This window comes from Rosa chinensis, chromosome 6, assembly GCF_002994745.2.
Source record: "Rosa chinensis cultivar Old Blush chromosome 6, RchiOBHm-V2, whole genome shotgun sequence".
NCBI classification, from domain to species: domain Eukaryota; kingdom Viridiplantae; phylum Streptophyta; class Magnoliopsida; order Rosales; family Rosaceae; genus Rosa; species Rosa chinensis.
Window position 1 is genome coordinate 54211607 of NC_037093.1, and position 68654 is coordinate 54280260.

General features: G+C 38.4%; 8 protein-coding genes across 12 annotated transcripts; 5 read left to right on the forward strand and 3 right to left on the reverse strand.

Moving 5' to 3' along the window:
• Positions 1-14962: 14962 nt before the first annotated feature.
• On the forward strand, positions 14963-20282 carry LOC112172887 (ARM REPEAT PROTEIN INTERACTING WITH ABF2). The gene is made up of 19 exons (XM_024310383.2): positions 14963-15291; positions 15388-15548; positions 15767-15945; positions 16023-16143; positions 16226-16300; positions 16401-16495; positions 16629-16704; positions 16800-16907; positions 17260-17388; positions 17489-17557; positions 17649-17708; positions 17839-17962; positions 18281-18420; positions 18882-18945; positions 19048-19127; positions 19417-19481; positions 19561-19678; positions 19765-19889; positions 20004-20282. The coding sequence occupies exons 1-19, from the start codon at positions 15051-15053 to the stop codon at positions 20107-20109; spliced, it is 2136 nt and encodes a 711-aa protein (XP_024166151.1). The 5' UTR covers positions 14963-15050; the 3' UTR covers positions 20110-20282.
• Positions 20283-21451: 1169 nt separating this feature from the next.
• LOC112173354 (DAR GTPase 3, chloroplastic) lies at positions 21452-24115 on the forward strand. Its single transcript, XM_024310966.2, has 9 exons — positions 21452-21658; positions 21801-21926; positions 22023-22139; positions 22291-22434; positions 22518-22604; positions 22931-23046; positions 23179-23360; positions 23449-23506; positions 23595-24115. The coding sequence occupies exons 1-9, from the start codon at positions 21488-21490 to the stop codon at positions 23716-23718; spliced, it is 1125 nt and encodes a 374-aa protein (XP_024166734.1). The 5' UTR covers positions 21452-21487; the 3' UTR covers positions 23719-24115.
• A 69-nt stretch (positions 24116-24184) lies between these two features.
• LOC112173355 (cyclin-P3-1) lies at positions 24185-26106 on the reverse strand. 2 transcript variants are annotated; one of them, XM_040509241.1, is made up of 4 exons: positions 25818-26106; positions 25412-25508; positions 24899-25309; positions 24185-24628 (listed from the first exon to the last, which is right to left on the reverse strand). In XM_040509241.1, exons 3-4 carry the CDS (start codon positions 25297-25299, stop codon positions 24385-24387), a joined length of 645 nt encoding a protein of 214 aa, XP_040365175.1. In that variant the 5' UTR covers positions 25300-25309; positions 25412-25508; positions 25818-26106; the 3' UTR covers positions 24185-24384. The 2 variants fall into 2 exon arrangements, with proteins under 2 accessions (XP_040365175.1, XP_024166736.1); XM_024310968.2 differs by lacking the exon at positions 25412-25508 and having other exon boundaries at positions 25818-26105.
• A 2467-nt stretch (positions 26107-28573) lies between these two features.
• LOC112171575 (RAN GTPase-activating protein 1) lies at positions 28574-31958 on the forward strand. Of its 2 annotated transcripts, none has more exons than XM_024308737.2 (2): positions 28574-29206; positions 30095-31958. In XM_024308737.2, exon 2 carries the CDS (start codon positions 30109-30111, stop codon positions 31717-31719), a length of 1611 nt encoding a protein of 536 aa, XP_024164505.1. In that variant the 5' UTR covers positions 28574-29206; positions 30095-30108; the 3' UTR covers positions 31720-31958. The 2 variants fall into 2 exon arrangements, with proteins under 2 accessions (XP_024164505.1, XP_024164504.1); XM_024308736.2 differs by having other exon boundaries at positions 28576-29206; positions 30098-31958.
• Positions 31959-32055: 97 nt separating this feature from the next.
• LOC112171576 (chloroplast stem-loop binding protein of 41 kDa a, chloroplastic) lies at positions 32056-34072 on the reverse strand. The gene is made up of 6 exons (XM_024308738.2): positions 33653-34072; positions 33254-33375; positions 33081-33183; positions 32878-33016; positions 32515-32792; positions 32056-32326 (listed from the first exon to the last, which is right to left on the reverse strand). The coding sequence occupies exons 1-6, from the start codon at positions 34034-34036 to the stop codon at positions 32144-32146; spliced, it is 1209 nt and encodes a 402-aa protein (XP_024164506.1). The 5' UTR covers positions 34037-34072; the 3' UTR covers positions 32056-32143.
• Positions 34073-35958: 1886 nt separating this feature from the next.
• LOC112173740 lies at positions 35959-37652 on the forward strand. 2 transcript variants are annotated; one of them, XM_024311423.2, is made up of 5 exons: positions 35959-36238; positions 36328-36450; positions 36579-36815; positions 36935-37099; positions 37194-37652. In XM_024311423.2, the coding sequence occupies exons 1-5, from the start codon at positions 36023-36025 to the stop codon at positions 37512-37514; spliced, it is 1062 nt and encodes a 353-aa protein (XP_024167191.1). In that variant the 5' UTR covers positions 35959-36022; the 3' UTR covers positions 37515-37652. The 2 variants fall into 2 exon arrangements, with proteins under 2 accessions (XP_024167191.1, XP_024167192.1); XM_024311424.2 differs by having other exon boundaries at positions 35959-36199.
• A 132-nt stretch (positions 37653-37784) lies between these two features.
• Positions 37785-39961, reverse strand: LOC112168861. The gene is made up of 5 exons (XM_024305780.2): positions 39828-39961; positions 38818-39183; positions 38640-38708; positions 38484-38555; positions 37785-38183 (listed from the first exon to the last, which is right to left on the reverse strand). Exons 1-5 carry the CDS (start codon positions 39837-39839, stop codon positions 38037-38039), a joined length of 666 nt encoding a protein of 221 aa, XP_024161548.1. The 5' UTR covers positions 39840-39961; the 3' UTR covers positions 37785-38036.
• Positions 39962-41243: 1282 nt separating this feature from the next.
• Positions 41244-47173, forward strand: LOC112171866 (probable transmembrane GTPase FZO-like, chloroplastic). 2 transcript variants are annotated; one of them, XM_024308990.2, is made up of 11 exons: positions 41256-41902; positions 42208-42758; positions 42873-42941; positions 43614-43808; positions 44039-44170; positions 44697-44783; positions 44963-45400; positions 45506-45673; positions 45955-46185; positions 46475-46590; positions 46720-47173. In XM_024308990.2, exons 1-11 carry the CDS (start codon positions 41416-41418, stop codon positions 47000-47002), a joined length of 2757 nt encoding a protein of 918 aa, XP_024164758.1. In that variant the 5' UTR covers positions 41256-41415; the 3' UTR covers positions 47003-47173. The 2 variants fall into 2 exon arrangements, with proteins under 2 accessions (XP_024164759.1, XP_024164758.1); XM_024308991.2 differs by lacking the exons at positions 46475-46590; positions 46720-47173 and having other exon boundaries at positions 41244-41902; positions 45506-45723; positions 45955-46087.
• Positions 47174-68654: the final 21481 nt, after the last annotated feature.

Genomic DNA, 68654 nt, shown 5'->3' on the forward strand with positions numbered 1-68654 from the left:
AATAGAATGGTGGTTGCAAGTCCCCGAGAAAAAGAAAAGGAATTGAAATCTTAAAGAAAAGTACACAAAAGCGATAACTTTAATGAAAAATTAACTTGAAAAGAACAAACAGCGGTCGTCGGAACTTTTGGCTGGAAAGAAGATGTTTTTAGCCGGTGGCTAGCAGGTGGTGGCTAGAATTGGCCGGAACAGCCCTAAATAGCTTTTGTTTGGTTTTTCTGCCTGCGGTTCAATAACTTAAGCGGCTAGTTCAATCACTTTTAGACAGATTCTTGAGGTTCTGCTTCCGTTCCTGAATCCTGACTTTGAGGCGCTACTAGTGACCCTAGTTTGGCGACCATAGACTGTCTGGAATGCTGCGAACCGGGGGAGGATTTGCGCCTGACAGTTTGGAGTTCAGGAAGCCGGTTCGGTAGTTTTCCGACCGGTTAGTGGTGGTTCTGCTGTCAGTTCTGGACTCCTGGGATTGGGGGCTTCAAGGTGTGCGGCGGAAGCAGAAAGGGTTTCAAGGTTTTGTATTCGGATTTAGGGTTTTTGTTTCTTGAATCAGAGTTAGGGTTTCGTGCTGATAACGTATTTTAGGAAAAGAGATGCAGAGTGAATTGGGAGAGAATGAGTTGTATCTTTCATTGATAAAAGGGCTCTCTTTATATAGAGGATTACAAGCAAAGAATCTGCATCTTACAAGGTAATTGAACCATACAATGATTGAAATATCTCCGTAGATATTGGTAAAGACTAACCTTATTACAACTCAGACAAATAATCAGAGTTTGAGTCAGACACACAAACTAAGTATCCTTACACACATATATAGTTTTTTTAAGAGAAAAACAAATAACACGCTCTCCATATTTTATTTTTAAACTTTACCCATTATTCTTCTCGTCTTGCAATGCAGCTTCACTCTGGATCCCAATTTTTCATTTTGGTCATATCGATCATTTAGCTACCAAAGTATATCAAGCAATAGAACTTTTTTTTTTTTTTTAGACTTTGTCAAGGGGAACCCAAAGGCTTCCTAGGCCCAAAATAAACCCCTTCGGCGCATGTGAAATACTCCAACTGTACATTGCAACACAGTGTCTGACCACTTTGATAACTTCGAGATTCGAACCTAGGTTGGGGAGCACACCCAATTAGACAAGAATCACTAAGCCACTTGCAGTGGTTAATAGAACCATTTAATAATAGTCATAATCTCACGACCTATTGTTCATTATACGTAATCATGAGCAAAATTGAATAATGATAAATTAATTGTTTTTTTTTAATATATATATATATATTTTTTGATCGGGTTAGTTGTTAGTAACTCACACACCCATGCAATGGTATCCGAGCGCCAGGACACCTGCACCAACATTGCGGCGAAAGCCATGCTAATCCACTGCACCGCAGACGCACGAACCCAAAGGGTCCCTCAAATCTGCTGGCCATGGGAGCTGAGATTCGAACGCTAGACCTGAGGGTTCCAGACTAGACCATTCGACCAACACACCACACCGCGTGGTTTTTTTTAAAACTATTTTGGATGATAAAATATAGATTTTTAATTAAATTTTGTCATTTATTTGTAAAAGTACCAAACCATGTACGTCTTCGTGTACTGGCAATTTAGGGGAAGCCAACTAGGCTCCACACCATAAAGCCTTTTAGTCGGTGAGAAGATTCATTACAAGATTTTCTCCATAGCTTTCCCTGGGACTCCGATGGGTTTCTATCCGAGCAATTCATCTAATACCCCAAGGGGTAAAAGGACAGGAAATCAATACGAATAATCCTTTTCATTCTGACCTTACCTCTCTTTAATTTTGAGCTACCACCAGATCGATTCGCAATAACTAACTAACAAATCTACAGAAACAAATTCGTGAATAATTGAGTTTGATTATACATTTTAAGATACAGCACTGGACTCTGTAACTACAAATGTCGACGGCTTTAAATAGCTTCTGTCAATATCATGGTTATGGAAATTGGTACGTGTGGGAGTACATATACAATGTGAATAAGTGAATTCCCAGAATCTGTCTTCTTCTCTTCTTAATTGTTTGGTGGTAATTCCCTTTTTAAAGGAAAAGTATTGATGTCGTTCAACGAAATCATTCAAGTGATGAACCAAACCAGCTGGAATTTATGCCTCTCGGTCATAAGTATAAATGTTTGTTTGTTGATGAAAATTCAACGGGATTTTTTTTTTTTTTTTTTTTTTTAACAAATTGAGGATTAGGTGATCATAACTCCTCTGTGACAGCCGATTTGGAGCGTCAAGCACCCACCCGCAATCTCGAAAAAAAGGGGGCCATCACAACCAAGAACCCACCGTCCATCCCTCTATTTAAAGAAAATTCAACGGGATTCATATTTCATAATATAAGATTTGCAAACCCTAGCTACCGCCTAACAAAAGCATACTTCATAACTGTTGAGCCACATTACTAGCAAAGGTCTCTCCATTCCAAACCCTAGATAATTCTCAATTTCAAACCCCGAAGATATCTCTCGGTTGTGATTTGGTCGGTTTATGCTTTTTCCTCTTGTTTTTCCTCCTGCAATATTTCAAGTAACGTCTTACACCCGAAATCTTGAAAACCATATAAGATACAAGCTGTTTCATTATGTACTTAATTACCAAAAAGTCGACTGCAAGCATACCCTCTGTCCGTCTCTAATTGTTAGACCAAAGCACACCATATCACATCACACCACGCCCCATTGCTCTATGTTTCCAGAACTCATGTACACGTGTGCTTGAATACATATGCGAATAGATATATATCTTCTTCTTGGACCCTCTGTGATATCAAATAGATTGTGATAAGATCTTGTCTGCTTGGTTTGTATGTGTGATTAGTTACATACCTTTCTCATTTCCAATGCGCCTTTTGTCTTCTTCTTCCTACATACTGCAATATCACCATGATTCTGCAGTACTCGCTGGTCTGTATCATTCTATCTTTCCATTTACTTCTTGGCTTCCATGTTCTTATTGAGATCGTTTTACATGCATATCTCGGTACTTGGGTGTGAGAATATTCACATATATTAACAGTAGCTACTCATTGTAAAGAATATTTACTTGCATTTAGTCCAATCAAAGTAGTTGTGAATCTTTAGCTAGCTACAGAGACAAAGAAACTTGTCACTGTATATCAAATCCAAAGAAATAGCGATGGAGACATGGGGCATTTCGGACCTCTAATACATATATGTCGGAATCTCTCTGCAAATCCTAACTAAAATCCACAAAAATGTCGATGATTAGTTATATTTATAAATATATGGTCAGGAAATTTTTTTTTCCTTTTGTCAGTGGGCACGTAATATATTTCCAATTTAATAACCAGGCCATATTATGATTTTCATCGGTTCATGCTGGTAGTTGTTAGCGTTAGTCATGGCTTAACGTTAGGAATAAAATATATTGTAATTACTCCGTAGTTAGTACTTACCTGTTGTATTCCTGTAAATCTTCTTTATATACCTCCATTGTGAGATGAATCAAGTGTCAGAACATACATTCTCTATATCTCGTCTTATTTGACTTGGTATCAGAGCAAAGATCCGAGAGGATTTTGTCTCTTGTTTTTTTATTTTATTTGTTCCTGGTTCGTGGAATTAATTCAAAAACCTCATTGTTAGGGTTATTGTTCTCTTAACGGCGTTATTGTCATCCTGTCGTTATCTTCCTTGCACCAACGTCAGTCCAAGAACGATCTGACCATCTTCTTCTTAGACTTCGACGATTATCAGTCAGCCCTCTTCAAAGTCAGGCCATCCGCCTTCAACCGACGTCGTCTCCCATCTTCCAGATCGGCCTCCAAGCCTCATCTGCCATCTTCCAGATTGGTTTCGTCGCCTTGTCAGATCTCTATAACTCTAGGTCTGACTAGTTTAAGCCTCCAGATCAGCTCTTCAGATCGGTCACTTTCTGCTGCTCAGTTCCCGGCGTCGCTGCCAGTTTCTGACATTGCCCCTGTCGATCGGTTTTGTCGCTACCAGTCGCTCGGACGTCAGCCCAGATCCCAATTCGACGGGTGATCGATTACTCTCCATATCGATTTCTTCCCTCCGGCGACGTTGTCCAATCCCCGGCATCATCACCCAGTTCCGACTTCGTTGCAAGGTACCCAGCCGCCGACTTCCTCCGAGTCACTGTCGCTATCACCGTTTCAACTCTGGTCAACTCACCTCACTCGGACAACCTCACTCAGTCAACCCGTCCAACAGGTTCTCCAAAAAAAAAAAATCGTTGCACGGTCTGTTATTGGAGTTTCTTGTCTTTTTCCGCTGCATACTTGTACTCTGTGTTTTTTGTGTTTTTCTACTACTGTATTCTTGTGATGGGTGGTGAGGAAAGTGAAGGTCAGAGTTCCAGGATCAATGAGGTCTAAAAGGTTGAGGTTTCTGTTCGAAGTTCAGATGGTGGTTCTTTTGGGGGTACGAAACTCAATGGGACCAATTTTCGAACATGGAAGAAGATTATGTCTATCCACCTTCGTGGCATACACAAGATGAGGCATGTGACAGGAACAACCAAAGCACCTAGTGAGGAAGATGTGGATGCCTATACTAAATGGGAGGATGATGATGGATCTGTGATGGCAATTTTATTCAAAGCTATGACTGAAGATGTGCTACAATTGGTTGAAGAGTGTGAGACTGCTGAAGCAATATGGAAGACATTGGGGGATCTATATACAAATGAGTCTGATTTTATATAGGTTCATGAATTGATGTGCAAAGCTGGCAGTATGCAACAGAATGGCCAACCAATAGCTGTGTATTTCACCAAGTTGAAGAATGTATGGGCTGAAATTGATCAGAAGCGCCCTTGCAAGATCAAGAATCAGGAAGATCTTGTGTGGTACCAGAAGGAGAAGAAACTTGAAAGGGTTCATGTATTCTTAAGAGGACTTGTTGAGAAGCATAGCAGTGCTAAGGGAGAATTGCTCAGAATGACAGATCCTCCTAGTCTGAACACAGCTTTTACATACATTCGCAAGGATGAGTCTCAGCAGGAAAGTGTCAAGCATGCATAGGTTGAAGTATCTAGCCTAGCCATTCAGGCTAAGTCACCAGCACCTTTCCTTCAGCAGCAGAATTCAGTTCCACTTCATCAGCAAAGTCTTCCACCGGGCTTCACCAACCACTCTCGTCTTCAATGCTCTTATTGCAACGACCTTGGACATGTTCGAAGAAAGGTTATCATCCTAAGGCGAAGGCAGCTGCAGTTCAGTTGGTCTAAGAACCAGATTTCTATGGCGTGGCCGGACAGGATCATCATACAATAGGTGGGGCTGCTCCTACAGCCTCTATAGCTGGTCGTGGTAAGATTGGTATGGCTTTAAAGGTTTCTAACCTTGTTGGTTCTGATACATAGATTATTGATTCTAGTGCCTCCGATTATATGACTTATGATAAATCATATTTGACTGAATTGTCTTCCCCACCAGTGTCCTATGTCACCGATGCCAATGGTGAGGCTTTTCCTGTGTTAGGGTGAGGTCAGTGCGTATTACTCCCACTTTAGAACTTCATAATGTGTTATATGTGCCTGACTTGTCTCATCACTTGATATCTGTTCTACAGTTGAATACTGAGTCTAAATGCTCCGTAACCTTTTATCCTATGTATGTGATTTTTCAGGATCTTCTCACTAGGGAGTTAATTGGTCGGGGGTATCTGAGGGGCAGGTTGTTCCATCTGGATCAGACATACGCAGGGGAGAAACCAGGAGCACAGTCCCACCCCGCTTTGACTTCGAATTCTGATAAGCTAAGTGAAATTTGGTTGTGGCATCACCGTTTAGGGCATCCATCTTTTAGTCTTATGAGAAAAACCATGCCTACTCTGTTTATTGGTGTGGATGAGTTTGCTTTACATTGTGAAACATGTGTCTTGGCCAAGAGTCATCGTGCTACTTATTCTCATAGTATTTCTAATAAAAGTGTTATTCCTTTTGAGTTGATTCATTCTGATGTTTGGGGACCTTCTAGAGAACCCACTGTGTCTGGTATGAGATATTTTGTGTTGTTTATTGATAATTGTACGAGATTGTCATGGGTTGTTATTCTTAAAACCAAAGATGAAGTCTTTCCAGCCTTTCAAACTTTTCGTACTCTTATTCAAACACAATACCATAGGACCATTAAAGTCCTTCGTTCTGACAATGGGGGAGAATACGTTAATCATGTTTTCCAAGAGTTTTTTAAAACCCATGGGATTGTTCACCAAACCACATGTCCACAAACACCAGAACAAAATGGAGTGTCTGAAAGGAAAAACCGTCATTTACTTTATATGGATGATAGCTAAATTTATAAGCTATTGATTTTCCTTATTCACACTTAAGATTGTCAATTGTAGCAAGGGTAAACAAGGGTCTTTCCCGCAGAGGACTAAGGTTATAACTACTCAAAACAATGTCACAAAAGTGACCACTGTTCCTAGCGAACAGCATTCGAAAACCTAATTAAAAACCTAACCCAAACTACTCAGACAATTACCAAAATTTACAGTAACATACTAGACACACAGAGCGTCCAGCACACAAAATTTGGTGATTTTTGGAACTAATTTACTATATTAAACAAATACGAAAAGATAGAGGACAGAAAGTAACGAAAACAGATTTTAAGATGGTTTGAAAACAATATGATAAAAATAGTTAGGGAAGATGCATCCACCCCGGACAATCACACACAAGATAATTTGTTCAATCCTAATTCAATTAATCTAGATGAAGATGCTCAGGTTAGCTCGGTACGCTTGAACACAACCTATTACCCTTTCTTACTTCGTACGCTAGGCAGGAAGTGCTCTACACCTAGACTATTCCCAAGTAATGCAACCTAAAGGTGCGCTTATTAGATTAAACATGCAGAGATCATTAAGGTCTAAAAGAGTTTGAGACATCACTAGGCATCGCAATAAACTTAGCGCCTTGCTAAACCTAGGACTTAGTTTACTTGATAGTGAAAACTAACAATTGCTTCTCTAGAAGGTTTGAGGAGTCCAACTATTGACACATGCATCAAACAATCAAAGCGTTAGAACCCTAACATGCATACTAAGCGTGCACTCAAAGCATACAAGCAAGCATTCATCAATGGAAAAGTAGTAAACTAAAGTTTCATCTTGGATTAAAAGAAAATAACATCAAAAGTCAAATCATCTTGTAGTTCATGTCTAGGGGCTTCAAGCAGCCCCCTAACTAATAAAAACTAGTTAAACATAGAAGAAAGAAAACTAACTAAAGAAGGGGAGGAAGAGAGAGAGAGAGAGAGAGCTGCTGCAGATTGATATCCTTTTATATGCTTAGAGGTTGCCTTCATCTTTCTTGTTGTGTAGGAAATCCAAAACCTAAAAGAATTAGGATTCACGTGCTTATGTGGAGTTTTCCTATTGGCTCTTGAACTTGATGACTCATTCCAACCATTCATATCATGCCGTTTGTCCATATTAAGTCATAATATGATACACAAACTCGTCCTTGGGCTTCTCGGTGTGATTTGGGCCTCGAAACATAAATTTCCGTCCAACCTCAGATTCACCCGCAGCCTGACCTTCTTGTACTAAATCGGCCATAACTTCCTCTAGAAAAATGATATTGAAAAGTCGTAAAAATATCTGGAAACTAGACATCTGGAGCTTTCCATCAATATAAAGATCAACATCTGGTTCATTGTGAGCTGATCTCAGTGATCTGGTGAAGTTGACTGATTTGCACAGGTAGATTTGCTGATTTCGCCTTTCAATCCCTCTTTTACTTCTTTTCTCCTTCTTTGCTCCAAGATACCTATAAAACAAATAAACAACGTAAATAACTAGAAAATAGTATAACAAAGAAAGTAGAGAGATTAAAGTTATTAATATTGCATAATTATGCTCCTATCAATGGCTCGTGCCCTTCTCTTTAGTGCTCATATGCCTAAGTATCTTTGGGGCGATGCTATCCATGCTTCCTCCCATCTTATCAATCGTCTTCCATCTAGTGTCCTTCAGGGAAGAATTCCATTTGAGGTTCTTGCATCTCATGTCTCCTTACCTTCATTTCATAATCTTCCAGCTCGTGTCTTTGGTTGTGTTGCTTTTGTCCATATTCCTAAAAACCAGCGGTCTAAGTTGGATGCCCGAGGTCTTAAGTGCGTGTTTGTGGGCTACGAAGGTTCTCAGAAAGGGTACAAGTGCTATCATCCACCAACCAGAAAGTACTATGTCACTATGGATGTTACTTTCTTTGAGGACATAAGTTATTTTTCCTCCTCAGATACAGCTCTTCAGGGGGAGAATTCATATTTTGAAGAGCTGTATCATGGAGAGGGGGAGGAATCAGAAAGTGGAGAAGAAGTCGCACAGGCAGGAGGTATTTTGACGGATCCAGTAGAGAGCATTAGCTCATCACCTCCAGAAGCAGAAGCTCCAGACATCCAAACACCAGTTTCAATCACTGAAAATGCAGTTGAAGACACAACTGCCCCTCCTTCCATCACTTCTATCCTTGACCCACAACTGCCTGATACTGAAGATCACCCACTTGAGGTATGTCTACCCACTGGTACTAGCAATAGTGAGTCTAATGTTGAGCAATATGTGTTACCAAATAGGACCACTCGAGGTCAATCAGCCAAAATATATGAACCTATTCTTATTGCCAAATCAAAATACCCAGTAGCCAATTATATGTCCACTAGGAGGTTGTCTAAGTCATATGAATCATTTGTGAATCAAATATCTGTTGTATCAGTACCTAACAGAGTGCAGGATGCATTGGGGGATCCAAAGTGGAGGGAGGCAATGGAGGAAGAGATGGAGGCGTTGCAGAAGAACAATACTCAGCAACTTGTGCCTGCACCACAAGGCAAGAAGGCTGTAGGTTGTCGTTGGGTGTTTACTGTGAAACATAATGCAGATGGATCAGTGAATCGGTACAAAGCACGCCTTGTAGCATAGGGGTTTACTCAGACGTATGGTATAGACTACGATGAAACGTTTGCTCCTGTTGCCAAGATGAACACTATTCGGGTTCTGCTATCGTTTGTTACTAGTTTAAACTGGCCACTCCGACAGTTTGATGTCAAGAATGCATTTCTTCATGAAGAGTTAGCCGAGGAAGTGTACATGAGCCTTCCACCTGGGTATGTAGTTGCTTCTCTTGGTAATTTTGTATGCAAATTGAGAAAGTCTCTGTATGGTCTCAAACAGTCGCCTCGTGCTTGGTTTGGGAGATTTTCACAGTTCATGCGGAAGGTTGGTTACAAACAGAGCAACTCAGATCATACCTTGTTCCTCAAGCATCAACAACGGAAGGTAACAACTCTAATTATTTATGTGGATGATATGGTAATCATTGGCAATGATACTGTTGAGATGGATAGACTGCAGAAACAGCTAGCCTCTGAGTTTGAGATGAAGGACTTGGGAGAACTTAAGTACTTCTTAGGAATTGAGGTAGCCAGGGGGAGAGAAGGGATCTACCTGTGCCAGAGGAAGTACGTTCTTGACTTGCTAATAGAGATAGGTTTGTTGGATTGCAGACCTATTGATACTCCTATTGAGCAGAATCATTATTTAGCTGAGTATCCATATCAGGTACCTATTGATCGAGCTTGCTATCAGAGGTTAGTTGGACGCTTGATTTATTTGGCTCATACTAGACCAGATGTTACATATGCAGTGAGTGTGGTGAGTCAGTTCATGCATAACCCGAGTGAGAGTCACATAGATGTTGTTATGAGAATTTTAAAGTACCTGAAGTCAGCTCCAGGAAGGGGAGTATTGTTTTCTAAACACAACACAACATCCTTGAGGTTTGTGGCTTTACAGATGCAGATTGGGCTGGAAATATTACAGACATGAGGTCAACATCAGGTTACTTTACCTTTGTGGGAGGTAATTTGGTTACATGGAAGAGTAAGAAACAGAAAGTTGTGGCAAGATCTAGTGCTGAGGTCGATTATAGAGGTATGGCTCACGGAGTGTGTGAATTGCTGTGGCTGAGAAATCTGTTACGTGATATGGGTTTCAAACTCAAAAATACTATGCAGTTGTATTGTGACAACAAGGCAGCCATTGACATATCACATAATCCAGTACAACATGATCGTACTAAGCATGTGGAGGTTGATCGTCACTTTATAAAGGAGAAGCTAGATGCCAAAATTATTAGCTTTCCTTTTGTTCCAACTGAAGAGCAACTTGCAGATATACTTACCAAAGAAGTTTCCAGGAAGGCTTTTTATGACTCACTAAGCAAGTTGGGCATGGTTGATGTGTATGCGCCAACTTGAGGGGGAGTGTTAGCGTGAGTCATGGCTTAGCGTTAGGAATAGAATATATTGTAATTATTCCGTAGTTAATACTTACCTGTTGTATTCCTGTAAATTTTCTTTATATAGCTCCACTGTGAGATGAATCAAGTGTCAGAACATTCATTCTCTATATCTCATCTTATTTAACTGTAGTGTCACGAGATTTCACACAAGTACGTACGACAGACAAATAGAAATATAATTGACATTGCCAAGAGAAGAAAAACGTTTTGCTTCGTTCCATGATTGTCATTATCTTTTTCTGGGTTAGGGTTGGCAGGGAGATGTTTATGTATATAGATAGAGATAACCATTCCATGGTTATGGTCTTGATGTATTTCTCTTTTGTTGGAATGATGTGGATGAATATTACAATATATATAAGTACTACTGCTGAATTCCATGCTAATTTGGATCATGAGTCGAGGATTTTAAGTTTGCCCTAAGGAAGACATATGGCACACATGTGGCTTTGCATGGCCGGTTCATGCATGTGTCTCAAACTCTCGGGGTGCAATAGCGTCTAGATCGATTATGCACAAAATGTATGGTACATCGTAGAATAACATATTTCATAATAAATTAGTGTTTGACTGGTCACATGGTGATCAAGAAATTAATAGTCATTTATTAATGAATTCAAATTCAATGCTTGAGGTTAAAAGATAAAATATTTTCATTTAATATAATTCAAATATTTCACCTAAATTTCATGTTCATTGCCTCATTGGTAGGGCTGTCAATTCCGACACAACCCGATAACACGACTCAAAACCCTCACGAAATAAAACGGGTTGAACCCGCACGATTAAAAAGCGGGTCGGCCCTGGGTCAACCCGCCATGACCCATTTAATAAATGGGTCGGTCACGGGTCAACCCGCCAACACGAAGTGAACTCGTATAACCCGATTATGCTATACTTATTCTTGAAATTTTGGACGTTGGGAGTATTTGATTATAGGATTAGATAATTTGAAATATTTTGCTTTATAATTATTGGATTTAATTATTTATGAATATATAAAATTATTTATATTCTTCGTCTTATGGAGTTTTTAGTGAATTTAATCAATTTATGCATTTTTTTTAGTTAAATGGGTCGCATTATTAACCCTTAAATGGATCATTTTGTCTAACACGACACGACCTATTTGTTAAATGGGTTAAGCGGGTTGGAAACGGGTAACCCGTTTAATAAATAGGTTGGGTTTGAGTTTAAATTTTTGACACGATTATTAAATGGGTTGGGTTTGGGTTTGTATCTTGCGACACGACAAATACCTTAATCAGACACGAACCCAACCCGACACGACCCATTGACAGCCCTACTCATTGGTGACTAAGAGAGAATTTATGTTTCAAAATATCATAAATGTAATTATTTTTTGAAGATAATACGATAATTCTTTTAAGGTGCGGTTATTGTCATCCTACTAACTATTTTGTTCACCCTACAAGTATCTAATTTATTGAAAGATTAAAATACCCTAACATAAAATTACAATAAAAGACAATAACTTATTAAAAATCACATTTTTTTTTCTTATTACACCTTACAAAACACATACTTAAACTTCATTCTTAATCTCTTCATTCATCGTTAAATCCTAACGCTTCATCATCCTCAATCGTCATCATCCATCACCGCCATCATCCACAGAGTGGATAGAGAATCTAGCCGCCCAAATTTACCAGAACGCTACCAATAAACCCTAGCATCACTCTTCACCTCTTGAAAGAGTTTTTGTGTGTGCTGGTGTGATTAGCTTATTATAAATATAATTGTTAACTGTGTTTAACTATTTACGTTTTATTTGGAACAATACTTGTTAATTTTTGACCTACTTTAGGTTGTCTTGCTGTGTGTCTGATATATGTGCTTGAACTTGATTTAATTGAGCTACAAGACAAGGTTACATTCAAATGCTATCTCATTGTCTCATAATCACATAATTAATAGGTTGGTAGTACTTGGACACGAAGCTGTGAGGATTCATTGGTGACATGACATGACATGATGTGATAAATAATAGATTATCTGTGTACGTAGATGACATAAAATGACACATATTTTTTATGCCACAAATCTTAGGTCTTATTTAACACCAACAATAATTTTTCTACAATAAAATTGAAAATTATTTAGTTGTAGAAATTGTCATCAAACTTGAATACCGATGTGTCAACAAGTTCCCCGCAATGCATGGTAAAGTTTGACTTCAACTATAGTCGGCTAGTCCAATTAATGGTCCTCATCGGTCAGACCAATAATACAAACCATTGAAGCATGTTGAAGCAGTTAATTATCATTGGTTTAAAGATTTATTAATTAACAATTATCGTAACAGAGTCAACGGTGGAGGACTGTATATACGACTGCCCGTGAAGCATGCTAGCTCACTCCAAGGATCTGATTTGGATTCGCACGACAGATATCACATATGAAAATGCAACATACATAAGAAGGTAGTATATTAGATACACTTGACTACTTGAGTAGGGTTTAACTGTTTAGGGTTTACGGTTTAGCTCTAATAGTACGGGGTATATATGCATGTGGCACGGCCGTATGGGTTGGACCTCGTTGTGTCTGGGATTCTTCTCATAGATTTTTGATTTCACCTGGCATTATTTTCAAAACAATAGGGCCCTGAGTTGATACGCTTGATAGTGTAGATGAGATTGACTTGTTTGTCATTCGAGTATGTGCTGGAGATCGGAAACGACAAATGCCTCGAGTTCTGAGTAGTCGCAGTAAGTAAAATATGAGAATAAGACTGCAAGTGCGCTGGCTGGTACTGTAAGGGAATCTGAGGGGGAGGGAGGGCCGGAGAAGGAGAGAGCTCATTGTTTTTTGGTGAAAGAGAGAGCTCATTGTTGATGGACGTGTTTAGTACCCTCTCATGAGAACCACACGCGAACCTTCTTCATTGTTTTTTTAGAGAGAGTGAGAGGGAGAGAGGAGGAGAGGGAGATGTTTGCTGCACCGACAAAACACTCATCAGCTGGAACTGCCAGTACAAGACGTACTAGTACTTCTAAGCTACACTGTTTTGTTTTGGTGCTCGAGGATTTTCATCTCCTAGTGGATTTGGAGATGTACTAGTGGACATTTGGAGATGTACTAGGATCTTCAAGGATTTGTGTTCTGTGATTGGAGATTTCATATCCTAATCAGACTAAAGAAAATAATGACTCCCACTTTGATATTTCTTTGGAAATTTGTGGATGAGAAAAAGAAAATTCAACATGCACAAACATTATTTTAATTTTTTGTATATGCCTGGCCGTCAAAATAGGCATGTATAGTCTAAGTGCACAACAAAAAATTAGGGTACCGTACCTGTAATAAGATTATAAATAGTTTCAGGGCCGGCCCTGAGGCGGCTGCCGCCTTAGGCCTCCGGAGTTTTTGTATATAAGTTAAATATATTTATATATATGTATAGTTTGCTTTTATAAGCAACAAGTCATGTGTTGCTCCAATAGAAGGGAAGTCAGACCGCATCCCTGTTCACCAAGGTTCGAATCACCTAATTAAGGGACTTGAGTGGGGCCCAACTGCTTCACCTCTTTTTTCTTTTCTTTTTTAAATCACTTAAGGTAATTATTCAAAATACATAATTTTATACTATTATTTGGCGCAATACACACACACACATATATAGGAGGCCACATTTTAATTCTTTGCCTCAGGCCGCCGTTAGAATCTCAGAACCGGCCCTGAATAGTTTCACAATTCTACTACATTAAATTTAGTAGGGCATTGGGTCATTACCTTTGAAGTAGGAGGGTTCCTGTCGGCTAAATGAGAGTACAAAAAAGTATAAAGTCAATCACCACAGCACAATTCAAAAATTGAGCTTCATAACTATCCGCTTTCTCTCTCTAAAGGATTTAAATCATTCAAAACTATTGTAAATTTTGTATTTGACTTTATCGATATTTAAGCTATATTCCAAAAATATTTGCAATACTAATTTTAAGATATCAATTGAGAAGTGAAATTCACCCTCCTCATTTTACAATTCATACTTCATGTTTATTTTTTTAGTATTTTAAGTTTTGTCTTTTTGTAGTATGGATTGTAAGCATGTGATGTTAAGATACTAAAAGAGGAAATATGAAGTGTGGATTGTAAAATGAGAATTGTGAATTTCACTCTCCTATCAATATTGACCAAAATATATCAAAATCCCCATCAACACTGACAATTTCTGTCGAAAATCAAAATTTCGAACTTTGCTCTCTCTCAACACAAACATACACAAGTATGTACACATATTTGAGATATGAATTTCAATAACTATGAAGTGTGGTTGAGGTCGCTATACCATCCCGCTTGAAACTCGACCTCATACCATCCAGTCCTGAATAGTTGGTCCTCTCTAGGAACCGCTTTCATGCATAACATATTGTCTAGGTGGTAAGCTAGGCCCAGCATTAGCTCAGTTGGGTATCTTACTTTGGCCCAATCCATACCTCTCAGGATAAATTTACGAATGGGAAATCGAACTCAGTTAAGCCCAGCCCATAAACTATATTAGTGGCGGAAGCGCACTTTTGAAATTGAAAGACCCTCCAAAAAGTTTAACCGGGAACTCAAAAATTGGCGGGAAACTGAATTTGACCTCCATCATAAAAATATGACCCTCCTCATTTCCACGCCCTCTCATATGCCCAAGAAAAATCCCAAACACTCATTTTTATTCCCAAATTACCCCTAATCCTCCATGGACCGCCGCTCCGTCACCACTAGACGCCGCAGTCTGAAGCGGAAGCTGGAACAAGACTTCGTAGAAGAAACCCAAGAAAACGAGCCGGATCGTAAATCTCCGGCCGTCGATCCCCAAGATCCGCTTCTTGAGATTCGCGCCCACGTCAAGGTTCTCGACTCCACCTTCTCCGCCTCCGACGCCGACCGCGCCGCCGCCAAGGTCGCCGCCCGAGCCCTCGTCGAACTCGCCAAGAACGGTAATCGATTTATAACTTGAATTTGTCTCTTCATTTCTTTTGTTTGTGATGTAATTGGGGGTTAGGGTTTCTGATGTTTGGGTGATTTGGTTGTAGAGGACAATCTGAATGACTTAGTGGAATGCGGAGCGGTTCCGGCTCTGGTTAAGCATCTACGGACGCCGCCGCCGGAGAGAGCCGGAAGCCACAGTCCGATTCCGTGTGAGCACGAGGTCGAGAAAGAAAGTGCTTTCGCTCTTAATCTCATCGCCGTTAAGGTAATTGACTAGCTCCGTCTCTTGTGTTTTGTCATTTTTGGCATTTTCGGCTTTGATTAGGATTTATGACGATCTATTTTGGTTATTTGTTTCTATAATTGAAGTATTTGGATCATAAAATTTGTAGGTGATTTTATTTTTCTTTTCCTTTTTTGATTTAAACTTGGAGGTTCTCAATTGAAATTTTTGGTGTGTGTGTGTGTGTTTATGTTATAAAGCCGGAGAATCAACATCTCATAGTTGATGCTGGAGGTTTGTCGCCTCTTATTGATCTGTTAAAGAGGCACAAGAGTAGTAGTGGCTCAAATGCGGGGGCGGTTGATGGTGTTATCAGGAGAGCTGCGGATGCAATCTGTAACATTTCTCATGAGAATAGCAACATTAAAAACCTTGTCAGGTATGGTGATCTTCTGCTTTGCTGAGTGTGATGCTAAAACTTCTCGATATTTGTTTCTTATATCCTTGCACATTCAGGATTGAAGGTGGTATCCCTCCTCTTGTGGAGTTGCTTAACTTCTTTGACACAAAGGTACAGAGGGCAGCTGCAGGGGCCCTGAAGATCCTAGCATTCAAAAATGACGAAAACAAAAATCAGGTAGCTAACTTTTCCTGTTAAGTGGTATATGTAATTTGAAGCACCTATTGTATTGTTGCTTATATGAATTGCAAAATTTCAGATTGTTGAGTGCAACGCTTTGCCTAACCTGGTGCTTATGCTGCGATCTGAGATTGCAACTATGACTTATGAAGCAGTAAGTTCTTATATATGTCTAATTTTTCCTCTGTCATATCTTTAATTTTCTGACCACACCCTTTTGTAAGCACTAACTGAAATTTCTTTGGGATTATCAGGTTGGTGTAATTGGTAATCTTGTCCACTCTTCCCCAAGCATCAAGAAACTTGTTCTTGTTGCTGGTGCTTTACAACCTGTTATTGATTTACTGAGGTAATGGTGAATTTTGCATGCAGTTATTTTGTGGAATTTACTTCATTCATGTTGTTGTCTTGAGCTTATAGGTCTTTAGCTGTTAGATATGATATTTCTAATGTCCTTTCTTTTTTGTTTTTTTTTTAAACAGTTCACCTTGTTTGGAAAGCCAAAGAGAAGCTGCTCTATTACTTGGTCAGTTTGCTACGGCTGATTCAGATTGCAAGGTGGAATGAAATACCCTTTTGGTTAAACCATGTACTTCACCCTCATTCACTGTCATAAATAATTTCGCTTATCTCATAACAATTTGTTGATGCAGGCACACATTGTTCAAAGGGGAGCGGTACAACCATTAATTAAGATGCTCCAGTCACCTGATTCACAGGTCAAGGAGATGTCGGCTTTTGCAATTGGGAGGTTGGCACAGGTTATTGTCTTTGACTCGTTATCCAATTTTGTATACAGTCGGATGTTGAAATATCGTAAGGGAGTTTTAAGTATCATGTGAGAGAATGGTTGTTTTGTTGATTTTGTTTTGTAAAGTACCTTTAGTATACACGATGGGAATCCTCATGAAATTATGATACTATCATTGGTTATGCTTATACAATAAGGGGATTGCCCTTTTTTTATTTTCATTTTTGGTTAAAGTATCTTTGTAATGCAAGGAGAATAATATTATGACTAAAAAGTCTTGTTGGATGTTTACTGAGTGTGATGCTAAAACTCACTGGGATGTTTACTGGTTTCCTTTTTTTGGTAACTGATTGTTATATCAGGACACACATAACCAAGCTGGCATTGCTCATAATGGTGGCATAGTGCCTCTACTCAAGTTACTTGATTCGAAAAATGAATCTCTGCAACACAATGCTGCATTTGCTCTATATGGTCTTGCAGATAATGAGGTAATGTTTGTTCATGATTAAATTCAGTTTGTAGTGCAGTTGTCTGTATCATCATTATTCTGTTTAACAGTGTGACTATTTTTTATTTTTTATTTTGTAGGACAACATTGCAGCTCTTATTAAATTTGGAATTGTCCAGAAATTTCAAGATGGAGAATTCCTTGTTCAAGTATTCATTTCCTGTTTGTTTTTAAATCTTCATGTAGTTTTGTATGACTTTAATTTGTTGCCTTAACATGTTAAATTTTTGGTACTTGCAGCGAACTAAGGATTGTGTTGAAAAGACATTGAAAAGATTAGAGGGGAAGATTTGTGGTCGAGTGAGTTTTATCACATTGCACTTTTGTTTTCTTTTGGCTACTTGTGTCTATTTCACTTTGTAATTGCATTTGCTCTCGTTACTGGAGACATTCATGTCATTCCAATACCTCAGTTGGTTTATCTTAACAGGTATTGAACAATCTATTATATCTGATGCGGGTTGCTGACAAGGCTATTCAATGTCGAGTGGCTTTGGCTTTTGCTCATCTTTGTAAGCCTGGTGATCGTCAAGTCATTTTTATTGAACACAAAGGTAGGTATTTTATATAAATGTCCTCAGAATTCTCCTTCATTAGGTAGTGCTAAGATTCTTGGATAACAAAGCTAAGGTTTTTTGTGATAACGAACACTTTAAAAGAGTAAAGATAACAATTTACCATGATATCCTTGTTTCAAACTTTCAACTGCTAGACAGTACTCACTACTGAGCATGTGCTAGAATAAAACATTTTGACATGCATTGTTGTTGTTTGCTTGGTTTGATGAGGCTGCTTTCTTGCTTTGCTTTTGTGTGTGTGTGTCCGCGTGCATTCCAGGATTAAGTATTTTGACACAAAATCATTTCTTGCAGGATTGGAGCTGCTGGTGGGGCTTCTTGAGTCTAAAAGCCTGAAGCAGCAACATGATGGTTCATTGGCCTTGCACACATTGGCTACAAAAGCCTCTCCACTCTCTCATGTAGATGCAGTTCCTCCAGCACCAAACTCACAGGTATTCTTCAGATATTAACTTGGTTTAATGAACATGTAACCTTGTGATTCTCTTTACTTTCAGTTTGTGAGGGGTTCAATATAATTTTGAAGATGTAATTAATTTTTGGTTGACAGTAGTCTATTGAATGTTTACTGATCAGATTCACTGCACTTTGACTGCTAAGTGCTTAAGCATTGAGAATTTAGGAGTATAGAGTGTTATTTCATCTGATATGTATATTTCTGTCCCTCGCGCACATTAATTTCGTTAGTGTTTTGAACGTCTGATAATATAATCGTTTCAAATTATTGTTGTTTTTTGTAAGCCTTTGAGGCAGGATCCTGCAGAGTATGGTTAGTTGATGACTGTTAGGGCTGTATTTTAAAATGCTTTTACCATGCATTTGGTGTTCAATTGATACTGGGCGTGGATATTTAGGAGCTTGGACTTTCTGATGTGATTTTTTGTTCTTTTTACAGGTGTATTTGGGTGAGCAATATGTAAACAATCCGACACTTTCTGACATAACATTCTTAGTTGACGGTGGGGATTGTTCTTGTTTATATCCTTTTCTTTGCTATAGTCACTTTTGCTGTACAAATGATATTAACAATATATATTTGTTCAATGCTTTGCTTTGATCAGGTAAACAGTTTTATGCACACAGAATTTGTCTGCTTGCTTCTTCGGAAGCATTTCGAGCCATGTTCGATGGTGGATACAGGGTAAGAATTGATTGAGCGATTAGCTTTCTTAGCTGTTTCCAAAAAGTGAACATTTACTGAATCCAATCCTATCTCCCGCATTTCATTTCTGAATGGTAATAATATAAATGCAACAGTAAATAGTCTCCTTAAATTGGTCACCTGGCCTGTTCCTTGTTTTGTCCCACTTTTGGCATATCCTTACACTTGTAAACCGGCTAAGCACAAACTTATCATAGAAAGAATGGAGGAAGAAATGGCTTCATGGATTTTCTTTTGTTAATTAACAAAGTGAAACATTGTATTGCAGGAGAGAGATGCCAAGGATGTAGAGATTCCAAATATTAGATGGGATGTTTTTGAACTGATGATGAGGTAGGCCTTCCAACTTACCCCTGGTTAAGAGTAAAATGTAATTGCACCCTCTTAATTATTGTGATCTTACTGCTCCTAGATTCATATACACGGGATCAGTTGAAGTCGATTTGGATATTGCTCACGATCTCCTCAAAGCTGCTGATCAGTACCTTTTAGAAGGTCTTAAGCGTCAATGTGAACATGCCATTGCTCAGGTGGGCTAGCTATTTTGAATTAGTTGTGATTAATCTTCTGCTTGGTTATGAATTAGTCTCTGATCAGTTATTTTTCTTTCTTAAAGGATATTTGTGTGGAAAATGTGTCTCTCATGTTTGAGTTATCAGAGGCCTATAACGCCATGTCGTTGATGCAAGCATGCATTCTGTTTGTACTAGAGCAGTTTGATAAGTTGAGCAAGAAACCATGGTATGTAGTAGATCTCATTCCTCAGCTGCTGAGCAGTTGCCCTTTTTTGCTTTCCGTGTTTGAATCTGTGCGCAGTGTTGTACTAATATGAACTCTTGTGACAAAATTACTTAGGTTTCATCCATTAATGAAACGAATCATACCGGAGATCCACAGATTTTTCACTAAAGCACTTACAAAGCCTAACCAGGGTGGTTCCTCACAGGATAAACTTGCATAGTTCAAGCTGCAGATTGTTGATTTTGACTATCAAGATGAATTAGAAAATGTATAGAAAGTTGTAGGTTATATTTTTGCGTACAGAAGTACCATCTTCTGTTTAGTCCTAGTGTTCAGGATTTTTCAGTTTAACTCAATGTAATTGTTTGGGTAATGCAATTTTGTTTACCCTTTAGTGCCATTTGTCCTCCAAATTTAAGCTTTATGCTCAGAGAAGTACTCTATATCTTGATGTCTCATAGTCCTTGTAGTCCGGATATTGCCTATCATCTGACCCTTTGATACATTGTGATTACATAGCATGTATGTTTACACAGTAGAGTAAGCATCCGATCTCTTTGAGAAAAGACCAGGAAATCAGAGATTATGATCTCAGAAAAGAAAGGATGCAGAAATTTTTAGATGCAGCAGTTGTCCCAGACCAGCACCAATCTGTTTGGAGCGCTTTAGAAACTATTTTCCATGTCTTATGTCAACTCATCAGAATGTGAAGTACTATTGTACTAGAGAATAGGAACTATTTACTGATGGTTGGGCAAATCCTCTAGAATGCTGGTAGGATTATGAGCCAGTAGTCAATCTAAACAACACAATCTATTTAATGGAGCATGCTAATCTTCAAGCAGTGAACTTCAGTCAGATGCCGGTTATATATGTATGGATACTTGCCGTATTCAAAAATTTTAACCATAGTAAATAACAGAAAGAATCAGTCGCAAGTGACGTACATCTTCAAACAAAAAAATGTATCAAAAGCTTGAGGTGTAGTACAAAGTTCACTTGAAAAATTGTAAAACACATAACAGCGTCAGTGCACTGCATTATAAATCTCACGAACAACTATTTGCACCCTCCTACTTGCACACATAGATCGAGTTGTAAGTCACCTCCGGAAGCACAAAATGAACATAAGTAGCATTCTAAATCAAATCCATTACAAACTAACAAACCCAATTCAAATGCTGAGGCAAAGATACAAGCACAAATTTAGAACAAGATGTCAACTTTTGGGCATTATTAACATTAAGAAACCCACCTCCTCAAAAAAAAAAAAAAAAGAAGAAACATTAAGAATCCCACTAAAAGAATTCATTATCAAACAGATACCAACCTTGAAGCATTTGAGTGATGCAAACTCCATGAATCATGGCTTACCTCTCTAAGCAATGATCTGGTTCTTGTTTTTGCAGAGAGAGAGAGAGAGAGAGAGAGAGAGCGCTATAAACCCTAAACTCTAAAGCGGGGCTTTAATACTTTTTACTGATAAACCCCAAACCGTAAAAAGATACAAGCTTTAGCGAGAGACATGTCGTTTACTCAGTTTTGCTTTTAAGTCTCAAGTGAGTGATTATTATCCGAAAGCAAAGAGCTGAATTCTAATGGCCATGGCTGTTCAAGTAGCAAGTCTCTGGCTACCCAGTTCTTCTTCCACAACCCCAACTCACTTAAACCTTCTTCATTCCCTTGGAAGCAAATCAAAGCCACCATCTTCGTCTTCCTCAGCTCTCTCTGCTACTTCTTCACTCTCATCCCCAGCTCCCACTATTCAGGTAACAATCACCTCCCTTTAAAATTTCAATGAATTCCCAAAAGGGTTTTGCTTTATGGAATCTTTGTGACATTTATGATGAAATTTGTTCTGGGTTTTCTTTGTTTTGAATTTATATGTGTAAAGACTTGAGCTTTTTGTAGATTGTTGGTGGGAGAAATCCGACTTGGAATGAAAACGGAAATGCCAATTCTGATGGTTTTGAAGATGATTGGTATGACCTGGATACTGATCTCTATCACTGGACCAAGGCACTGCGTCCTGTTCAGGTACCCATAATTGATTTTTTTCCAAGTATTGGGGGAAGTTATGTAGTTTTCGATGCAAAACCAATGTGCTTATTTAGTTCATGCTTAACTGGGCAGTGGTATCCTGGTCATATTGCCAAAACTGAGAAAGAACTGAAAACACAACTCAAGTTGATGGATGTAGTGATTGAGGTTCGAGATGCGAGAATTCCATTGTCCACTAGTCATCCACAGGTTAGAGCTGTTTTTTATGATTGGTCTAATATGCGTCAGATCATTTGCTTTATAAGTGTTGCAGTTGTTCTATTGAAAACCACTTTCGGGATTAGGAATTGAGAGTACATGTTGTTTGTGTTGACTTCTCTTTTGGGGTTTTAATGGACAGATGGATTTATGGCTTGGTAATAGGAGAAGAGTTTTGGTGTTGAATAGAGAAGACATGATTTCCACGGCAGACCGGAATGCTTGGGCGACCTATTTTGCAAGGCAAGGGACGAAAGTTGTCTTTTCGAATGGCAAACTTGGAATGGTACCATAAGAGATACTCTTTCAGCTTTCCATCACTTATAATAGTCAGAGCAGAATATGATTACTTTAATGTGGTGAGTGCAGGGCGCTATGAAGCTAGGGCGGTTAGCTAAAGCATTAGCAGCAGATGTAAACGTCAGACGCAGAGCCAAAGGACTTCTTCCTCGTGCGGTGAGTTCTTGTACATTCTTTCCAGACTACATATTCAGATGTGATTCTATCAAGTAATGGTCTTAATCAACAATCTGATAACATGACATGTCAAGTTGTTTGTTATATTTTGTCTAAGATGTAATTGAACTTCATGAATTTTTCTGGACTTTTGTAGAGTTGTTTAGGAAACTTTAGGAAGCAGACAGTTCTCTAGAGTTATGCTACGTACATATAAATATATAAATACAGTTAGGGATATGTAATGGTCCTGCAATCCACAAGATTTACTTACATCAATCAATTGATTATTCTAATGTTTGATAACAACTCCTTTCTGCAAACAGGTACGAGCTGGGATTGTTGGATATCCAAATGTTGGCAAATCGTCTTTGATTAACCGTTTGCTGACGAGACGAATGTGTCCAGCAGCTCCAAGACCTGGAGTTACAAGAGAACTGAAGTATAAATTTCTGCTTTGATTACTCAGTTATCCATATAAGATGCAATTTGCCACATTAAATTCAACTTGTGAAGTTGGTGAAATTTGGTTCTGATTTTAATCCTTATATGTGTCTTTGTTGTATTGTCGAAGGTGGGTTCATTTCGGGAAAGACCTTGAATTGCTAGATTCTCCTGGTATACTCCCAATGCGGATTAGCGATCAAACAGCAGCAATAAAGCTTGCTATTTGTGATGATATTGGAGAGAGATCCTATGGTGTTGTGGATATTGCAGCAATTCTTGTCCAGATGTTAGCAAGGCTTCCATCAGTGGGTATGTATCACAGCTCGTTGGAGAGAGATGAACTAATGTTTAGTGTTGTCAACATTTAATCTCTAGCTGACTATCGCTTTGGCTCCAGGTATAAAGACTCTTAACAAACGCTACAAGATGGATGCGGATGGTTACTGTGGCAAAACGTATGAATCACCCTATCTTGGCTCCTTGAATATTGTTGAAGCATACCTTTTAAATCGTTCTAATCACTGCTAATTTTCTAAATTGCAGATTTGTTCAGAAGCTTGCAGTTCACTTGTTCAATGGAGACACACATCAAGCCGCATTTCGTGTTCTGACGGATTTTCGAAAAGGGAGGTTTGGTTGGATTGCGCTGGAGAGGCCTCCCAGATGATATTATTGAGACCTGGTGGTAGACCAGGACAGAGCGGTCAAGCTTTCATCGGTCATCACTCTTTGAATATCCAAAGATTCTGAATGCCAATATTGAGATACGTACATGGATTAAGAATCCTCCATGAACTTAATACATTAGCAGGACCTATGAAATCTTTGATGGCCAATATCCTGGAGTAACTTGAGCTTAGTATAGCTTAATAATGTTCATTGAGGACGCAACCGACAAATCTTTTATGGTGAAACCGGTAGACAAGTCATATCGGGTAATGGTGGTCTGGCATCAAGTTCTGTATTCAACACTAGGATTCTCACAATATCAGGCTCTGTAAATTAAAGATACAAGTTTTTAATTGTAGTGGGTAAGTAGTGATTCTTGTAAAATCAGTTTTTCATGTGCTGTGCACTAACTAGTAAGATCAGGGTTAGCAAACTAACAATGAGCGCAGTACCTCCAACCAAGAACAATGGACGACTCACTGCTCACGCTTCCTTTACCATAAAGTTGAACAATCGTTCTTACAAGCCTTGAATAAACGTAAAAGAGAGAAACTGTACCCTGCACAAAATGAAATGATACCTAAAGAATGGTTCTTTGAAGTGCTTTTCGTGGCACACACGCTAAACAATCAAATTTCTTCTAACTAATTGCAATTCAGAAAAATCATGTAATCATGCGTTGAGAGGAGGATATGACAATCTCATCCTCCTTGACACCACAAGCTTGGATTGAACGTTCAATCTGGTGTACTGCATCTTCCTTTTCTAGCTGAGAACAGTATTTCTTGAATGTGTCTATACTAACTTGAAGTCTGAAATCTATAGTAAACAAAAACTTCATCTCCAACCTATTCAACTCTGCTGTGCTGACTCCTCCCACTTTGGCATAGTATGCATTGTTAAAGAATCTGCAAACAATGTTCAATGTCAGAAGCTTGTTGCATTCAAAAGAGATGGTCTAATCACAATACATTAAATCAAACTACAATTTCTGGTTCTTGAAACTTTGGATATGTCATAGGGAACGCCAATTGAAGCACAAAGTTTTCATTGATCAAGGCCTAAGACAGTTCTACTTTGTGTCCTAGAATGGTCCCATTATAAATAGCAAGTAAGACCGAAAACTCAAAGTCTACATAATCAGATCAAATATATCCAAACATCAGATTAGTACTTACGCATCATCAATAAATTTTGCTGCCAGCATCACACTTGTTATCAGAAGTCGGTGAACATTGAAAGAAGTCAAATGCACTTGTGTTGACTGAAGATATCTATCCACATAGATCTTGGCAACAACAAAACATGAAGGGCTACAGCCAGAGTACTTAAAAACGCGATCAATGTATTGTCGAATGCTCAAAGGGGGTGCTCTTAAACCATGAAATATTGTAACTTCCTTGATTTCTGCTGCCTCCATATGCATCTCATTGCTCTGAACAGATCTCTCAAGAAGTGAAGAGAGCGGTGATAGAACCCGGGGAGGAAACTTCATAGCTCCTTTGCCTGATTGTTTGAGCCCCAAAGAGAAGTAAACATCTGTTCCTAAATTTTCATTGTCAAGTCCCAAAGATCCCATAATATTCAAGCTGCAATTAGAATAAAAGACAAAATTAGATTAATCAGGGAGCTGGATTCTTGTAGTCTGATGCATAATTGATGTTCTACCATTCCAGGTGTGACGAACTCACAAAAGTTCCTAATTTGGACTCCAATTCAATTTAGCACACAATCTCAATCACTAATAGCAGAAACAATTCTTGCCATCTTGGGTAGTACTATAATTCGCTGCATTAAATATACTGAACTAATATAAATCAAGTAATCAAGAAACAAATATTGGGTAGTAAAATAACCAACAGAATTAGACATAGCCAGAACAGAAAAGTCAAGAAATTAAACAAACCAAGACTAACCCACAACATATTCCAGCAAGAAATCCAAAAAGAATCAAGCTTTTCCATCAAATCCCAACCCAGAATACGCAAGATCCAAACTTTACACCCAAAAAAATCAACAAAGGGTTCAACGCCGTAGCAAAAACTAGAGCAACTACACAAAATACAAAATTGTCAAGAAGAGTATAAGACAACTTACAGAGAGATTGAGCTATATCTCTGTTTTCTGTGCTTGTAGCTTGGTCTACATGAAAATGAGCTTGGAGCAGAACAAGGAAGATGCAATGAACACACAATGCTATCTCATGGTTTTAGAGAATCAAAGAAAGCCCTCTGCTTTCTTGCTCTTTATTCACTCTGTCTTCACATGGGAGATCTGGTTTGTTTATTAGCAATGCCACAATTGCAGTCACTCTTTCTTTCTACCTCATCTTGAGAATAAAAGAAGGTGTCGGTTGTGTGCTCCAAGCCATTTTTAATGGTGGGCAAAACACCTTCTTATTCTTTGCCTTCTCGGCTGTTGAGTGGGACCTCTCGGAGACTTCTTTTTTATTTTTTTCACCGCACTGGAAGGAAGGGCTTGCAATAATATTGAATCCGAGTATTAGATGAATAGATTCCATATATGCATACGGATATTATGCGTTTATATTCTCTTCTTCATAGTCTGTTAAGGTAAAATGATTTTGGATTCACCACCATTAGCCCTTCTGTCGGATCAAGATTAATAAAACTGGATTTGAGCTTCTCAAACGTGGAAGGATTGTGATATATCCATATCTTTATCAATGTCATTCCAAATGAATGCTTGATTTTCTATTTTCTACGAGTTATCCAAAATGAGATCATATTCATTGACGTTGCCTTTACTTGTAATGGTAGAGATTTTGTGGTTGTTTGTTTGTTGATAGTCTTCTAGTTTAAGTTTCTTCCGCGTAACAAAGTGTTTTTGTTAGGATCAATCTTTGTTTGATAAATTAGAGTGAAATGCAAGATTTTGTTAATATGCAATACTTTCTATTTTCTACTATTTTGTTTTGTTTTCATCAAAGTGATTGGAAAATATGACAATCAAGTCTTATGATTAATACATATAAAATTAAAATTACTTATGAACAAACAAACAAAAACATGTAATTATGTATATATATTTTCTTGTTTACAAACAAACAAATCAATGCTAACTCTATCACATGAGGTTGGTCGAGCGGCCTAACATGAAACCTCAGTGTCTAGTGTTCGAATCCTAACTTGTACTAGTTTGTAGCCAATAAAATTAAGGGCCTTTAAATTTGTGCGCTTGAGGTGGATAATTAGTCTAGCTTTATTTAAAAGTAATTATTATTTTAATAATATATTATAGAGAGCAATAAACATATCCAATCAATTATTATTTATGTTCCTTTTAATAAATAGTACCAACAGATAGGACACCGTGTGAGTGGGTCCCTTGTGAAGATAATGATTGGGCAGCAGAATAGCTGGACAAAATATCAGTAAACCGGCGCATTATTAAGGGGTGGATCTCGATTAATCCTCCATTTCTCATATCAAAGTCCAACTGCTTTACCGTGCATTATTATTCGAGGTGTGGTCTGACTGGTTTTCCTCCCTTCTTTCACTGCACAAACAACTATTACGCGATTACGAAAGTCTGGACTCATGATCTATTATTCTATTATAACAATGATAAGATTTATGCCGTTACACTAAACTGTTGCAATTACTATTTGTTATTTTAACATTTTTATCGTATGAATTTTTTTTTAATCGAGTAGTTAGCTGTTAGTAACTCACACACCCATACAGTGGTATGCCAGCGCCAGGACACACACCCATGCAGTGGTATCATAGCGCCAGGACACCTGCACTGATATTACTGCGAAAGTCAGGCAAAGCTAGACTAATCCATTGCACCACAGACGCAAGAACCCAAAGGGTCCATCAAATCTGTTGGCCACGGGATGGAGCTGAGATTCGAACACTAGACTTGGGGATTCTAAACTAAGCCGTTCGACTAACACACCACACCACGTGGTTTTATCGTATGAATTTGAATACACGGTTTTTATTTTTACCCATGTCCAAAGTAACAGAGTAGATGTATAATGTGAAGAGTAGCTAAGCTGATTTTGACGTTTCGGGTTGGTAGAGGGGTGTGGGGACAACTACAACTACAAGCAACCTCCAAGTTTAATTTATATGAAAATTATGTTCCTAAATTGATGCTCTTATATAAAAAAATGAGTCATATTTGAGACAATGCCAGATTACATTTGGGTTACAGCTGGGGAGAGTTTGTCTGTTGCGACTTGCGAGCGACAGTTTTGGAATGACATTACCCCTTACTACTAGTCCTAGATAATGTTGCACATTTTAATATACAATGTCGGTGCAAAATAAGTGACCAAGCAATCCCATCTGGATCTTTCTATTTGTTTATATCAACTTCTTTTTCTCTTGGGTTTCCTTTGGTCAATTTGAATGAAAATATAAACGTTTATCTTATTTTGGTTGACAGTGGGTAAACTTTGTGGAGAAATCTTTCTTTGAGTTATCATTCTTATTTCAATCTATGATGATACATTTACCAGTATGTTTTTGATTGTTCACCGTTTCTCTAATGATGCTCATTGTTATGATGGTTCTTATTTCTCTACGGTTGTGAGAATATCAACACATGTGATCTTGTTGGCTGTCAATGAGTACAATGTTAATAGTGAAAGAGATGGCAATGTTTATGAGTAAAAAAGAAGAGACGTGAGGTTGGGGAAAATGAAATGTTATAGATGGAGTATTGCCTTTGAAGTGAAGGATTAGATGAGCAAACTGTGTGTCTCTTTTTCTTGCAATAATTTTTTTGTTGGTTAAAGAAAAAGTAATATAAAAGGTTAAAATTGGGTTCAAAATCTTCAAAAGATTAAGTGAGTAAGTTCAGCCAACTCCATATAAGAATAGAAGACCAGATTTTTGCACATTCTTTTGTCAAGAGGCGTACATTTATTGTTATGCATACAAAATTATAACCTTATAAGTGTAGTACAATATATCATTATTGTTTAGAAATAGTCGTTACATGCATGATACACATATATAGTTTTACTCACTTTTAGTACATTTTAAAAAAAAATTCAACATCTCTATCGGCTCCTTGCTTCTGTTCCATGTTCCAATTATTTTCCTCATACAAATGTTCAAGAGTTTCTAGTTTCGTTCTTCAACAATCAAGGGAAGAGGCGCCAAGCTCAAGAAACAATCAACTCATTCTTCTTTAGGGCCCAATCGGACCTTCAAGTCCAAACGCAATTCCTCCATCCAAAGCCCAATACACACACTCACACACACATACACACGTACAGAGGGAAAAGAGCGTAAATCACTAAAAACCTCAGGGCGTTTTCCGTCATTTCTCAAAAAGATAGTGCCGCAAATCGTAAATCCTACGCTTTTTGGCTCCTCAATTTTTTTAAAGTTACCAGATTTGGGGGTTTTGATGATTTCCCTCCAATCACTCTTTCGATTTTTCTGTCTCAATTTCTAGGGTTTACTATCTCGTCCTCTTTCGCAAGGGTTTTCCAATTTCTTCAGGTACTGAATTTCTTCTCATAATTTCGCTCCTTTGGATCTATTGCAAGCTACGGGTCTCTCTTTATTTTATCACACGGATCTTTAAATTGTGATGTTGTATATCGGAATTGCCGCTTGAATTCTGTGCTACGTTGATGAAAATCTTGTGGTTTGAGTTCTGGACTTGGTTGAGAATTGAGATAGGTTTGATTTTACTTTCAGGCAAAAATGATGATTCTTTCTGGTATTAGAATATGGTATATTTGGTTCGCAAGATATATTATTGTTCATATTGGTGTTTATGGTTTGATTCATGTTAAGCTGTTGCTTTTCGACTCATGGAGCATGCAAAGAGCAATTCACTGGACTAATTTGATCTCCGTTTCAGTGTCTGTAGAGGACCTATTGGGTATTCTAGTTCCGAAGTTTTGCTCATCTGGACAATTCATTTTAAGGGAAAAAAAAAAAACCCCATGGCTTATTTAACTTTTCTCTTGTTTGTTTTGAAGATATCTTGAATGGCCAGTATCGATTAGCATTTTGAGATTTTGTTAGTTCCTTTACAAGATTAAATCAATAGTTTGAAGTGCCTGATTTTTTTGTAAGTGTAGTCATGCATTTATTCATCTTTTTAGTTGATGAGGTCTCCTTGGGTCATAAAGTGGCTCCTTTATCAACTTTTGTCACATTTTCGAAAAGTTTTCTATATGAATTAAGAATCTCAACCATTCTGTTTCGAAAAGAAGTGAAAATTTATGTTTTTGAGAGTTTGTGTTGGGGAAAGTCTGTAAATGACCTGTTGGGTTGCTGAGGTCTCCATGGGTCTCAAATTTGCTTTCTTGCCAAGTTTAAAATATATGCTTGTATTGTGATAATCTTAGTTTATGATGTAACTATACACTTTGGTTACAGATCATTTTGACATGGATTCTACAACACAAACTTTCCAGCACCGCCCGATGTCAATCAAATTATGGCCTGCTACTCAGAGTACCAGGATATTGCTTGTAGAACGAATGACCAAGAATTTCATAACTCCATCCATTTTCTCTAGAAAGTACGGCCTGCTTAGTAAAGAAGAGGCCGAGGAAGATGCCAGGAAAATAGAAGCCTTTGCCTTTGCAGCTGCAGAGCAACAATTTGAGAAGGAACCATATGGTGATGGAAGTTCTGCAGTGCAGGTATATGCCAGAGAATCAAGTAAGCTTATGCTGGAAGTTCTGAAAAGAGGGCCCAAAGCAAAGGAAGATGATGAGAAATCTATTCCTGCCTTTAAAAGTGTGTTTGATATCTCTGGTGGCCGCAGATCTTTTATTGATGCAGAGGAGGCTGAGGAGCTTTTCAAACCACTAAGGGAGCTTGGAAACTCCTATACTAAGATATGCTTGAGCAATAGAAGCTTTGGTTTGGATGCAGCCCGTGTTGCTGTGCCAATCTTATCATCCATCAAACATCAATTGAAAGAAGTGGATCTGTCAGATTTTATTGCAGGAAGGTCAGAGACAGAAGCTATTGAAGTCATGAATCTGTTTTCTTCAGCCCTGGAAGGATGTGAATTGAGGTATCTGAACCTTTCAGACAATGCCATGGGCGAGAAAGGTGTAAATGCATTTGGGTCACTCCTGAGATCACAAAATAATTTGGAGGAACTTTATTTGATGAATGATGGTATTTCAGAAGAAGCTGCAAGAGCAGTTTCTAAGTTCATTCCGTCCACTGGGAAGCTTAGAGTCCTTCATTTTCACAATAATATGACAGGAGATGAAGGGGCAATTGCCATCTCTGATATGGTGAAGCGTTCACCTGTCTTGGAGGATTTCCGTTGTTCATCTACAAGGGTGGGCTCTGAAGGCGGTGTAGCTTTAGCTGAAGCACTTGGGACTTGCACACATTTGAAGAAGCTCGATTTGCGTGACAACATGTTCGGTGTAGAATCTGGGGTTGCTTTGAGTAAAGTCCTATCTGCTTTTACAGAACTTACTGAAATTTACCTCAGTTATCTTAACTTGGAAGATGAAGGAACAGAAGCCCTTGCCAATGCTCTCAAGGATTCTGCACCTTTGCTTGAAGTTCTGGAATTGGCAGGAAATGATATTACAGCCAAATCAACTGCTGCTTTGGCTTCCTGTATAGCAGCAAAACAATTCCTTACTAGGTTAATATTGTCAGAGAATGAACTGAAGGATGAAGGTTCAATTATGATCAGCAAAGCATTGGCAGAGGGTCATGGTCAGTTAATTGAGGTTGATTTGAGCTCTAATTCAATTAGAAGGGTTGGGGCGAGACTTTTGGCTCAGGCTGTTGTGAATAAACCTGGGTTTAAGTCACTGAACATAAATGGTAACTTCATATCTGATGAGGGGATTGATGAGGTGGTGGACACGTTTAAAAATTCCCCACATCTGCTTGGGCCTTTGGATGAGAATGACCCTGAAGGAGAAGATCTGGATGAAGAGGATGAAGACGAAGGTGCTGACAACGAGGATGAATTGGAATTGAGGCTCAAGGTCCTTGAACTAAGGCGAGAGGAATAGAATTACCGAGTCATGCAGTTTGTTGCCTTCTGTTAATTGATTCAAAACTTGTTCTGATGAGCTATATCAGCTCATTTTAGTCATAATGTCGTAGATCTATTGTTGTAGATTTGGCTCAGTCTTTGGAACATTCAGGTTTTCAAGAGTCTAGCTAGTCATATGCTCTCATTTTCTTGTTACCTTTGTTGCTGGAACTGGTTTTTTGGTTATGGATGCAAAAGTGGGTTTGCTGAGTTGAATTTGTTGCATTTATGTTAATTATCTTTTTTCTTTCTTTGTCAAGCATAGCACTTTATTTATTTAGAGGATGAAATGTTCAGTTAGTGGCTTCTGAACTGGATTGTAATCAATCTCTTACTTTAGTGCACAGGGATACAAGACACAAAATTGCATTTTATAGTCATCAGGGAAAGATGGTGATTAATCACACTGCTACTGGAACTTTAAGGGACTCCAGTATCTTATCATCCAAATCAAATTTGATGGCTTTCTTGTCTCTCCCAATCTTCAAGTACTCCTCAAATCTCTCTTTCAAGTCTTCAGTGAGGTTTGTGGTACTTTTCCATCCCAAGATATCCTTTGCAGCTCTTGGTTCTGCATAGAAGTGCTGCAAAGTAGACAAAATATCTCATTAGCAGTGTCAATGTACGAGGTACTGCAGAACGACTCAACGAGTCATAGACGCCCTCTTAGAGCTAAGCACAATATGTTATCAGAGTAGCAGTCATAGATGGATTTTCATGTCAATCTGAAGTTCATGTTATGTCCAAAACTTCTCACTAGAGGTGTTATTACCATGTTACGGAACGGAAAAGTTTTCTTTGCATCAACCCCAGCAGCTTTTGGATCATAATGCACTATGTTCACTGGGCGTCCTGCGGCTTGAGCACAGAGTTTTGCCAATCCATCGAGAGTCACAGCACGGTCGCTTACACAGTTGAAAATGTTACCAGATGCAGCATCTGGCTTCTCAACGGCTAGAGTGAGCATAGACGACAAGTCCCTAACATGGGAGATGACTGTGAGTTGCATTCCAGAGCCAGGGATTGGAACTGGTCTGTCCCTCACAATTCCTGTATAGAGAAATCGATATAGGTCAGTTTATGCTCGACTTAAATTCTACTTGACATCACAAATTGCTTGAGAGTATCTACTTACGATCGAAGAACCACTCCTCGCAATCTTTGTTGTTGCCGGATCCTATCATGTATTGTGGACGAAAACTTGCCCAATTACCAAACACTTCTGCAATGTACTTCTCTACTGCAACATGACCAGCATCAGCTTTAACGACATCCTGCAATGGTAAAGATCTTAGTAAAGCAACAACCAAGTCCTATTCGAATGCAAGGGAAACATACCCCTTCGACATGAGGAGGCTCCTCGGTTGGCTTATAAATCCCAGCACTGCTGATAAATAGGAATTGCTTTGCACCAGAACTCTTTGCCCAATCAGCCACAGGCCTGTGTGCATAGAGTTATTAACATATGCATACCATAACAAAAAACCACAGAAATTGAAGCAATACCATACTTCACTGCGTCCAAGTTCTTGCCGTTGTTATCCAACACAACATCAAATGCTGATCCCTCCAAAACCTTGGCTATTTCTGCTGGTTCTCCCCACACTGTCTTCCCTCCAGCACTTGCAATTTCCTTAAGAGCAAGAAAAGATATGTTCAATATCACACAACAAAGGGAAAAGTGTAAGGTACATTAATGTATTGGTACATAAAAGTTATACGAGCTCCACATAGTCGTAAACTAGCTCGAGATTAAACTGAACTAGTTTATTGAGACATTCTACCACTGTATTGATGTATCTATAAATTAATGTATGGTCAACGAACCCCAAAAAAAGTCCCAAGTCTATGTTAGTAAAGCCCATATTCAAGATTTAGATAGAGAACAAGAATCAGGTGTGAATACCAACCGAGAATCTGGTGAATGGGGTCTTCTTCATCTTGTCTGAGCTTTCTTCACCAACAGTCATAATGGTGACCTCATGGCCAGAGCCCAGAAGCTCTTTTGCAAAGTAGAATCCAATGACTGCATGACCACCACTGTTGGTGTTGACGATCAGAACCTTCTTCTTGTCTGCAGCAATAGCCTTGACACTGAAGGAACTAGGGCGGAAGCGCCTTGAAGTTGTAGGGTATGTGACAAAAGAATGAGAAACTGAAAGAGAAGAGGAGAGAGTGGTGGAGAGGTGGGAGGAAGAGGAGAGAGAGAGGCGTGAAGGAGAGAGAGAAGGTGGAGTGAGGTTGGAGTGTGGAGAGGAGAAGAGCACAGAGGATGATGAAGCAAGAGTGGCCATTGGACTGTGAGTCTGTCACAACTGATTGTGTGAGAATGAGAACCAGCAGTTTCTTGTACTAGATAAACAAATAGAAAATCCCCAACAAGTACCTGTATTTTCTTTTGTGGCCAGACAACAATTTTGATTGATTCATTTTTTTTGGTCCTTTTTCTTTCATTTTGAATATTAAAAAAAAAAACAGAGAAATATTTTGAATCCTCCTTTTTTTTTTTTTTGAGAAGTTTGAATCCTCCTTTTTTACATTGAACTGTATCTTAATATGAAAGATCAATATCTTAGAACATTTTACATTTAGATGTGACAAAAGCCACTCAAGAGTTTGAAGAGGTCAGTATAGTCAAACTCTTCAAATCAATATCTTGATCTAATTTTGAGTACTCGAATCTCAAAAGTTTACGTATAATTTTACTTTAAACATTTATCAAACACGCATAATGCCTAAATATTACTTTCAGGCAAATTATGAGATTTTTTTCTCATAAAGTCTACTTAGACTCTTTATTTCGATTCTAAAAATTTTAAAATTTGAGGTTAATAGTAGTGGAAGATTGTTTCCGTTAACCATTTAGGATACGAGAAATTTTAAATACACATCCCTAATCACTTAATACACATCCCTATTATTTTATATTTCAAATTAGATTTTGTAGGTAGGTTGAATGACCAAAACAGACATCTATGCATTAAAAAGAAAGAAAAAAATAGTCATATTTTCCTTATATAGAATAATTTATGTATAAATAGTTAGATAAACACAACAAATTTCTATACATGGCCTCCTAATTTAGTACAAGAATAAAGTTAGAAACTATCTAATTTATTTTTTCTTAAATAAATTGTAATTAAATGAGGTTAGAAGCCATAATATTTAGAATTGCAAAATCAAAGGTATTAAATGTTTTTAAAATGGATCGTTTTACTCCTTTTTTGGTTAATTTCATTTTCTTTCTTTTTTCTAAGAAATACGATTAATCCATTTATTTTCTAATATAAAACATCACAGGTGAAAAAACTTTATAATTGTTAATTTGTTTGGCCTCTCTAATGACAACTTTGTAGTTCCACCATTGGAGAGAAACTAGTGATATGGTTTTGGTTAAATGTTCAACTCATAATTTTATACTTGATCAACATGGTGTTTGGTGGATGAGAACTCAAATAATATAAAACCTATTTATATGCATCTATTTAAAGGGAACAATAATAAATCTTTATGGATTTCTGAATAAGTAACACAAGTAATCAATAAGGTCATTTAAAAATATCAATATACTAGAATATACTAATCATATTAAATAGTAGCCTTAATATAGTCAAATAATAGGATATTTCAAGATTTTTGAGATTAAGGATATTTTAAGTACTTTGGGTTGTGTATTTAGTAGAATATTAGAATGAGAAATTAAATGAGTGGTGTATTAAGTATGGAGTGTGTATTAAGTAATTAGGGATGTGTATTTAAAACTTCTCTTAGGTTACCACTCATCATCATCCTTGACTCAAATACGATGTCTCATTTACAAAAAAATCAACTAATGTCACTAAATCAAATAGTTACGTACACGACAAAGAAACATTTCATCAACTATGAAGATTAAACCGAGACTTTCTTACCGCAGTAAAATGCTACAGTGGGTCCCTCACCAGAGCCAATGCCAATGATCCTCAACTCCAGGGTCCCACCAGTGACCTCAAAAGCCAACCCACTTTACTATTCAGGATAGAACAAACAGAGGCAAAGCAGCGGATGAGATCCACACTTGCAAGTCTTGAAGATCAAACAACACTACAATACAATAATAAATTTGACTCCTTCAACAAAAATTTTAGTAACGTTGGGCTTTCGGCGCATCTAACTATTTAGATATAGGGTATAAAACTTCATAAATATCCCCACAATTATTAAATGAATGAATGAATCAATCTCACAGGCTCCTCCAAAACCAAACATAAAAAACTAGCCGTTACTCCTCTTTCTCTCCAATGGCTGCTTCAGTCGACACCCCATCACCAGTTCAACTCAACAAGGACTCCTCCATCTTCTTCACTGCTTCCGCGTCTTCTCCTCTCTTCACTCCCTCCTCCGATAAGCGCTTCTGGAGCTCTCTACAGACCCGAATCGATTCCATTCTCCAAGATCGCAACTCCAGAATCCCAATGGCTCAAAACCCACCAAATCCTGATCCTTCTCCACATATGGTGAGTGTGTGTGGTTCCATGCACCCTTTTGAATGACTTCACTGTGTGTGTATTTGGGTTTAATAATTGGTTTTGTGTGTTGTGTTTAGAATGTTGGAGAAGCGAAACGTGGGAGAGGATTGAAGGAAGACTCGATGCTTTTGATGAGAGGGTTTGATTCCATTGCTCACACTCTGTCTCAGCTGTCTGACACTTTAGACAATGCTCTTCAGGTAATTTAATTTTGTGTTTCTTTAAAATGTGTCAGATCTGAATTGGGAAAGATTTTAAAAGAGACAAATTTGAATTTGGGAAAGTCAAAATCAGATGGGTACTAATTCGATTCATGTGTTTGCTGTAGGGAGCTAATGATCTAGCTAAGCCACCCACATTGACAGAGATATTCCACAGCCAATTGAGCAACTCAGAGGAGGAGGGCTCAGAAGAACAACAACAACAGAACGCAGAAGAGTCTCATGTAGGGTTGAAGAGGAAGTACGACAACAGTCATTGCTTAGAGGAACAAGGAGATGGTGATGATTCACAACATGAAAATGAGCAAGGCCCAAAAGATGGGAAGCTGAAGAAAGCCAAAAATGTTGGTTCCACAACCCTTCCCCCCTCCTCCTTTGTTTTTGTGTTTGTTTAGTTGTATTCAAGGTTTGATGCCGACTTTGAGTTGATTGCTAATTGTTTCAGTTTTGTGTCACCCTGCAGCTGGCGATTTCTATGGCAACAAAGGCGGCTTCGTTTGCTAGGGAACTCAAGTTGATTAGGTCGGATTTATCGTTTATGCAAGAGCGGTGTGCTTTGCTGGAGGAGGAGAATAGGAGGCTCAGAGATGGATTTGACAAGGGGTTGAGGCCTGAGGAAGATGATTTGGTAAGATTCATGTCCTTCGATTTTTCCTATTTATGTTTCTGATAGTATTGCAAATTAAGATTAGTAATATCTTGTGCAATGTGTGTGTGAATAGGTGAGGCTTCAATTGGAGGCACTGCTAGCTGAGAAATCAAGATTAGCAAATGAGAATGCAAATCTGGTTAGAGAAAACCAATGCCTACACCAACTTGTGGAGTACCACCAGCTTACCTCTCAAGACCTGTCTGCTTCATCATACGAACAAGTTATACAAGGGTTGTGCTTGGACTTCTCGTCTCCACCGCCACCAATACCAGAAGAGGAGGCAGCAAACGACGAAGAGAGTGTAGAATCTGAAGATGATGCAACAACCCCAAGAACTAATCTTTTTGGCTTACACTCATCTTTTGATGAGCATTATCAAGGAGATTGTTAGCAAGGTTGACAACACAGGCCCTGCAGCCTGACTTTGCAAATTGCTTTCTTTGATTTTGTAATGTAAATTTTGATGCCACAGGCTTGTTCTATGAAATTCAGTCACCCCTCAACAATAAATATCTATTTTCGTGCTCCTCATCAAATTAGCAATTGCCATTTTTTTTTCACTGAACTTCTAGCATATCAAATGAACATGCAATAATTTGCATACAGATTCAATTGACTTATAAGTTATAAAGAAGCCTGTGTGGACAAGTAGGATGCACATTCAAACTCAACTAGGCATGGATGCAATAACATAACTACAAATGCGAGCAAATTAATTCAACAAGCCAACATGGAAGATAAAAGATTAACTAGATCATATTAGAACTTAGTCAAAGTCAAAGTGCTTAAAGTAAGCCATCAGAACATTAGAACTTAGTAGCGAACCGAAGCATAGTCCAAACTCCATACCAATGTGTGAACATAATTCATTCTATACAAAAGGGCTTCAGTTCTCTTTATCTTCTCTTTCCCTTTAGGGATGTCTCTTTCTCTTTGAAGAAGATGCCGCTTTAGGATCTTGAGAAGCAACCATTTCAGAAGCTTTTGCCAAGCTTGTAACCAACAACACATCTTTAAATTTTGCCATCCATTCCACAGATGCATTACTCCCTTTCTCAAACTGTAGCCAATCACAGAAAGATGAAAGTCAGACATAGCTCCGCATCTTAAGGAGAAAGTAAGGGACAGCATTCCAAGACTTAATGCAAAACAGTACTATGTTTTATTTATTTATTTTTCTAGCTTCTTAATGGTGTTAATGTTTATATATATATATATATATATATATATATATATATATATAAACTAAAAAAACTAAACAAAGCAAAAACAAAAACAAAACCTAGAATGACCAACAAAGGTTGCATAATTATGTCAAGCATAATTGATAAGATGTTTAAGCTGGCAGAGATTAGCTTACTCCTTCAATTTTGGCAAGAGCAACTTGCAACTTCAAAGAAAGCTCGCGGTTCTCCTTTTTCAAATTCTCATTCTGCATATACAAGAAATTGTTGTAACATTTGAAAAAGAGGTTAATAGTTCATGACAAAAAAAACAAATTGGACAAGTTTATAACCTGCTTTTGGGACTCAAAGTACAGACTTCTGTATCTGAGTTCAGAAGTGCCAGAGATCCTATTGTTACCCTGATTTCACAACCACAAAAGAAACTATTCAATAAGTAACAAATTCTAATAGCTATAAAGTAAACAAAAAGTCTGTAATCTCCACAGCAAGGTATATGATAATATATACCTGTGAGCTCATAGTCTCCAATAACTGCACAGCATAGTCCACTTTTTCATCCAACGTTTTCTCACCACGGACAGCCAGCTCCTCCACATTCTCCTCCAAACAAGGAGGCTCCTCTTCTCTGTCACTTTCACTCTCGCTTTCACTGATTGTAATCTGCACTGGCTGTAGGCTCCGGTTTTGAGAGGGAGTCACAGTGTTTCGGATGCGTGAAGATCGCCTAACTGCTGTGTAGTACCTTGGCCGTTTCTTCCTTGCCTTGCTTTTCTTCTGTGGAGGTGCATTCTCTGGTGCCATTTCTTCCGTAGGAAGATTTGGTCTTTCAGGCTGTGACTGAACTCTCTCAGTTTTCAGATTAGTGGACCTAGGCTGTGAGTTGAATACAGAAGCAAATGTATTAGTAAACTGAACTGTACTTCTACAGTTTAGTCGATTTCACTGACTAAAACAATACTCAATTTCGAATAATAATAAAGACACAAATGCAAACAAGAACAACACATGCACAAGCAAAAATTATTTTACCTGTTAATATAAGAATCGATCTTGTAATTACAAATCCGAAAAGGGCCTTCACTAAAACAGATTTTATTTTCAAAATTAATTCTTTTCTTCTATATAGTAATAAACATTGTATAACCAAAATGTAGGATGACCCAATCACGTAGAGATCGTATACCACTGAACCTGAGATTCCTACTTGTTTGAAAATCAGAGAAAGACTCCACCTTTCCTCAAAACAAAAACCCTATACCCAAATTCTATCCTCATCACTCATCAGTCATCACAAACCCAAACAGAAATTATATAAAGCAAAGAAATTTATCCCTAAAATGTAACAAACCAGCAATTATAGAACACATAAACCCATTACTCCCAAAAAAGAACAAATCCTAAACAAGAAATTACACTAATCAAACAGAAGAGAAAGAAAAGGAAGAAACTTTAAGCAAGAGAGAATCAGAAAAAAACATTAACCAGGAGAGACCCATCTCAAGTTAAGAGTAGCATACCGTTTGAGCCATTTCAAGTTGTTTGGTTTGAACTTTGAGGCAGAACTGGTTCACTCTAACAAGCTTTGCCGCTGTGCTCGCTCCCTTGTTTGGCACAAGTGAAAATAGCGTGTGGATTTATCTCAACAGTAAAATCTTGGTGTTTGTGTAGGGGAAACGTGCAAGGGCTGATCTGCACCCTTGTTTTGATTTCTTCTTTCCAATCACCAATCCCAGCCCTTCGCTTGTTTGGTTAACTCTATTAATTACCAGGATTTTTAGGCGCCAATCACATTTTAATTTTTATCATTATTTTCACTTGGCCATTTTGAATACTCTTTTCATCAGGGTAGGCTTGATATGGGCTTTATGTGAGACCTAAACTGTGTAGTTCTGGCCCAGCTCGTTTAAAACTTGTAGCGGACGACAACGACTTTGTAAGAGTCCAAGACATTAAAATTCTTAGTGTGAATATAAACATGGGCAGCAGAGCAGCTTTCTAGTGGATGGTGAAACTAAGTGTTGTTGGATTTATTCTCTGGCGGTAATATAGTAGGAAAGTTGTGTAATTGGTAATTATGCTACGTTGTAATCGGGTTACATATCGAGTTATCTTTCCGTTATGTCACCGCTATATCAAAGCAAATAGAGTAGCCAATAGAGCACTCTTTGCTAGTTGGTACTTGTTATAATACATGTACTTTGTAGAGATTCATTATATCTCTAGAGTCTAGATGCTTATTGTAATAAGGGGTTTACGTTCTATGTCCCTCTCTTGTATTGTATTAGACAGTTTCATTAATGAAGGCTTAAGGACAGCCACATCAGCCCTTTATTTTAAAAAATAAACATGGGTTTGTATTAAAAACAGGTCGTATATCAATTCATTGAATATACTCATTTGAGAAATACCACCAACTTTTTCGAACCGACTATTACCTCTAATCTTTTACAACATTGGTTCATCTTATTAAATAATTTCAGTTTTTGAACCTTTATATATTTTTTAGATACTTTCTTCCAGCAGATAATTCTTTTACATAAAGAGACATTATCATTGATAGAGCCTAAAAACAACGTATTACATCAACTCCACGACTTGAATCATGTCTCCAAGTCAAGGAAATAAAAACCTGATAAACACCGATCATTAAGTCTACTAAACCACATTCAAAACAAGGAATCAAATTGACTAGATAGTTGAGACCAACTTGTAGACATGAACAACTGCACTAAACTTTTCTCACCAACCATAAAAGGCACACATGACAAAGTTGAAGCAAATAAAAATAAACAATTTTCTTCAAGTACATATGTATTTCTTTCAAAAACCATGTGTTTGACAAAACATAAACAACCAAACAATTACGCTACCTACAGAACAATCTGTTCAAATAATGAAATTATTACAAGATGAATCAAAAATAAGAAAAAGATGGGAGGGAAACGTTGGTATAAAAGTGGCCCATATCATCTCCACTTTCTCGAACCACTTCAAAAAGATAAGATGATAAGACCATCCCCTCCTCCTTCTTCTTCTTCTTCCCTCTCTACTCAGAATCTCTGTCTGAACCGTGAAGAGTGGAAGCTGTAAAACCCAAGTCTTCCCATGGTACCCCTCATTTCCTTCCACACCTCCACAACACACCCTCTCCTACTAACCCCAACCTCAACCCCGTTCCTCCCCCGCCGCCCCAAATCCCACCTCCCCCGACGAACCCACTTCCCCATTTCCTCAATCTCCCAGAACCCAAATCAATTCACCCGCCAAAACCCACAACCCCAGCCCCAGCCCCCAAGAACCCAGTTCCCCGGTGGCTTCAGGCGCCCAGAAATCAAGGTCCCCAACATCGTCCTCCAATTGGACCCTGAAGACGTCTTGGCTTCCGACGACGTGTTGGGTTTGGTCGATAAAGCTGTGTCCAAATGGGTTGGGATTCTTGTCCTCGACGGCCGTGAAGCTAACGGCGGCCTCCTCTATGAGGCCGCCTGTAAGTTGAAGTCGGTGGTCGGAGACCGGGCTTACTTGTTGATCTCTGAGCGCGTGGATATCGCAGCCGCAGCTAATGCGAGTGGGATTCTGCTCTCCGACCAAGGTCAGTGTTCACGGTTCAGCTCGGTTTTACTTACCGGAAAATTTGAGTTCTTGATGAACAGAAAGTAGGAAGCTACTAGAAGCCACTGGCTTTTACTTATTGACAGCTAGAGCAATCAGTTTTCTGTTATTATTATGATAGTTAATGCTGTCTCATTGTTTATTTGTTATTGGCATCTTAGCTGATTTTAACTTTTTATGGGTGAATGATAGTGAAAGAAGCATACTTGGTTTTGGTTTAGTGTCTTTTTGAAGTTGTGTAATTGTTTATACCATAATGTGTTTTGTTTCTTTATGCTTGTGTAGGTCTTCCGACCATTGTAGCAAGAAGCACAATGATGGCTTCAAAATCTGATTCGGTAGTGCTTCCTTTGGTGGCTAGGAATGTGCAGGACGCAGATGCTGCCGTAAAAGCCTCCAGCTCCGAAGGAGCTGATTTTCTTATATATAGTGTTGATGGAGAGGAAAATGTTCCTGCTGTATTGAACTCTCTGTTTAAAAATGTGAAGATACCGATATTTGTCACGATCAGTTCATACGGCAGGTTATATACAGAGGTGCCAGGACTACTCAGATCTGGGGCTAGTGGATTAGTTACATCTTTGAAGGATTTCAGGATGCTTGATGACGATGCGTTGAGCAAGTTGTTTGATATTGTGTACATGGTGAATAGTAAAAGACAGGATGAAGTTGAGAGCTTCAGTAAGACCAAATTTTCGGGTGTGCGTAGTGGTGCCAAGGACACTAAAACTGTTGCTGGGTTTCTTAAACTGGAGGATAGAGAAAAGCAGTTCATCGAAACAGAGAGATCGGTGTTGCTCAAAGCAATAAGTGTTATCCAGAGAGCTGCCCCACTGGTGATCTTTTAATTAAATATTTGGTAGTCGAAGTTACTGTTGAGATCATTCTAAATTCGATAATTTATTTGTATACTTTATGATGATGGTGGGATTTTTTTTTTCCAATGACAGATGGAGGAGGTGTCACTTCTCATTGATGCAGTTTCTCAAATTGATGAGCCATTTTTACTGGTTATAGTGGTAATTGTGTGCTGAACTTCAACAAATTCTGGTTCCAGGAATATACATTGGTATTAGCTCTATATTTCATGCAAATCTTTTTTCTTTTCTTGATAAAATTTAGAATTATGGTGGCCTTTTATAACACTGATGCAAGACTAGTTGATAATAATGTTCAATGGTATGAAAATGAGTCCCTTTGTCGTATATATAATCTTGAATGGCTTTTTCATATTGAGAAAACCATAGTTGAGGACCTGGGGCCCTATAAAACCCCTTCACTATTCAATTAGAGACCTAGCAAACAAATTTGTACTAGGTACCCTTAACTTAACCAATACGAATCAGCAATAATTTTCTTCTCTTGCTTATCTAAATAGGACTATAGGACAATATTTTTGGTCATATGATTTGTTATTGCATTCCTACAATTTTCTGAAAAGCCACTTGTCCTTTGGAGACTGCAAGTTTTCCTTGTTGAGCTTTGTTTAGGTCAATGCTTCCAAGCTAACGTCATACTTTGTGGATATTAGCAAATAATCACTTTAGATTTTTTATGTGTCCTGTTACAGCTGGATAAAAAAATTGTTTTCATCATGAGAATTTATGTTCTTCAACACTGTTTTCATGAACTCTCTGAGAATGTTTCTGGTGGTTCTTCCATGACTTCTTTTTCTCTCTTTATGTCAACAGGGCGAATTTAACTCTGGTAAATCAACTGTTATTAATGCACTTCTTGGAAGAAGATATCTTGAAGAGGGGGTTGTTCCCACAACTAATGAGATCACCTTCTTACGCTATTCTGAGATGGATGGTGAGGAACAACATTGTGAAAGGCATCCAGATGGTCAATATATATGCTACCTTCCAGCTCCCATTCTTAAAGAAGTGAGTCAGTTTATTGTGTTATTCAGTGAACTTCTTTTTCAGTTTAACTTTAACAACAGTCCAATTTAAACACACAGATGCATGGAGCCTGATGCACAAATATGTGCTACAGGCACAAGAAAATTTGCTTCACATCTTGCTTAGTCTATCATCTTCCTATCTAGATACATGCAACTTAATGATAAAACACGTATTATCTGTTTTACTTAATTTGTTTTTACTGAAAGCAGATGAACGTTGTTGATACACCTGGAACTAATGTGATTTTGCAAAGGCAACAACGCCTTACCGAGGAATTTGTACCCCGTGCTGATTTGCTTCTTTTTGTTATCTCTGCCGATCGCCCTTTAACTGAAAGCGAGGTATGATAAACGGTTTCTCAATTTTGTGGCATGTTGCTTAATGCGTTGTAGTATTTAAATTGACAAATAGAGATGCCGTGGCTTCCTTCTTATATAGTTTCACACTTTCACCTCCTTCTGTTCATGCTTCTACCTTTTTAGCAAATAACTCATTGATCTGTAAAAGTATATGGATGTTATAAAATAGTTAGACTGGGAAAGTATCACACCCCACTGTCTAATGGGAGTGTTTTTACTCTTGAACTGGTTGAATGATAATAAAGTAAATGTAAGGATTCTATTTCAAACCTGAAGGTTGATCTCTTTGATCTATAATTGCACTAATAGATGACGGTCCAAAGATAAACTACCCCAGTCATATGGTTAGAAAGTGCAGTTACAGAGATCTTAAAAACTCTTAGCTGATTCGACATTGACTAATTATAACATGCAAGGAAGCTCTTGATTTGTGGGGCTAATGGAATGGATTACTATTCCTTATCATCACTATAGCTAACCTCATTTTCACTACTGTCATTATTTCCAGGTTGCTTTCCTTCGGTACACTCAGCAGTGGAAGAAGAAAGTAGTGTTTGTCTTGAACAAATCTGATATCTATCGGAATGCTCATGAGGTCCGTCCTATTGTGCAATTCATTTTTTTTTTTTTTTCAAATTGTTGATGTTACCTTTAGTAGTCTTTTTGCAGTAAAACCTGTAAATATGGGGACTTATTTACTTGAGCTTCTCAATCTCATCCTGGTTGCTTGACCAACTTTATTTTATGTTTTTTTTTTTTTTTTTTTTGCTGCAGCTTGAGGAAGGTATGTCATTCATCAAGGAGAATACCCAGAAATTGCTGAATACTGAACATGTGACATTATTTCCCATCTCTGCACGAACTGCTCTTGAGGCAAAACTGTCATCTTCTGCTTTTGGGGAAGATTATGCAAAACTATCGGTATCTGATTCTCAGTGGAAAAGCAATAACTTCTATGAGCTTGAGAACTTCTTGTATAGTTTTTTAGATGGGTCAACAAGTACAGGAATGGAAAGAATGAAACTCAAACTAGAAACACCCATTGCAATTGCAGAGAAACTACTTTCTGGTTGTGAAACTCTTGTCACACAAGACTGCCGATATGCCAAGCAGGACTTGGCCTCAATAAATGATATAGTTGGCAGCGTAAAGAACTATGCAGTGAAGATGGAAAATGAGAGCATTGCTTGGAGAAGAAGAATCCTATCTGTGGTATGTTTTCCAAAAGTCTATAGCCACTGTATAATTTTAGTGGCAAATTGGTGGTATTTTTTCTTAGATATTGTTTATTAATAGTACATGCACATGACATTGCAGATTGATACTACAAAGTCACGTGTTGTGGAGCTCATAGAAGCTACTCTGCTTATATCAAATCTTGATCTTGTTGCTTTCTATGTTTTCAAAGGGGGAAAATCTGCTACCATTCCAGCCACCTCAAGGTTTCAGAATGACATTATAGGACCTGCACTTTTAGATGTGCAAGTAAGTTCATAGCTTTGACATTCTTCCATAAGATTTTCCCTATTGCTTTGGTAAGCCTTGAAATTTGGATTTGAATCATGCAATGATTAGTTCATGGCTGCTAGATGGCCACTTGATATATGTATAAAAAAATAGTTCACGTATTTTCTGTATTTGCATCGTAGGGATTTAAAAAATTTGAAGACTCTGCATGTTGCTGTTCCATTATCTTTGTTACCGTTTTTTATTGTTCTTTCTCTGAGCTTTGATTCTTCTATTATTCATTTTATCTTGTCATATAGAAACTCCTTGGAGAATACGTGATATGGCTGCAATCGGACAATGTTCAGGAAGGAAGAATGTACTCAAACACATTTGGAAAGCGTTTGCCTTCATTCGTATATCCACAGAGTCAGGTGGATTTGGAGATATTTGAATCTCTGGAAAAAGTAAATAAACACAGCTTGAAAGTGATAGAGGACTTCAGTGCCAATGCTGCTTCCAAATTGTTTGAGCAAGAAATACGTGAAGCGGTGAGCACAGTGCAGTAGATCTTGTAGGATAATGAGTAGGGTATGGTACTGTTGATAAAAAAGTCATAATCAAAAGTTTGACATGCTCATGCCAGTCTGGTATTTGTAAGTTCAGATATGCCTCTATGTTTACTATTTGAAAAAAGGAAAAAAAAAAAAAAAGGACTGACTGAAAGTTGAATCTAATGACAGTTTGTGAGAAGGTACTTGATTTATATTGATCTTATTATATAGTCGATTTATATTGATCTTATTAAATAGTCTGATATGACGTGTGCTGCAATTTCAGTTTCTTGGGACATTTGGTGGGCTAGGAGCAGCTGGTTTATCTGCTTCACTTTTGACGACTGTGCTGCCGACCACTTTGGAAGATCTTCTTGCTCTTGGTCTTTGCTCAGCTGGCGGGTAATTGTCTTCATCTCCTTAGATGTAATTCTGTTTTGCTGATGAAGCATATATACTAAATATTTCCCTCAATGTTGCTGAATTCTTGCATGGAAAATTAAACAACTCATTGTGTTTTCTGAATTGCAGGTTTATAGCTATTTCAAAATTTCCAGCTCGTAGGCAAGAGATGATAGAAAAGGTAAAAAGGACTGCGGATGGTTTGGCACGTGAGGTTGAACAGTCCATGCAGAACGATCTTTCAGAAGCCATTGAGAACATGGAAAGGTTTGTGAAAAATGTCAGCCAGCCGTACCAAGATACAGCACAGCAGAGACTAGACAAACTCCTAGAGCTTCAGGATGAAATATCCAATGTTGATAAACAACTACAAACACTACGAATTGAAATCCAAAATCTTCACGTATCGTGATGCATGGTTGAGTTTAATTCCGAGCATTTCACCTTGCGATTAATTTGATTATTGCTTGGTTGAAATTTTTTTATACATTTCCCCGCTCCTTTTTGCATCTTTTCCTTTGTTTTCTGTAACAAGCAAATGTGAGGAGCAAATATCAATAAGAATTAAGAACTATCACTTGGAAGTGCGAAAGTAAATGCAAATTTACAGTTTTGCCGTCTTTCCTTGGAGTCGATAGGAACTATTACTTGGTCTGATTGTTCTCTTTAGGTTTTGTAAGTAAAAGAAACAAGTTGCTTAATTACACTGGAATCATGGGTTTGAATTAAGCTTCAACGATTGAAGCACATATATCATTTCAAAAAACCTAGCTAGGTGCTGCAAGGACCGAACTGGAAGTTTTGTATTTCACAAGCTCCCATGCTACCCTAACTTCAGACGCCATATATAGTGTGGGTTCATGCCTCAACACAGCAGCAACCATTCACAGCTCATTTCTTTTCGTACAAATCTCGACGAATATGGGCACTACCACAGACGACGGCAATGAAGAGGACGAAGGCTTCATGCAGATGTAGCTGATTTGTTGGAATGAGAGGCGTAGGGAAATGAATTTTCGGTAAGCACTGCCGAATTCCTATCGCCTCGATATCTTTTTATTGTTTTGGAAATGCAATCAATATCAACAGACTTCTGCAGTTGAAGAATATGTATTAGAATTTTTGGAATGTGAAAGTGTACGCTGGTGTTTTTTTGTTGACGTTGGTTCTTTTATGTTATTATTGTTTCTTCAACACACACCTTTGATTGATCAATCCTTGAGAAATTGTCCATTTGAGTTGCTTGTTCTTGAGTTTTAATTGCAGCTGTTTAACATTTAATCTGCTTTTCTATGTCTCGTCAAAGATTTGATCATTTTACTTTGTTTCTTACTACATAATTAATATGCATTTGCAGGAATGCAGGAGAAGGGAAACCCGGCAAACTCTTTTCCGGGAGGATGGCGGCTGGTCGGCTGGAAAGCAACTGATACAGGTGATTAGTTTTTGTCTAGTTGCTTGCATCTCAGCCATTTCCTTGACTTCCCTCCAACCAATATTGGCCTTATGGCCATGAATTACTTGTTTGTCATCACTGTGGAATTGCGCAAACATAACATTATCTCAATAACCTATGGATTATGCATGCCTATGTGAATCAATCTCAACTAGAAGATATTGTCTTGGAAGATGGAAGCAACAACACATAGTTTTTCCTTTTGAAAAAGGATCCTAAATAAGGGGTGCATATAGAAATTAAAGTTAATTCGAGATACTTGGTCTTGGAAGTCGTATATCGAGAAAGTTTGAAGGTTTTAGTGGTTATGAACTTACGAAGTTTCTCTTCAAAAAGAACTCATGAAGTTTATGAAAATGAAGAGTTTGGTGATTATGTTTTTTTTTAGTAAATGTAGTGGTAACGGATGAGTTCTATGTAAAGTCTATGTAATATATAATTTGGCTATTACATAAGAGTTTCATTACATGGATACTGTATAATGTGGCTATTACATAAGAGTTTCATTGCATGGATATCTATATGAAATCTTCATTAAAAATTAATACATTCCAGGTATAGTTTTTGAAGCCTCAACATTTGTGTATGATGCCTCAACATAAACCTCGCAGAAAAGCTTTGGAGTCTTGGGATTAGGTCAGTAGGATATGCCACTTGGACCTTTTGAAACTTGAAGCTGCCGGAAATTGAACCCGATTTGATTGTAAACTTTACCAATTTGTTGTTTATCATAGGATATAAAAGTTTTATAAAGCATGAGATATATTCTGTTTAGCATTTCCGCCTCCTTTTTCTTATTTGCTTCTTCTCCTCTCTTTCGTTCTGGGTTTTGTCATTGCTTCCCAAACTCTTTAGGGTCTCTTTGCATGTTTAGGGTTTCATCTCTGTTTTATTATTATTTTTTATTTTTTAAGATATATACTGAGTTAAGAAAAATTATTTATTCCACTGCCGGGAGTCGAACCCACTTTGATTGTAAACTTCACCAGTTTGGATTGTGCTACAGCGGATTTGTTGTTTAGTATTTATAAAGCATGAGGATTTGTTGTTTAGCATAGGGACTTGAAAGATTTATAAAGCATGAGATATATACTGAGTTAAGAAAAAAATAAAAATATATGTTCTGCTGCCGGGAGTCGAACCCGGTTTGATTGCTTATCCAGTTTGTATTGTGCTACAGCAGATTTGTTGCTTACTATAGGACTTAAAAGATTTATAAAGCATGAGATATATATACCGAGTTAAGAAAAAATATTTGTTCCGCTGCCGGAAGTCGAACCCAATTTGATTGTAAGCTTAAATAAATTGTAGAGTTTTTCCCCTCAGACGGGTCAAAACTTTCATGAACTGGACAGAATGATACCCAATCTTTCAAAGTGACCAAAATGGTACCTGAACTTTCAAAATGTGGCCAAATGGATACCTCCGTTAAATTTTCGTCACTTTACCGTTAGTGTAGCCCATGTGCCGCGCATGTGACTGAAAATTAAGGTAAAAAGACCATAATACCCCTAAATTTATGATCTGATATATTTCCACTATCTCTCATAGTCTACCTCTAATTTTCCCGCCAAACATATATATATATATTTTTTTTTTTTCTCTTCTTCTTCCCTTTTTCCTGAGAATAATCATGTACCCATTTTCTATACAACTGAACATATCATTTGAGATGACCTCTGCAATTTCTTAGAAGAAAACAACTTCAAATTCTGTACAGAAAAAGGAAATATAATTTCAGTAATGATGCCATACCTGGATTGCTCCTTAGCAATTCTTTCCTGTACGATGCAAGCTTATTGTATAGAAAATAGGTACATGATTATTCTCAAGAAAAAGGGAAGAATAAGAGGAAAAAAAAAAAGATATATGTTTGGCGGGAATATTTGGAGGGAAAATTAGAGGTAAACTATGAGAGAGGGTGGAAATATTTGGCCACATTTTGAAAGTTCAGGTACCATTTTGGTCACTTTGAAAGATTGGGTATCATTCTATCCGGTTCATGAAAGTTTTGACCCGTCTGAGGGGAAAAACTCTAAATTGTATTGTGCTATAGCAGATTTGTTGTTTAGGATAGGACTTAAAAGCTTTATAAAGCATGAGAGATATACTGAGTTAAGAAAAAATATGTGTTCCGCTGCCGGGAGTCGAACCCGGTTTAATTGTAAGCTTAACCAGTTTGTATTGTACTACAGCGGATTTGTTATTTAGCCTAGGACTTAAAAGCTTTATAAAGCATGAGAGATAATATACTGAGTTAAGAAAAAATATTCGATCCTCTGCCGGGAGTCGAACCCGGTTTGATTGTAAGCTTAACCCGTCTGTATTGTGCTACAGCGGATTTGTTGTTTAGCATCGGACTTGAAAGGATTTATAAAGCATGAGATATATACTGAGTTAAGAAAAAAATGTATGTTGATTATGTTCCGCTGCCGGGAGTTGAACCCGGTTTGATTACTTGGCCAGTATGTATTGTGCTACTGCGGATTTGTTGTTTAATATGAGATATAAACGCTTTATAAAGGATTGAGATATATTCCAAGCTAGGTGATAAAAGAGTGTTTGAGATATAGTGTGATAGCTTTCTTAACATATCTGTGGAATATTCATGGCATTCCATATTGTGAGTATGGAAGAAAATGAAAGAGGGGAGAACAATAAAAAGACCCAGCTTTGAAGATCGTAACTAGAGTCAGTGAGACGAAGTGGCGAAAGAGGGTCTCGATCTTTTTTCACTTGATTGGTTTGGAAGAGATTTGTGAGAGAATTTTAACAAGCAAATTCAGGTTTTGCTGTCTTTTCTAGGAGTCAATAAGAATCTATTACTCGGTCTATTGTCCTTTGGGTTCTTGATCGACCCATAAGGTGAAAAAAAACCTTAAATTAATCACAAATTGCTTAGACAATGGTTGTTGGGTTTGAGTTAAGCTTCGAGAATTGAAGGCCATATATGATATGTTTAATTAATACGGAGGGACGGAGAGTAGTTTTGTAATCGAAAGCTGCGATGTAACCCTATGTTTTGGAAGGTGGAAGTAACAAAGCATAGGATTTGAAGAGTTTCGCTCATGAACAAGCATTCTAAATTGAGGGGCATTTGGAACTTAAGTATCAGGGAAGTTTAGAAGGTTTAGTAGAACTGAGTCTTGTCATTCACACTGTAAAGGTCATGGATGTTATGAAAATTAAGAGTTTAGGAATTATGGTTTTTATTACAGTAGTAATATCTGGTTCTTATGTAAAAAATCAGGACAAGTCCTAATGAATCAAGGGAGCAAGAGTTATATATGTCTAGGTTTATATGTTCACTGTGAGTTTATCTATCAATTTTGGCAGTAAACTTAAGCTCATAAGAATATTATTGATCTCTTTTTTATCTGGTTAACTACGGTGATCTTGTTACTGTGGTTCATGCTCCTCGATACATTTCCTCTTTCATGGTGATCTTTATAAGAAATTAAGAATAGTGTTCCCGATATCCAAAGTGAAACAATCACTATTTCTTTGTGATAGAGCGCCTCTAAGATCCTAATCAAATAATGATTCCTGCCTCACTCCTTGCTACATCAAGACTTTGATGTTTGATATCGCCCATCTTGCAATTCAATAGCATAATCCTTTCCCATGTCTTCTGGGTGACTGAGAGGGGCTAATTAATTTATTGCACATATTGTAAAATTGGGTTACTTGGTGGATAGGATTCACTCTTGGAGTTTCGGGCTCTCTCTCGATCTTTTATGACTGTAATTTTGAAGAATTTAGAAGTTGGTAGTTTTAGGAGGTTCTCATTGTTATTTGTTTTTGTCATATTCAAAACAAAAATGATACGCCTATAAGGACATTTTGAAACTTAATTTATCGACCGTAGCTATAATAATTCCTTGATTGCCAGCTAAGATGGAAGGATTGCCACTAAACATGTGGAAACTTGATATTCAACCCTTAAAAGATCGATAAAGTTCGTAGTTTCGTACCTTGTGGTATCCATTATCAATAGCTATAAGCCATTTATATGGAGGACATGTTTGCACTACCCATGTACTGCCCTAGTGCCCTACCTCTCATTTTTGGCAAGTGAAAACAATCGTCGTTTTGATTACTGGCCAATAAATGGGTTAAAGCTTGGTGATAAAAAGAGTGCTCGTGGTAGTGCGATAGCTTTCTTAACATGTTTGTGGAAGCCATGAAAATGATTCCCTCGTTATTTCTGGGAAAAGTCACAAAGTTGAAGTCGACAAACTTATCAGTATATTTATGTGTTTGGAAGAAGATTTGAACAGAGTCAGTGAGACAAAGTTAAAATAGAGGACTCTTGTCAAAAAAAAAAGAAGTTAAAATAGAGGACTAGAGGGTCTTCTTTTTTACATGATTGGCCATTCTAAAACAAAAGGAGATTTAGTTGACAAAAAAAAAAAAAAAAAAAAAAAAGGAGATTTGTGAGAGATTTTAAAAAGCAAATTCAAATGTTGGGGGCTCCTAGGCTACTAGCTATATGTAAATGGATCGAAGATATTCTTGTCAGCCACATACTATTGCTAGCGAAGTAGCGAACCACAAAATAATTGCTTTGCATGGTAGATGAATGGTACGTAGTTAAGAACAACAAACCATTATCTTAAGAAAATCGACCCAATGGGAAACGACCTAATTGGGAGGTTAGTCATCCCTAGCTACGACCATGTAGGGGCATGGATTTCTCTCTTAATATATACTCGATCAACACTAAAACTCGATCTACCATTTCAAAGTTTTAATCAACCATTTTTTTGGGGTTAAAAAGTCATTATAACTCTCCGTAAATTCGAAACATGCATGGTGAAAGTTCTCATCAACCAAGTCATTGTAACTTTAAACTTTCAAATCCGCACGATAGAATGAAAGTCTTCCAAGATATAGAAATGGGTTTGACCTGTTCTATATGTTGCTAGTATTAATTTACACGTTCCATCTCCGCGTCTACACCAAGAATATTTCCTCTTTTGTTAAAAGGGAAAATGGTCCGTACGGTACTTGAACTTTTCCTCTTTATAACTTTTGATACCTGAACTTCAAAAAACATCAATACAGTACCTGAAGTTCTTTGCCCGACCGATAATTGGTACATATGGCCGTTACCTCCGTTACGAAGGTTGCCAGCTGACCATTTTTGAAGGGTATTTTTGTCCTTTCATATTTTAAACCTTTTTTTTTTTTTTAAGACTTCTCTTTCCCCTCCATGGCCACTCTCTCTCCCTCTCCCCTGTTCTTCACTCTCACAACTTAAATGGAGGATCTCGATCTATTGTGCAAGTTTAGTTGAAGTACATCCCTTCTGTTTGATTTCTTACAAAACTTATGGGGTTGGATCTTAATGGATGATCTAGCCTTGCAATATTCCCAACAAGACGTAGCTAAAATTCTCCAACACATCTTTGGCTTTGAGATTGCAGAAGGCTTGAGAATTTTATAGAAATCGTGGACAATATGAATTTTGTTTGGATATTGAATCCATCAATTGAAGAATCACTTCCTCTAATTAATATACATACAAATACCCATATGTATTCAAAGATTCCAACTTTCAATCAAAAACCCATATCTGCCTGATTCTCATGTGAAGAAAAACCCAGAAAAAAAAAATCATTCTCTCAGGCCTTGATGATTGGGTTTGAGGTGGAGAAGAAGGTGAAAGAAAGAGATGGGATGGATTGGAAAGCATCAAATTCTCAATCTCAATTTCATTGCAAGCTCAGAAGCATCTGAAGGATCACAAATCTAGCCCGACCACCACGGGTGGTTCTTAATCTTACCCCACACAAAATCTCTGATACAGAACTCACATACTCTGTCATCCAACTCTTCTCCTACCCGGTCTTGACTATTTTCACTCGCACCTACAATGGGAACCTCAAACACCCCAGTTTCCCCATCTATCTCTCCCCCAATTTCATCCAATGACTTCCGATTCTCCTCAACCCCGTCGTTCCCACGACCGTTGGTCTTGTTTTCATCACAACAATTGCCATTCTCCTCATCCCCTACATTCGCATCTGAATTCGTCTTCTAACCAATGATCACCATTCTCCTCTCATCACCTAAACCAGACTCCCCTATGCAACACTCACTCATCACTGTCCAGTTCTAATATTTTCTCAATCCGGCAAATTGGGTAACGGACTGCTAGCTTCGAATCGTGTCCGGCGATGTAACTTCGAGCTACAGATTGAGTACGTGCAATTGTGCAAATTAAACAACCGAAACTTTGGCCTCCACAGTCTTGACCAACTCAACAGACAACCTCACCAGCTCCCCACCGGAGCCATCCCTCTCTCCTCCACCTTCATTCGATCCGATTTCTTGGGCATTGTGTTGAATTGACTTTGGACAGCTCCGATTTCTTTTTCCGTTCATTGTCTTGACTGCTTCTTCCTTATTGTCCTTCTATGTCTGGTAGTGGTGGTGGAGGTCTGGAGGAGGAGGAGGAAAAAACTTGCTGGTGGTGTTAATCGGTGGAGTGGGGACATGGCTGCAATTAATAAGGATTAAGACATAAAAGGACATAAACAGCCTTAAAAAATGGCCAGCTGGCAACCTTCGTAATGGAGGTAACGACCATATGTACCAATCCTCGGTCGGGCAAAGAACCTCAGGTACCATATTGATGTTTTTTGAAGTTCAGGTACCAAAAGTTATAAGGAGGAAAAGTTTAGGTACCGTACGGATCATTTTCTCTTGTTTAAATGTTGCTTTTGTAACAGGAGAAATACCTTTAGATGCTTATTGTAATAAGGGGTTTAGGCTTAATGTCCCCTCCTTATATTCCACAGTTTCATTAATCAAGGCTTGATGGCAGCTGCACCAGCCCTTTATTTCAAAAAAAATAATATAAAAATGATGTTTTTGTTACAGTTTCATAGCATTTGTTCACGTACAGGTCTCCATCTTGGTTCTTACAATTACTTCCATATATGATTATCAAGTAGTACTAGAGTAATCAATGATCTTATCTTGTTTAAGCCCCTTTGTGGATACAGAGAAAAGCCACTGATTGATCAAATCAAAATGATTTAGTTTTGGTAATTAGGCAATGTACTTTGTTCAATGTCACGAACTCTTTGCTTATTTGCTAAAAAAGATATTAGTGTTTAAAGATATCTCTATTTGTGTTTGGCCCAAACTCTAGGTTACTTGACCTAGTGGTAATAGGGTTAAATTAGAAGAATCTAGATTCCTATTCAATGTACGATTACTTTCCTTGTACGATTGAGATTCTATGTATTGTAATCCTCTATATAAAGAGGCCCCTATTATCAATGAGAACACACAGCAAATTCCTCTCAAATTCAGTTTCTCTAAAACACATTATCAGCACGAAGGCCTAACCCTGAAATCCTAAATTCGTAGCCTTCAAATCCCAGAAACCACCGCCGCCCACCTTGAAGATCTCAACTCCAGGAGTCCAGAACCGGCCGGAAAATATCCGAACCGGCCACCGAAAATATCGACAGTCCCTCTGCCCGGTTGGACGCTTTCCCCCCTGCCCACCGTCACCAAACTCCACCAGAAGCTGCAAACGGACCTCAGACCACCGGATCCGAAAGATCAACACCGGAACCGGTCTAGATCTACTCGAACCGGCCGCCGGAACCATCTGAGCTGCTGAACCGCCGCCTGCACCTCCATCTGTGCTTCGGTCAACAAAACCCAACTCGGTCAACCCTAGGCCCAGCTGTGGTCAGCCCAAGCCCCTGTAGCCTATGTACTCGGCCCAGCAGCCTGAAGCCCAATAATCTGAAGCCCAACAGCATAAGACCCTGACGTCATCTGCCACGCAATCATCCACGTCAGCATCAGCAGTAGCCACGTCAGCGCCAGTGCCAGTGCCACGTCAGCGATCCGGTCAACCCTCGGGTCAACGACCGCCGATGACTTTTCCGGCCAACTTCAGGCGACTTTTCAGGCAGCTACAGTAACTTTCCGGCGACGACTTTTCCGACCATCTTTTAAGGTAAACTTTTCTAAAAGTTCCCGTTTTTGAAGTTTTTTTTTAATTTTTTCTTCTTTTCTCGGGGACTTCCAACATCCCTTCTTCTACCCCCCTTTCTTCTTCATAGGGGAGACCAATAGCCGAACTGTGGGGATTCGTGCTCACTCCAAGCTTGGAGCTTGTAGAGTCCTCCAAACTTAGAGTTTGTTGAGAAGAAAACGATCGACCACATACATCGTCGTTTCGATCTAATCCAAAACCCCTCTTGGAATCGGATTTTCTTGGAAGCGACTACGCTCAGAAAAATCCCTAATTTCTTGGAAGCGACTACGCTCAGAAAAATCCCTAATTTCTTGGAAGCGACTACGCTCAGAAATTATATAGTTTTTCGTGGTAGCCTTCTTCGCTCCGAAACTAACCTTATTTTCTTATTGTTTTTCAGGATGAATAACCTGAACAAGTTGAGCTTCGCTCCACTGGAGACAACAGGCGCAGGATACCACAAGTGGGTCCGTGATGTGCGCCAGCATCTTAAGGCTGATGGGATCCTAAGTACGATCCAAGAGCCAAGTCAGGACGTACGTACTCCTCAACAAGCTGCTGCTTTTGAAGCAAATAGAGCTGCGAGAGAGGCGAATGAAGCTAAAGCCATCATTCTCATGACAAGGCACATGAATGACGCGCTCCAAAATGAGTACCTCAATGAGGAAGACCCAAGAAAACTATGGGTGGAACTCGAGCAGCGTTTTGGCAACGTCCGTGATTCCCTGCTTCCAGACTTAGAAGTGAGATGGCATAGCCTCCGCTTCTGTGATTTCAAGTCTGTACTTGACTACAATTCAGAAGCACTTCGTATCAAGTCTATGATGGAATTCTGTGGGCAGAACATCACTGATACGATGTTGATAGAGAAGACTCTCTCCACCTTCCCCGTCTCTGCATTGATGATAGCCAAAAACTATCGAATTGATGTCAATGCTAGACGCATCACAAGATTTCATGAGCTAATTGGCGCCATGAACGTAGCTGAAAAGCACGACAACATACTTGTGAAGAACTATAACTCTAGACCCGTGGGAACCAAGTCAATTCCGGAGTCTAATTATAGTCGCGCCCCCAAGGGAGGACGCAAGGAGCGAAACCCTAAGAGTAGGGATAATTCTGGACGTTCTGGTCCATATTCTCGCCCTAAAGAGGAAGGAAATCGCCAAGATAGGCGTACACGGAACCGTGGAGGTAAACGTGTAAAGAGAGAGAGAGGCCAAGCCTCCGGTTATGGTGGTAACGCCACCAAAGGAAATAACCGTCTACAAAACGCCCCCAGAGCGCCTTGATCAAGGGAATCTGACCATAATGATGCTTGTCTCAGATGTGGATTAAGTGGACATTGGGCAAAGAAGTGTACTGCATCCCAGAATGTTGCAAACGCATACAAGATGTATCGTGAAGCAAGGGAGGAACATTACATGGAACAAGAAGGTCAAGATGGAGATCTCGATCTAAGGGTGGAAGACTACAAAGATCAAGACCCAGAAACTGGCGATTTTGATTAAGTCTTTCTATTTCCAAGAGATGTAGGCAATTGCCATATTATTTTTGTAGTAGATGCCAATGCTATTAGTCTTTCTTCAAAGTAGGCGCATGCAATGTGAGTGTGATGTCTAGGAAGGTTTTGAGATCAGTGGTATTTAAGTGAGCCTCGCTCCACCGACATCTCTCTACTCACCTGGTCACATTTACATTGGAATTACCGAAAGGAGTTAGACGACTACCATTGTTTTGCATTAACTAGTTTATTGGATTAGATTTCCTTTGGTTAAAGAAACGATGATGTAATTCCGTTTGGCTTATTAATAAAAGTTGAGTTCTTTTCTTTATGACTCCTTTTTTTAATTACGAGCTTTTCTTTTAGGAATGGATGAACTTCAATGTCTTGCGGATAGTGCGACTACGCACACCATTCTACGACATAGGCAATTATTCTTGGAGATGTTGCCTACATATTCATCTGTGACTACGATGGCTGGGCCATCAAATTTAGTTCAAGGACATGGAATGGCCCAATTCCTTTTGCCCAATGGCACCTTGATTAAAGTCACTGAAGCTCTCTACGCTCCTAAGGCGAATCGAACCTTATTGAGCTTTAAAGATATTAGAGCCAACGGATTCCATGCGGAAACGCATAGTGAGAACGGAATAGAATTCCTTTGCATTACCTCTAATGATTGCGGAAGAAAGCGCATCTTAGAGAAGCTTATGTGTCAATCTAGTAGACTTTATGTCACTACAATTCGACCTATTGAATCCAATAATGTCATAAGAGAAGATCTCTTGGATTCAGGCACATATTGGCTTTGGCATGACCGACTAGGACATCCTGGTCGTGATATGATGCTCCGTATACTAAAGACTTCACACGGACATCCATTCTTTAGAGTGAGAAGAAGCAAGAATCGAAAATTGATTCCAGGACTTAGCAAGACCGCAACCATTGCAGCATCTGGAGCTGCAGCTGTCTTGGGGCGCCATAGGGCCGCCCAAGTCCCATGTGGTGACGCCATTAATGGCGCCAACCATGAGCATAACGCCATGGTTGTTCCTCCTAGTGGCTATGACGCCACACACACCAATTTCCATGGCTCTAACGCCATAATGGGAGATGTAGTCACACACTTTGCTTCTAATAGCGCTACAGACGCTCAGGCCCAACCAAAATCCTCATTGGTTGCCTCTAAGGCCCCTCACTCTTTCTGCAAAGCCTGTTCCTTCGGGAAATTAGGACCGAGACCGTCCTACGCAAAGGATCCCAAAATACTCATTCCGTTCTTACAGAGGATCCAAGGGGATATCTGTGGACCAATTCAACCACCATGCAGACCTTTTAAATACTTTATGGTATTGGTTGATGCATCGACACGCTGGTCACATGTCGCGCTACTGTCCACTCGAAATGCTGCTTATGCTAAACTCCTCGCCCAGATTATCCGTCTACGGGCTCACTACCCTGACCATCCTATTAAGTCAATTCGACTTGATAATGCTGGGGAGTTTACATCGAAGACATTCGATGACTATTGCATGTCACTGGGGATTGATGTAGAGCATCCAGTTCCCCATGTTCATACCCAAAATGGTCTCGCAGAAGCCGCTATCAAACGACTACAGATGATAGCACGGACATTGGTTATTCGCACCAATCTCCCTGTTTCTGCTTGGGGATATGCAATATTGCATGCAGCGACGCTAATTCGTCTACGACCCACTGCCACCCAATCTTACTCTGCGTTACAGCTAGTGACTGGATACGAGCCTGATATCTCGCACTTACGCATCTTTGGGTGTGCCATTTATGTGCCTATTACGCCGCCACAGCGTACTAAGATGGGTCCACAACGACGAATGGGCATTTATGTTGGATATGAATCTCCAGCGATAGTCCGCTACCTTGAACCCTTGACAGGCGATCTCTTTACCGCTAGATTTGCGGATTGTCACTTTGATGAGACAGTCTTCCCATCATTAGGGGGAGATAAGAACACATATGTTCAACAGGAACGACAGGAATTGTCGTGGTCTGTCCCCACTATGTCTCATCTCGATCCCCGTACCGCACAGTCCAAACTTGAAGTGCGAAGAATAATCGAGCTCCAGAACGTAGCAGACACTCTGCCTGATGCGTTTTCTGATGTTGCCAAAGTGACGAGATCACACATACCTGCTGCAAACGTGCCTGCAAGGATCGATGTCCCAAATACTGGACATCACACTTCTCCTGTGACACCAGGAGATGGCGCCATTGCCCAACATGGCAATGATGTGGCATCTATGGCCGCAGGTCCCGCAAGAAAGCGCGGTAGACCGATTGGTTCGAAGGATACTCGCCCTAGAAAGAGAGCGAACGAGGCACAAACAAATCCTTTGATCATCGATACTCAAAATCCGTCACATGACAATGTTCCGGATTACGGTTATGTCCAAGAGACATCTTTGGGGGACGCCTCATTGTCAGAACCTATCCCTGAGAACGTAGAGATCTCTGTTAATTACACTAGTGTACATGGGACGTGGGAAAGAAACTCCATCATCATTGATGATATATTCGCGTATTCAGTGGCGCGTGAGATTATTGAGACTGATGACATCGAACCACGCTCCGTTGATGAATGTCAACGTAGAGCCGACTGGCCAAAGTGGAAAGATGCGATCCAGGCAGAACTTGATTCTCTAGCGAAAAGAAAGGTATTCGGACCAGTTGTGCCAATACCGCCTAACACCAAACCAGTTGGTCACAAATGGGTATTCGTTAGAAAGCGTAATGAGAAAAACGAGATTGTAAGGTACAAAGCTCGCCTTGTGGCGCAAGGTTTCTCACAACGCCCTGGAATCGACTACGAGGAGACATATTCTCCCGTAATGGACGTCATAACGTTCCGCTACCTTATCAGTTTGGTGGTTTCCGAAAAACTGAACATGCAGCTTATGGATGTGGTTACTGCATATCTATATGGGGATCTAGATACAGAGATATACATGAAGATTCCAGACGGAATTCAGTTACCCAAATCAAGTGGCTCTAAACCACGGAGCACGTTTGCAATTAGATTGAAACGCTCACTATATGGATTGAAACAATCCGGACGGATGTGGTATAACCGTCTAAGTGACTACTTGATTGGAAAGGGATATGTCAACAATGAACTATGCCCATATGTGTTCATAAAAGGGACAAGTTCCGGATTTGCAATAGTAGCGGTTTATGTTGATGACATGAACATAATTGGCACCCTTAAAGGGTTAAGGGAAACCGCTGAACAATTGAAATCCGAGTTTGAGATGAAAGATCTTGGGAAAACACGATTTTGCCTCGGTTTAGAACTTGAGCACCGTAGAGATGGTATCCTGATTCATCAATCAGCTTATACCCAAAAGATGCTTAGGCGTTTCAACACTGATAAGATTAAGCCTTCAAGCACCCCAATGGTCGTCCGTAGTCTTGATCCAAAGAAAGATCAATTTCGTCCAAAAGATGACGATGAAGAAGTGCTAGAGGCAGAAGTGCCCTACCTAAGTGCAATAGGCGCATTATTGTACTTAGCACAATGCACAAGAGCGGATATCTCATTCGCTGTGAACTTGCTAGCTAGATATAGCTCTGCGCCTACACGACGCCATTGGACTCGTGTTAAAGATATCTTTCGATACCTAAGTGGTACGATCGATATGGGCTTGTTCTATCCCTTCAGAGAGAAGATGGATTCGGACCCATCAAGTGCCAGGGACGCCACACATGGTGGACTGCGTTCCCTCTCCCCATCCTAAAACGATATAAGTGTTTTGGAAGGTTTTACTGATGTTGGGTACCTCTCTGACCCACACAAAGGTCGTTCCCAAACTGGTTATGTTTTCACCATGGGAAAAACAGCGATATCTTGGAGGTCTACAAAGCAGACCTTAGTCGCCACCTCTTCGAATCATGCAGAGATTATTGCTCTTCACGAAGCAGTTCGTGAATGTATATGGCTTCGATCCATAGTTACTCATATTCGAAGCAATTGTGGGTTGAAGTCTACCACAGATGAGCCAACAAGCATTTATGAGGATAATGCTGCTTGCACTGAACAAATGAAGCAAGGCTACATCAAAGGCGACAACACCAAGCATATATCGCCTAAATTCTTCTACAATCAGCAACAACAGAAGCTCCTCAAGATCAAAGTAAACCAGGTTCGATCTGAGGACAATGAGGCTGACTTGTTTACCTTTGCCCAAATCCACGGTCGAGAAACATGTGGCAAGAATTGGCTTGCGGAAATTATCTGAACTCCCATGATTGTAGTCATCAGGGGGAGGCGCAGACATCAAGGGGAGATGTCTACATGTTCAGCTCGAAACGTGAAGGGTGTGTTGTGCTCTTTTTCCCCTTCGACCGAGGTTATTTTTTGTCCCACTGGGTTTTTGTTACTCGGCAAGGTTTTTAACGAGGCAACGAGAGAAGCACCACGTTTGGACAACACAAGGGGGAGTGTTTAAGGATATCTCTATTTGTGTTTGGCCCAAACTCTAGGTTACTTGACCTAGTGGTAATATGGTTAAATTAGAAGAATCTAGATTCCTATTCAATGTATGATTACTTTCCTTGTACGATTGAGATTCTATGTATTGTAATCCTCTATATAAAGAGGCCCCTATTATCAATGAGAACACACAACAAATTCCTCTCAAATTCAGTTTCTCTAAAACAATTAGGGTTTAATTATGAGAATAATAGGGTGAATGTAATTAATTTGTCAATACATACAATAATCATCCGGCTCCTCTAAAGTGAAAACTCTCTAAAGTTTGTAAAGTTCGTCAAATCTCGATCCTCCAAGTAATCTAATGATTTAGAAAGCTGGCACTTCATTAAAATTGGGTATTTTAGAAATGGGGAAATTACTGGTCACTCCCTGTACTTTTAGGGAGTCGACAGTTCAGTCCCTGCTATCCTAATTTCGACAAGTTACTCCTCAGACTTTCAAATCTCACACAATTGGTCCAAAATGACTATTTTACCCCTCCCTTCCTCTTTTTGTTTTTTATTTTTCACTCCTCTCCCCTCCTTTCTTCTAAAATTCATAATTAATTCATACGAACTCCGATATTTGCGTTCCATATATGTACGAGATCGTATCGATGAGCTCCACAACTTTTATGAAGAAAGTTTTTCCAAATTTTGTATGTATAAAAAGTCAATTTTCACAACCGCTCCAAATAACATTCGTTTCGAAAATCCACTTTCTTCTCAAATTCATAATTAATTCATACAATCTCTAGTTTTTACGTTCCATATATGCACAAGATTGTATCAACGAGCTCTACAACTTTCATGAAGAAAGTTGTTCCAAATTTTGTACGTATAAAAAGTCATTTTCACTACCCCCCTAAATAACGTTCGTTTCGAAAATCTCCTTTCTTCTAAAATTCATAATTAATTCATAAAAACTCCGATTTTTGCGTTCCATATATGTACGAGATCGTATCGATGAGCTCTACAAATTTTATGAAGGAAGTTTTTTCAAATTTTGTATGTATAAACAGTCAATTTTCACGACCCCCCCCCCCCCCCCCCCAACCACAAAATAACACACACTCTCTCTCATTATGCACATTTCAACCCAAGAAATATCAAATATTTGAATTATGAATATTGAGACTATTTCATAAGTAGTTGTACGAGAAATTCGGTTTCGTATCAATTTTAGTTTCGAAATGAACGTTATTTAGGGGGGTCGTGAAAATTGACTTTTTATACATACAAAATTTGGAAAAACTTTCTTCATAAAAATTGTAGAGATCATCGATACGATCTCGTACATATATGGAACGCAAATATCGGAGTTCGTATGAATTAATTATGAATTTTAGAAGAAATGAGATTTTTGAAATGAACGTTATTTAGGGGGGGGTCGTGAAAATTGACTTTTTATACATACAAAATTTGGAAAAACTTTCTTCATAAAAATTATAGAGATCCTCGATACGATCTCGTACATATATGGAACGCAAATATCGGAGTTCGTATGAATTAATTATGAATTTTAGAAGAAAGGAGATTTTCGAAACGAACGTTATTTAGGGGGGTAGTGAAAATGACTTTTTATACGTACAAAATTTGGAAAAACTTTCTTCATGAAAGTTGTAGAGCTCGTTGATACAATCTTGTGCATATATGGAACGCAAAAATCAGAGTTTGTATGAATTAATTATGAATTTTAGAAGAAAGTGGATTTTCGAAACGAATGTTATTTGGAGCGGTCGTGAAAATTGACTTTTTATACATACAAAATTTGGAAAAACTTTCTTCATAAAAGTTGTGGAGCTCATCGATACGATCTCGTACATATATGGAACGCAAATATCGGAGTTCGTATGAATTAATTATGAATTTTAGAAGAAAGTAGGGGAGAGGAGAGAAAAATAAAAAACAAAAAGAGGAATGGAGGGGCAAAATAGTCATTTTAGACCAAATTGTGTGAGATTTGAAAGTCTGAGGAGTAACTTGTCGAAATTAGGATAGCAGGGACTGAATTGTCGACTCCCTAAAAGTACAGGGAGTGACCAGTAATTTCCCCTTTAGAAATTTTAGCCAATTTGAAGTTACAGTGAGACTAACTTGCCGTTAACCTCATCCAAAAGAAAATTCCTTTCCTAGATACAGTTCACGAATTTTGAGATGAGATGTTTTCCCAAATCCGTTGGTGAAACTGTGTCAGTCTTCGGTTGAGATCGAGGCTCCTTCTTTATATGCAACACAACAGTAGTTGGTCCTAGAAGATGATGCACTGCTTAATTAACTTTTTCATTCAAATAAAACATAATAGTATGGTCCTCAATAGCCACATTGAGCCTTTGATATATATACTATATAGGCATTCATGAGCGTCAATTGATAAAGGTCTAATGCCCTAAGATCCCTCAGATACTTTTATCACAGGCAAGCGACTTGGTCAAGAACACTAAATTGTGCTTCCCATTAGGGCTCTTTTAAAAAATGCTAAAGCAACAACCTCTTAAATCTGAATCAATTATGGAGATGGTCAATCAGTTTTGACTTGCTGGAGAATGGAAGAGAATGTTGGGAATGGTCGAATGGAAGATGATAATTCTAAATTAGTTTGATAATAATCTAGTGAGAGTTCTGGGATTTATATATGTATAACTGATATTGTAAGGATTTTTTTTTTCAATAAAAACACCAATATTGATTGTATCATACATCACATTCAGATGCTGGCATTGTTTTTTCTTCCCACAGTTCACGAACTCATATGGGAAAATAACCTTCTTTTTTTTTGATGAGGTTAACTGCAAGTTAGACTCACTGTTAATCTCAAATTGGCTAAAATTCTTTAATTACTAATTTTAATGAAATGGCGGCTTTTCAAATTATTAGATTATCGGAGGATCGAGATTTGACGAACTTTACAAAATTTTAGAGTGTCTTCACTTTAGAGGAGCCGAATCCTAGCTAGGGAACACAAGATGGTACTTACCCCTACGTACGTACAAGTTTACCCGGATTGACATGAACGTTTGGTTCTTAATTATCATAAAATTTTGGGATTATATCATTTTCGACCGCTCTCTCTTACTCCAATGACTTGCAAACTTCAGTAAAGTCTTTACATACACAATTTACGTGCTGATTTTTAGTGATGATTCAACGAAATTTGGTATTGGTGATCAAGCAATATTCTTAAAAGCATTTGAAGATCACGGCCAACATTAAATTCAGACAAAATAGAGCAGGTTAAAATGGCTTTAGACCTTGAGGATTATTTTTATTTTTATTTTAATGACCTTGAGGATTTCAGGTTAAACTCTTATTTAAAATTAGCTTCAATTCAATAATGCATTTCCATAAGAATGTGTAACATGCAACATTTCACACGCCAAATGTCAGGTGTACGTAGAGTAAATATTAGTAATACATATCCATATATAAGAACGTAAGTACTTTTGGAAATTATCCTCAAATTACAATGGGGTCAAATTTTCTTACTGTGCGCATGAGGATACATAGGTCCAAACAGAGATTTAATTCATCCAATAATTTATTCAACTTTGCAAAATCTCTAATGAAATCAATTCGTACGTGATTGTATTGGAGTTGATCTGCAGCAACATTAATAGAAATAATGACTTGGTCTATAGGTGATAGAATAAGAATCAGATATAACACCAAACACAAAAGGATAGGGAAAGTCCAAGTTTTCCAGCATTAGGAAATTAAGTTACTTGGTTGAGTGAAGTTTCTGAGGTTTTCCTAATGGAAACCGGCCAGTTTAGGCAAAAGATAATATTTGCAGCTGTTGGCCTTTAGTCTTTGTTCTGATAACCACAATTAACGCTAGTACTAGCACTACTTAATAGAATCAGATAATCGAACCACATACCGAACCCTAATGCATGAATCTTACACATTCATTCTGGTGTTCCTTTCTGGTATATATATGCAATTTGGCTAATTACTTTCCTTAAAATTTTCCAAGAAAAGTGGCCAGCAATATTAGTGCCAACATTTGCACTCGGCCCAATGGTACTCATATGTTACTTATTCCTTTTTTATTTTATTTTATTTTATTTTTTTGGGAGAATGTGTTATTCCATTCAAAGTATCAATCTTTAGCAAGCTTTTGAATTTTTTTATTTTTTTAAATAAGCGTTTGAATTGTTTACGGCACTCAAACATTCCCAAAAAAAAAAAAAAAAACATGTCCTTACAGTTTTGGCATTTTACCGACCTTAGAGAGAAAGGCCAGTTTGGGAAGGGTTAGTAAGGGAGGGAGAAAAATAGATCTTTAATTATAGCACTCACTGCAAAAGAGTAATGGTAACTTTTTTTCACTAGCTTTTCGCCCTTTTCATTTCTAAGCTAGAGTGTGGTATAATGATGTAAATAGTTCATTATCCGAAATCATTCTTTAAGGATCCATCATTTGCAAAATAAATTAATACACACACAAAAATAATTAAATAAAAATGATAAGTAGATGGGTATCAGTAAAACAATCAATCTAACCAATAGGGCAATTTGCAAATGAAGTTTTTTTTTTTTTTTTTTGTAGAATATTACAAATAGTCACTTAATTTTTACATGTTCGACACTTTGGTTACTCATTTTTTTAAAATATATCACTTTAGTCACTCAACTTTAATTCTTTAAAAAAAATTTTAAAAAAAAACTTAACACACCCCACCATTATATAAGTCAGTGAGAATTGAACCCATGACCTTTATAATGTTAGAATTATAACTTACCAACAGGTCACAGCTCAACATTAACTCTGTTATTCACTTTTTTTATCTTTTTTTTTGTCGAAAGAGGTCAACTCATTCATTAAGTTCAGCAAGCAATACAAAAACGAAACACTCCTATGGGGTTGACAGAAAGAATCGTTCCTCAGAGCATCCTAACATCATATCCTAAAAAAAGAATAAGAACCCAACATACTCCCAGTACACCCACCTTTTAGAAAATCCACGCGCCATTATTCTAACAAAAGCCTAGAAGCCTCGAAGAGGACATAAAATGATTTCAACTAAAACTCTGGTTTTTGCGACCTAAACAAAATTTAAACAATGCTATAGGTCATAAAGACCCATTCCATTCTACCCCGCAACAAAGAGGGATTCCAACTCCCTAGTCCAATGAGCCCAAGGAAAAAGCCCACACAGTAGTTCAACGCCCAAGTGGCCCAGTCCATCCACAATTTGGGTAGAGCAGGGGACGCAAGGACGTTGCCGCCGCATCAGCCACCACCTCCACATCTATCTCCATCGTCAATGTTGCCATTTCCGACTCCATCATCAATAGCCACATCGCCACCATCATCACCACCAGACGCCGCATCAAATTACCAAGGCTTAAACTAAAGGAATTAAAGCCATGCTCACCGCCACCATCACGGATGGGAAGAAGACCTAGACGCGTACCACCCATAGTGACGTCGACAACATGAGCCGCACCACCAGTCCTCCACAAGCCATCGCTAGCATTGCATCCATGCTCCCTATTGTTGTCACGAGCTCACCACTCCGATAGGGAATCCTGAACACCACAGCCGCCAGTGCAGCCAACCTCGCTGTCGCCCAACACGATTACAAGAAGGGGACTCCAGTGCTGCCTCCAAACCATCACTCCAGGATCCCGATCCGGCAAATTCTGGAACGGATCCAAAATCCACCCCAGATCAATAACCTCACCCATAGCCACCAGATCGGACGTGCTCCCTTTCGAAACTGAACGGACCACACTGCCTCCAACACTGATCGCTCCACACACACACATAATATAAACAGGCCGAAGCCTGCCATGGACACCATTGATAAATCAACGGAGAAGACTCAAGAGAAAGCAACACCCAAAAGAGATACTCTCTCAAAACCCTAGCAGAGCGCTAGGTTTTTTTTTTTTTTTTTTTACTTTATTGTTAACTCTGTTATTCACTTTAGTCACTCCATTAATTTTGTCATTAAAGAAAAATTTATTTGCCACAATATAAAAGATATTTTCGTCCAACCAATCGTGAAAAATTGAGATATCTGAATTGGAATGATTGGAAGAAGTGACTAAAGTGAGACAAAATGTCCATTTGGTGATTAAAGTGATTGACAAGGTAATAATTGCGTTACCAAAGTGATGTATTTGAAAATTGAGTAATTAAAGTGTCGAATGAGTCATAGTAGAGTGACCATTTGTGAAATTCTCCTTCTTTTTTGACGCATAAAAGATGATCTTAATAGATGTTGTAGAAAACGAATAGTTGTGAATTACATTACGGATTATAAAGAATTAAGAAAATGTTGGTGAATGAAGTTACTAGTGCTCCTCATTTTTGAGGTTTTGAGTCCAAAATAAGCTTCATGATGATCAATGTTGGAAGATAATACTATTCTTGCCTTAGAAGACAAAATCAGAGACTACACGAGAGACCAAACTAATGAGAAGATATTATGGGATACGTAGAATGAATACAAACCTGCGCAGGTTTAGTTTAATTTAAGTCTCCACTAATGAGTTTATTCTCATAATCATGGTCGGTGATTTTATATATCAAGCAGCTTTCAGCTGCACAGCTTTTGTGTCAAACTCGAAACCAT

What these genes read in the sequence shown, in the direction of transcription:
- LOC112172887 (XM_024310383.2), top strand. Translation starts at nt 15,051, where the DNA reads ATGGACCGCCGCTCCGTCACCACTAGACGCCGCAGTCTGAAGCGGAAG. An exon ending in ATGGAGAATTCCTTGTTCAA is followed by an intron (nt 17,558 to 17,648) that starts GTATTCATTTCC and finishes TGGTACTTGCAG; the next exon opens with CGAACTAAGGATTGTGTTGA. An exon ending in GTGAACATGCCATTGCTCAG is followed by an intron (nt 19,679 to 19,764) that starts GTGGGCTAGCTA and finishes TCTTTCTTAAAG; the next exon opens with GATATTTGTGTGGAAAATGT.
- LOC112173354 (XM_024310966.2), top strand. Translation starts at nt 21,488, where the DNA reads ATGGCCATGGCTGTTCAAGTAGCAAGTCTCTGGCTACCCAGTTCTTCT. An exon ending in CGAATGGCAAACTTGGAATG is followed by an intron (nt 22,435 to 22,517) that starts GTACCATAAGAG and finishes TGGTGAGTGCAG; the next exon opens with GGCGCTATGAAGCTAGGGCG. An exon ending in AGCAAGGCTTCCATCAGTGG is followed by an intron (nt 23,361 to 23,448) that starts GTATGTATCACA and finishes CTTTGGCTCCAG; the next exon opens with GTATAAAGACTCTTAACAAA.
- LOC112173355 (XM_040509241.1), bottom strand. Translation starts at nt 25,299, where the DNA reads ATGGGATCTTTGGGACTTGACAATGAAAATTTAGGAACAGATGTTTAC. An exon ending in GCAAAATTTATTGATGATGC is followed by an intron (nt 24,629 to 24,898) that starts GTAAGTACTAAT and finishes CATTGTTTGCAG; the next exon opens with ATTCTTTAACAATGCATACT.
- LOC112171575 (XM_024308737.2), top strand. Translation starts at nt 30,109, where the DNA reads ATGGATTCTACAACACAAACTTTCCAGCACCGCCCGATGTCAATCAAA.
- LOC112171576 (XM_024308738.2), bottom strand. Translation starts at nt 34,036, where the DNA reads ATGGCCACTCTTGCTTCATCATCCTCTGTGCTCTTCTCCTCTCCACAC. An exon ending in CCCCATTCACCAGATTCTCG is followed by an intron (nt 33,376 to 33,652) that starts GTTGGTATTCAC and finishes CTTGCTCTTAAG; the next exon opens with GAAATTGCAAGTGCTGGAGG. An exon ending in CGAGGAGTGGTTCTTCGATC is followed by an intron (nt 32,793 to 32,877) that starts GTAAGTAGATAC and finishes TTCTCTATACAG; the next exon opens with GAATTGTGAGGGACAGACCA.
- LOC112173740 (XM_024311423.2), top strand. Translation starts at nt 36,023, where the DNA reads ATGGCTGCTTCAGTCGACACCCCATCACCAGTTCAACTCAACAAGGAC. An exon ending in CTGATCCTTCTCCACATATG is followed by an intron (nt 36,239 to 36,327) that starts GTGAGTGTGTGT and finishes TGTTGTGTTTAG; the next exon opens with AATGTTGGAGAAGCGAAACG. An exon ending in AGCTGAAGAAAGCCAAAAAT is followed by an intron (nt 36,816 to 36,934) that starts GTTGGTTCCACA and finishes GTCACCCTGCAG; the next exon opens with CTGGCGATTTCTATGGCAAC.
- LOC112168861 (XM_024305780.2), bottom strand. An exon ending in TGGAGACTATGAGCTCACAG is followed by an intron (nt 38,709 to 38,817) that starts GTATATATTATC and finishes TTGTGAAATCAG; the next exon opens with GGTAACAATAGGATCTCTGG. An exon ending in CTCTTGCCAAAATTGAAGGA is followed by an intron (nt 38,184 to 38,483) that starts GTAAGCTAATCT and finishes GATTGGCTACAG; the next exon opens with TTTGAGAAAGGGAGTAATGC.
- LOC112171866 (XM_024308990.2), top strand. Translation starts at nt 41,416, where the DNA reads ATGGTACCCCTCATTTCCTTCCACACCTCCACAACACACCCTCTCCTA. An exon ending in CATTTTTACTGGTTATAGTG is followed by an intron (nt 42,942 to 43,613) that starts GTAATTGTGTGC and finishes TTATGTCAACAG; the next exon opens with GGCGAATTTAACTCTGGTAA. An exon ending in GCCCTTTAACTGAAAGCGAG is followed by an intron (nt 44,171 to 44,696) that starts GTATGATAAACG and finishes CATTATTTCCAG; the next exon opens with GTTGCTTTCCTTCGGTACAC.